A 72,089-nucleotide genomic window follows, 5' to 3' on the forward strand; every position below is an offset into this window, starting at 1 on the left:
GTGACTAAGTGCTCGATGAAGCTATTAAGCTCATGAATCTCTGCCTTCATTCTAACTTTTTCTAGCTTAAGGCTTTCGAGTTGTCCCTCCATCACATCATTTGTTGACTTCCATAGGCCCACGTTGGTGTCATGTCTAACTTCTTGGAGATCCACAAAATGGAAGGCAAAATCATCCACAAATATGTCTTCAATCCTCCCTTCTTTAGTGGACTTAGCAATTTCCATAGTCAAATGCCCTATGTCAGGATCTTGCCCAAGAATTGTCAGGGTCTTCTGCTTCTTGACTTTACTCAATGTTGATCCAGAATGGATAGCCAAGGATAAAGTTTCTTTGTTGGGTACTCCCTCTTATTTTCTTTTCCTCTTCTTGTCCAAGGTGCCTTCTAACCATGATTATGTGCATTTCACCTTGGATGTAGTCCTGAGTGTGTCTATACTAAACATATTTCTTTTGATCGGAGTTGATGTCTTTGTAGCCAAAGAGAAAGGATTCTTTAAGACCTGTGAAATGATCTTTGAAGATTCAGGGCTTTTCTCTACTTTCATAGTCTTCTTTATTGCTTCATTAGACTTAGTAGACTCACTTTCACTACTTCTACCATCTCCAAGATCCACCACTTATACTTGGGGACTACTTGGTAGGAGTAATTCAACACTCACAGATGGGATCCGACTGCTATGGGGTGAGAGAGCCACTATGACTATACCATCTTTTAATTCCTTCACCTTCTTCTTCTCAACTTCTGTTGTAGTTTCTATTACTGGTAGAGAATTGTCTTGACAAGTTTTGGCAAGAGGAATGCTCTTTTTAGGAGGTTTATCACCTCCACTAGATGGTTGTGCTGGCCCTTGAGTAATAGACAAGGTTGCTCCTGATGTACCATCCTAGGAAGAGGAATCCACTGCAACTTTTGGGGAAGCTTGAACAGATGTGCCTTTTCTCTGACTTCTCCAAGTTGTAGTCTATTTGACTCATTTTTTGGTCCTCTTGTAGATTTGAGCCATCATTATATCTATCTCTTCCCCAGTGTCTTCATAAGGCTCTGAGCTTATTAGAGTGCCTTTGAGCTTGGTTAAGTTAGTGTTGGTATGCATATTCTAGCCATTGTCTTCCACCCCTTCTACATCAATGTTAACTTTATACATCTTCACCCGATCAACTATTAATCTGCTGAAGACTTGATCATGACTCCAAACTCATCCTTGTAGTCAGCCCAATAATCCTCAATGGTAGTGATATGTTTTATCACACTTCCTATTTTCGAAACATCTCTAGCATACCCATTTGGGTCAAACATGGGCCTTAAGACTTCATATATGTCCAACTTATACTTCATCTCAAATACCTTCAATATATTCTCTACATTAGAATGAGTTTCATAGCTAAAAACCCCCACCTTCATTGGGAATGCATATCCTTTCTTCTTCAATCTCCCACTCAAGATGTTCACTTGAATGGCTTGCCGTACAATCTTGATCAGCATGGGCATGTCACTGGGATACCTTGGTAGCTTCAAGGGGAATTTGTCGAAAGCTATGAGACACAAATAAGAGAAAGATGAGAATTTAATGAAATAACTCCCAAACTGGCTAATGGTGGCCATGGCTTCAGGACTGAATTACCTTTCCAGACATTCCTGAAGCTCCCTATAAATCTTCATGGTAGATGCATCATTTACTTTCACATATTTTGCATAACTATTTTGTAACTGTAAGCATGGATAAAACTCATAAGATTTCACATCATTTGGAAAATTCTCAATTCTTGGGAGGCCTGGCCATAATTGCAATGAAGCCAACATATAGATGAGGAAAGAGGACATATAGAATGTATTATAAAACTTGGCTGCACGAAGAGCATTGGACAAAAGTTTGCTTACCTCATGCACCCAATCAATGTATTGAGTGTTAGAGAAAATAACTTGTACTAAAAAGAAATATTGCTCAATGAAATTTAAATCTTCTACTTCACCTTTCAACCTATGTAGGAGAACCAAAATATCAATAATCTCTAGTTTGAGGTTGGTCCCAAAAAAGGTTTTAGGAACTTTGTGCTTAGCACTCTATGGTTTTTGGAACCATGTCTACATGATTTCTTTCCTCCAGGTCATCTTCTTTGCAGAGAACTTAGAGACGACTCCCTCAAAAGTCAAGTCGGAGAATTCTTCCTGTTCTGGCACATGGAGGCAATTGACTATAGTTTTCCTGTCAATTGAAATCAACACTATGTCATTAGGTAGCACAATCTGCCTTGCCTCTAGGTTGTAATGATGTATGCATTCATAGATTAGCTTTGGGGCCTGAAGTGCAACTGTAAAACTAGTGACTTCGACCAACTCGCATCCTCAGAGTTTCTTAGTGATGGGGTGAATCTTCTTAGACTTTACTCTCTTTTGAAAATCCTCCATGTCGTAGAAGTGAAGAGAAGTGTTTGTGAAATTCTATAATTGAGATTTGATCCCGGTCAATCTTTCAAAACTCATGAATTTGGTTTCCATGATTTTGAGGACAAGATTAAAATTGAGAGAATGAAAGGAATGGCTAATGCAACAATCACTAGCCTTTCAAAAAGCTTATGCACATTAATAGAATAATAGTTCAAAGAAAGAGCAATAGTTCATTCAACTGTTATGTTTCTATATATGGGAGCCTCAATTCATCTGTTGATCTTCAGAATTCATGCCACATGAATGAATTTAAGGAGATACCATAGTAAATGCAAATGCTTAATGAACATCTAGAGGTCTTTTCACTATTTTGTTGAGCTCAATGGTAAATTTCTATGTTTCCATAACATACTTTCTCATTTTCCTTTAAGTTCCAAGAAGTTACCATTAGGGCACTCTATGGGAGAATGTCCGCCAAGTTAGATCTTGATTATTTCTTTCTTTCTGTAGTATTTAGGTTCTCTTTATGATCAATTTAAGATATTCTAAACATGACTTGCAACTCCAATCTAATCATTAACTTGATTTTCTTTGGAATTTGGAAAATGATCCTCATGGGTTGAAAACCTGCCGAGGAGAAGATAGTTTTCACTTCTCCGTTAATGTTTCCTTTCTTAGTCAAACTTTGGACAATCACCCCTCTTGAAGTCAAAAATGTATAAATGAGGTGCAAAGGTCTTTTTGAGGACCACTTGACATTCCTTTTCATTCCAAAATGCCTTTTCAAAAAACCAACTTCATGGGTTGAAAACCTACCAAGGAGAAGTCAGTTTTAAGTTTTCCGCTGAGGGTGATTACGAGGACTACAATGAATCTAAACCATTTTCTAAAGTCATAATCATAGATGAAACATTGATTGTCTACATGATGCCTTGTTATTTGTATATTTTTTACATGCGTGCATCATTTAGTGCTCTTCATGGGAAATCATCTTCATGCGTAGGAAACTCGTTGAGGAGAAGATGATTTCCAAATTTCTGCTAGCATCAGTTTTTCAAATAGTGATAAGCTGTAAATAGATATAGCTTGTAGTTGGTCTTTGAATGAGTAAAATGAATCTCTATCAAACTAGGCACTAACCTACCCATAAGATCACTCGACAAAATGAAAAACCACACGACTAGAAATGAGGGGAGGGAGAAAAGGGAAAGTCTAATAGAAACTCACCTAACCTAAAAGGTCTTAGACCTAGACTCAAACAAAACCAAGACTTCGCTCTCTTCATTTAAACACAATAACTCACTTTTGCTAATCGGTTAGAGAACTGAAAGTGGCGCAACAAACATCAAGATAAAATATGCAATAGAATAGCAAGATAAGCACAAATTGATGAACAATATTGAAAATGTCCACTTACTTGAAGATCAATGAGCCAAAATAGAAAGAATCATAGACTTGAAGACCAATTCTCCTCCAAATCTAGGTTCTCAAACAATAACATTGACTTCTTCAATCTTTCAAGTGATGATCATCAATGTGCAATGGTTATTTTTCATAGAAATCCTCAAAAACATGGTCAAAGATCACCAATGCATGGATCATTTTCAGCAAAATCTCTGAGTAAAACCTATTTTTATAAAAATGTGGTATAGAAAGCCAGTGTATGAGTCATTTTTGTCATGGGAATGAAAAAAAAATGATCTCCAAAGGCAATAATATGCATTAAAATTGAAAAATAGCCTCTATCGATCCAAACATATGGATTGGAAATGCCATTTTTTGAGTGTTTTTAATAAAAATGTGTCGTTTTCATGCAAAACTCTAGGTCATTTTTACAAAAATGTGGCAAAAAATGCATATATATTGGTTATTTTTGGCTTGTGAATGCAAAAAAATCTTTCCTAAATGATAATATATGGATTCAAATGCAAAAAAGTGTCTCCAAAATGCAAAAAAGTGAATGAAAAACCCAAAATTTTAGGCATTTTTAGCAAAAATGTGTCTTAAAAATGTATGTATTTGAGTCATTTTTGGCTTCAAGGTACAAAATCATAGTCACCAATTGCATATGCATGTGTTGGAGTGCTAAATTGGGGTCTATGGATGAATTTACATGTTTAAAATATATTCATATGATGACTTGAAGTGCAAATTGCACTCTCAAGACCTTATTACATATATACTTTTAAAATGTAATACATGCAATGTGTTTCAATGTTTTTGGCTTTGGAGTGCAAAAACGGGGTCTTAGAGGGTGATTAAATGAGTTTTAAATGCAAAATTGGATTCTCCAAAACACTTTACATATAAAATCCATTGGTTGGAAGTGCAAATCGCACTCTTGGAGTGCATTTACATGCTTAAAAATTGCAAAACAATGCAAGTAGGGCAAAAATGCACTCTACAAGCCTCATTACATATTTTAAAAACACTCAAATATGCAAGTCTCACTTTAGAAGACCCATTGCATATTGTAAAATGCATGCATTTACATGTATAAGTGTTTTAAAAAATCTTTTAGTGCAAAATCACACTCTCTAGGGGTCATTGCATGTTTTAAAAACACTTGAATATGCAAGTGTCACCTTTGGAGAGTCTTTGCACATTTCAAAACACATGTTTTTACATGTTTAATGTGTTTTAAAATTGCCTTTTAGCTCAAAATCGTGGTCTCTAGAGGAAATTGCATGTTTTTTATGTAAATGGGTTTAAAGACATGCTATGCACAACTTAGGTGATGAATTAAGCACATGTTAATTTAATTTTTGAAGAAATATCACTAAAATGGGTCATCAATAATATTTACACTATATATATATATATTTTAAAATATAACATAAATACACTTTATGTTATGTTTTTAAGTTACTTTGTCATTTTAATTTTTCACTTAAAGTAACTAAAGAGCACTTTATGTTAAATTTTTAAGTTGAGTTGTTTTTTTAATTTTTCACTTAAGTGACTATACTAACTATGTAATTTGATTTAATTTTTATGTTCAATTTAAAACATCTTAGTAAATTTTACTTTTTCAATGAATGTGCAAGTATCATTCAAAAAATAGTATTTACTAAGATATTTTAAATTAAACACAAAATTAAATCAAACTATATAGTTAGTATAGTCACTTAAGTGAATTTTTTAATTTTAAAAAAGACTCAACTTAAAAATGTGCAAATATAATTCAAAAAGTAATATTTACTAAGATGTTTTAAATTAAACACAAAAATTAAATTAAGCTATATAATTAATATAGTCACTTAAGTGAAAAACTAAAAAATATAACTCAACTTAAAAATATAACATAAAGTACTCTATAGTTACTTTAAGTGAAATTAAAATGATAAAGTAACTTAAAAAAATAACATAGAGTGAATTTATGTTATATTTTTCAAAAAGTGAATGTCAACTTTAAAATATAACATGATATTTCAACTCGTGCAGTTGCACCTAGAGAGTCCACTTTTTGGGCACTAAAATTGTCATATCTTTTGATTGCCAACTCTAATTAAGCCCTAAGATAGACCAAATCGAAGGGAAAATCGAAAGAAATGACTTGAGCTAATGGCATCTCTGACCATTGTTGTTTATTAGTGTTAATCACTTAGTCATTTACAAGGCAGAGTCAGATGGTCATCACTGCGACCGAGCTACTTGATATAGGCTGAGTCATGTACATATGTAAGTATGTATCTAGCTCTATAGGAGTCGAGTGAGTATTTTGGGTCACAGAGTATTTATGTATACAAGCCGAGATCATTAGCGACAAAGAATTTTTGAACATAAATGTGTCTAGTTACTTAGTGTGTATCGAGCACAATAAAGGTCGAGCAACAACAATGTCGAGCACAATAAAGGTCGAGCAACACAGAGTTTACATGAAATTTAGGAATGGAATAAAGTTTAAGGCAAAATGATTATCAGCCCAACTTGGAAGGGGTATTTAATTTTTGAAGAGCTTGTTACACAAAATTGAATACCTATAGAGATTGTTACAAAATATTTACACAACGTGGATCATAGATCCCTATGTTGTGTGTTCAACGATCAAGATGAAGAGGAAAAAAATGGAATCATCTAGAAAAATCTTCATGAAACTCTTTATATAGCGATGATATTAACCTAGATAATGTTGCAACAGAGAAGGAGATGAAAAGAGTTCATGTGCGAACATGGAACACCATACAGTGAAAGATTGAGATCAGATCAAAAGTCATTGAAGGGTTCTGTTATCATCTAGTAGAACAAGTGACCTAGTCATTGCAATGAAGTGAAAGGGAAAGATAAGAGATATCAAATCATAGGAGAGGATCATTAGCAAGGAGAAGACTTGAAATCAACTTGCAGAGCAAATAGAGAGTCAGGTACTGAATTAATTTTAATCAACTTGAATCAAAGTAAATCTCTTAATAGAGTGGTCTTAACAGATCTTTGTAAATCTCCTAAGAGAGTCCTTACTTCATTGTAAGTGTCAAATCTTCTAACAAGGTGAGACCTAACAATCTCTTAAGTCTTTAACAGGGAAGACTCCTTGGTTCGCCTCACAATAGGTGTATAATAATCATGCCCAAGGCCATTCTTAGGAATAATTTATTCAATCTAAGAACTATTTTTCCCACTATGAGGTGCATTTAATTTTGTCAACCCAGGTACGTATACTTGAAATGGTCAGCACAATATGTGCACTAGGTTTCTTAATGAGTCATTATGCTTATGCTGTAGGAAAGTAAAATGCAAGAAAAGAACCTACACTAGTGCTGCAGGAAACTAACACACTTAAGTCTTTACTTAAATGAATATTGGAAATGTAATTAATTATTAATATATATTCCAACTCAGTTCATCTACTATAACTGTTCTTACAGATGCTACAGGAACACTCACAAAGTATGATGCTATAGGAAGGAACTTACAACTACTACCTGCAATACTAAAGATGCTTGAAAATAAATCTACACTATTCTAATCTAACTCACCTCCCAAGTGGGCCCCCTTGGTTGGATTTTGCTAATTTACTAATACAGAATGTAAACCAGGAGCTATTTCATTATGTTCCAAAAATTCCTTACATGAGAACGATACATAAAACTGTAAAAACAACTCACTGCAAGATTCAACAGTTTCTTTTCATAAACTTTCTTCTAACCTCTAACACTATTGGTCTGATCCCTATAAATAGAAGATCGACACTTATTCTGAAATAGAAAAGAAAAATAAACTAACTACAAATCTGCTAGAGAAAAAGAAGGAAAGATAACAGCTCATGGAATGAGTAATAAAGTTTGGACAATCGCTTTGACACAATAATATATGCAGAGAAAATATAGCAATTCTTCATAGCTCCTCCATACTAGCGGCCGTGTCTCGTGGTATCGTTATGACTTTTTCCATAACGATTAAACCTTAACGTTTTTCTCCTTAAATGTTGTTGGCTATCTTCAATGTTTCCCTTTGACTACTTCTAACCATCTTCAACTTCCTTTGTTTACAGGTTAGTTATTATGCAGAGATATTTGCAAATAAGCATTATCAAATTAAATCCAAATATTAGAACACACATTTTGATGGTTATATGAAATACTAAATTATATATATATATATAATATTGGAAAAATATGACATACCCATAGGTTAATCATCAATTCAAGTAAACATAAGTTCACAAATGTCTTGGTAGAAGTAAAATAAAGTGTTTAAAATTATCATAAAATAGAGGTAATAATTAGCCTCATCATTTGCCCCCTAGTAAACTGATGCTTGTCCTCAAGCATTACATTTTCTAGTCAGTGATCTGGATTCTCCAACTTCAATCCTTCCTCTCCTGCTACTTTTGAAGGTGTAGTAGAATCCTCATGTTCTCTCCCAAACTTTCCTTCTATTGTCCTCCTATAGCTTGTCAAGTTTATCAACATTAATATCATATAGGGGCCACATAAGCATTGGAGGTTGCATTGTGAGTGGGCACCACATTTTTGGCCTAGCCTATTTCCCCAATTCTATATACTTTGGAACTCAGTGAAAGGTGGCCTCTAAATTGATAGGCCTATGTGGCTATGATCTTTTGAGTGTCTTAGGTAATCTAGCCCACCTACTTTTAGCACCAACCATGGCTCTCTGAAAGGTAAAGTAAGGTAGGTTCTCATAGTCTGCATAGACCTTGGTTTTAGAAATGAATATTTTGTCACTTACTCCCTTGCTCTTATCCCCATAAATCAATCTAAACTAGTCCCTAAGAATTTCTTCTGGTTTACTACTCTTAGCTCTCAATGACAAGGGCTCTGTTCTTTCCTCATCTCTCTAATTATTCAATTTTCTATCATAATTAGCTTCATTATGCATCTAGGACATCAAATCCCTTAGATGTATATCCCCTATATAGAGTAAAGGATTCCATTAAGTTTCTACTGGAATGAAAAAATTGTGCACATATAACTCACAAAGCAAGTTTTGCTACTAGGATGGTAGAGTTTGGTATAAACCATATAATTCCTGAGCTGATTTGAATTCTGCATTTATGTTCTTGAGGGTTAGCATAAGTTGGAATAAAAGGAATTGTTCCTTTAAACACATAACATTAATTCGAGGTGGTGGTTTGCAAGCAAGTGCTTGATTAGCCAATTTGAGGGCATGATCCATCCTTTGTTTTTGGTTTGCCAATTACTCTTTCAAATATGTAATTTCCTCACCTTGGGACACTATGACTTTCTTCATCTTCTTCCTATCCTCTTCCCATAGGGCTACAACAAGCATATATTGTCCAAACAACTAGAAAAGAAGCTTTTGCAGGGTAATGGAACCACTGTCCTCTTCATAGTTATTTTTCCTCTTCCTCTATTCCCTTCATAACCACTCTAGGAAATTTGTAAGCCATGTTGGCTTATAGGGAACTAGGCCAGTGTTTAAATAAACTAACTCATTCATTATGGGAACTGTTTCATCTTTACAGCTTGAAGTACCTTGTTGGCCTATTGGGGAATCATTTTGATTTTTATTTACATCAATCCTACATTTCTCATTAGGGTTTTTAGGAATTTTTGTAGTTTTAGGGTGAGGAGGAGAGTTATCCAGAACAATTTGTACTGGGGATTCTTAAGAGGATGGTTTGGATGAAGTAGACTAAGCTTCTACTGTCACTTTAGTAGAAAATTTTCTCCTCATTCTAGGATTTCTTCTCACAGGGGTCTCCTCTGGTATCATAGCCTTCTTCCTACTTCTTCTTTTCGATGTCTCTATTGCAAGAGTAACTACTACAGGACCCATCTTAGTTTTCTTTTGCTTTGCGACTGTAGGGTTTAGTTTTTCTACTACTAGAGCTGAGGTCTCTTCTTGTAATTTTCATTTTCTCTTTGCTTGGGCAAAGGCAGGTTTTTGAGTCTCTTGAATAGGTAAGGGTACGTTTTCTTGCACATTGCCTGCTTTATCATCTTGAGTGCTTTGCTCAATAGGTTCATCAGTGGGAATTACATTCTCTTCACTGGGCTGTTCATAAAGGACAACCTAGGGTTGTAGGGTTTTAGCTTGGATAAATTCTACCCATGACATGGGAGAGGCATCCCTAAGTGATCTTTCTATGAGTAATTTAATTTGGGCATGATGGGTGACAAAATTGTCCTTCCCCTTTTGGGTTTCTTCTGCACTAATGCATAACATGTTATACAAGAAATTGGAAACATTTATTGGATGATTGTGCCTTATACAACTGAGCAATTTAAAATGATGTGCATGTAAATATGAAAAAATTCCTTCATAGGTGAGGTGCTTGATAATGTGCATAACCAACTCGTTGTATGGTGATAGAAGAGTCGTCCTTTTGCAACCTTGCTTGGTGATATCCAACTGAGGATCAGTTGGTATGACAAATTGAGCCCCGAATGATCTTGCATCATGCATATTAAGATAATGTTCTCCTATTACTAGTAACCTAGTTACTTCTGCTATTCACTCTTTTGTAGCAACAACCATTAAACTGCATACAATAACTTCTCCCTTATTAAATATTCTTGTAAATTCTATGGCTACTTCTTCATCAAACATAGTTAAACTTAAGAAATACCCTAACCAACTACATGCATCAAATCTCCTCACTGCCTCTACATCTAAGAGTAAAATAGTATGCTCCACCAGTTCTCATCGTTGCAATTGTCCACCTATTTCTACTTGACAATTTCACTCTCTGCTCTTCTTGCACTATTTCCATCCTATGAATTTAGGCTTTCTTTTTTTGTTGTTTTACAAACCCATTTTCACATTTCATTTTTTTAGCTAATTAATGTCATAACAATTCGTTATGAGCAGTAATAATGTGGTTTTAATGAGAGTAAATTATGGATATGTGAAAATTGTCTAAAAATGGAATTTAGATCACTTGAAAATTAAATATGGGTCACATCACAGCCTAACAGTAAGGAATCATTCAAGAATAAGGGGTATGACACCTAAACACTTATGTACTTATAGCAATTAAGTTTCAGAAATAAAAGAAGTATAAAGATTTGGCAAAATTTTTTTTATGAATAAATAGGAATGTCATTAGGTTTTAGTAACCTTCTCTGTCCCCTAAAAAATATGGACAAGTGTCCACACTTGTCAGACTTAGTACAAGGTATGGAACTGGCATAACGCTGCCATAATATAAATAATGCAATATTAGATATAAACAATGAAATCGATGTACTATAAATGAATAAATAATTGAAAATCTTATACCTGTTAGTTGATTTTTGCACATACCAAAAAGTGGCAGAAAGTACATCAACAGTGACAACATACGTCAACAAACTTGCAATGTTTATTGAAAGCATTGTAAAATGATGACGTGGAAGGTGGGTGGGTGGTAGGTAAAGAAGTGAGATGAGTTGGAAAATAAGAAATTAGAAGATGAATGGAGAAATTTGAAACTTTATGTGGACATAAAGTTGTTATTATGGGAATGCACTAAAAAATTAGTATTGAAGAGCTGCAGGTAGGAGGTCAACACCTTTTGTTGCAGGAAGAGTTACTTGGTGTGCATTTGAACTTAGCTGTTGAAACTACTGTAGGAAGTCCTCTTTTGTTTGAGGTCATTTATATAACTTGAGTCTATGGCCATTGACTAATAACTTAAAAGGAACTGGATCAATGGTAGTTAATTAGATGGCTCCATTTTCAAAGACATGGTTAATTTCATATGGACCCAGCCATCATGTTTGCAGCTTGCCTGGCATATCTTTAAATCTGGAATCATATAGCAATGCCCAATCACCAACTTGAAATTGTTTGTTGCTAATGAGGGAGTCATGCCATTGTTTCATTTTCTTCTGTATGATTTTATTGCATTCCAGAGAAGCCTTGCACATTTCATCCAAAGAATTAACATGTAGAAGACATTGTCTTTGTGCTAGAGGAAGTTCAATGTTCAACTCTAGTGTTGTTCTTAAAGTTTTATGTTCAAATTTAATTGGAAGCATTGCTACTTTCCCATATAGGAGCTCAAATGTTGTGAACCCTACAGTAGTCTTCCATGTTGTTTTGTAGGCCCAAACAACTTCTGGCAATCTGCTATTCCAATCCCTACGGTGCAAATGAACTATTTTTGTTAAGATGGCCTCTATCTCTCGATTTGTGACTTTTGCTTGTCCATTAGTTTGAGGGTGATAGAGGCTTTATTTATGGTACCTAATATTATATTGTTTCATAAGTTTTGTGATTAGATTAGAAGTAAATTGAGCACCTTGGTTAGTGACTAGTTCTTTGGGTACACCACAGTGAGTAAATATTTCTTCATATAGAAATTTTGCAACTTTGTGATCACAAGCATGCTTCATGGCTTTGACTTCAACCCTTTTTTTCAAGTGGTTAGTGCACACAAGGATATATGATTTCCCATTGGATGGATGATCAATTGGACCAATAAAGTCCATACCCCATTTATCAAATGGTGTTAATGCCAGTTGTGGATTGAGAGGCATTTCATTTGTTCTTTTTGGTTGGCCAATCCTTTGATACTTGTCACACTTCTATGTATAGTTAGATGCATCTTTGTGAAGCATAGGCCAATAGTAACCAGTTGTTAAAATTTTCAAGGTTGTTCTTTTTGCTATAAAGTGCCCTCCACATGGTTCATTATGACATGCATGTACAATGCCATATGTCTCATCCTCTCTCACAAACCTTCTCATAACTTGATCAGGTCTAGTGTAAAATAAGATATTATCAATCCAAGAGAAATGGGAACTTTTCTCTACAAGTAGCTTCTTTTCCTTGTAAGAGAAATGTTTTGGCATTTTATTAGCTACAATGTAATTAGCAATGTCTGCATACCATGGAGTTTGGACAACTCAATATGAAATAAATGCTCATCTGGAAATGCATCATTTATCAAAGTAGTGTCATTCTCATCATGGTAGATTCTTGATAAATAATCAGCTACCACATTGGCTCTTCTAGGCTTATCAACAATAGTGATATCAAATTCATGCAATAATAGTAACCATCTTGCTAACGTGCTTGTTATAGTAGGTTTGTTCATGAGATATTTAATTGCTACATGATCAATATGAACAAATATGGAATAGCCAGCTATGTAATGCCAGAGTTTGTTCAGAGCATCAACTACTGCTAACAGTTCTTTTTGAGTCACTATGTAGTTTAATTTTGGTCCATGAAGGCTCTTGCTAATATAATATATTGCATTTCAAGATATTGAGATTGTTGTCCTAGAGCTACACCTATGGCATAGTCAAAAGCATCTGTATATATGTGAAAAGGCAAAGTCCAATCAGGGCCTTGTAAAATTGGGTTTGTAGTGAGAATTTTCTTAAGTTGCAGGAAGGCTTCATTACATTCGGGTGTCCAAATGAATTCATCTTCCTTAGTCAGTAATGTATACAAGGGACTAGCTATTTTGCTGAAGTCTTTTATGAAATGTCTATAATATCCAGCATCACCTAGAAAAGATCTTACATCTTTCAGTTTTGTGGGTATGAGAAATGTTTGAATTACCTTTGTCTTAGCTGGATCCACTTGTATTCCTATAGCTGATATGAAATGACCAAGTACCACACCTTCCTGCATGGGCATGAAACATTTTTCACTATTAAGTGCTATATTATGTTCCTAACACCTTATCAAAACTTTTTCAAGATTCATCATGGCTTCCTCAAAGGTGACTCCAAATGTTGTGAAGTCATCCATATGTATTTCCATAAAATCATGTGATATATTAGCAAATATGCTAATCATAGCTCATTGAAATTTTGTAGGAGTATTACATAGACCAAATGGAAAAATAGAGTATGCAAAAGTACCCCATGGACATGTGATGGTTTTATCTTGGTCTTCAGGAGAAATACTAATTTTAACCACTGTACCCATCTAGAAAAGAGAAATACTTCTTTCCAGTTAGAGTGTCTAGAACTTGATCTATGAATGGTAAAGGAAAGTGATCCTTTTTGGTGGCCTTGTTCAATTCTCTGTAATCTACACAAATCCACCATTTCACTCCCTTTTTGGCCACTATGACCAGGGGTGACACCCATCTACTATTAGATATAGGATAAATAAAACCAACATCAAGCAATTTTTGCAATTCAATTTTAACTATTTCTCTAAGACTTGGATTTATCCTTCTCTGGGGTTGATGGAGTGGCAGGCACCCTTCATTGATGTATATTCTATGAGTGCATAATGTAGGACTTAAACCTTTCATATCACCATAGTTCCATGCAAAAGTCTTTTCATGCTTTTGAAGTAGCTTTGTTAACTGTTCCAGTTGTGTGGATGATAATTTGGGATTAACATAAAGATTATGACCTTTGGACAGCTCAAAAGTAGTGGTAGACTCTATCATGGTAGCTTTAGAGTTTGGACTTGTATCTAATTCACATGGTAAAAGTTGATGAAGAATGTCTAATTCTTTGAGCAGAGTACAATTCTCATCACATTCCTCATATGTGGTTAATTTTAACATGAAGCTTTCAGATACATCTTTTTCTACTACACAATTGTTAGTAAGAATACTCTGAAGTACTGAATCCTCTTCCTGCATCTTTAGAAAGGATTGTCTATGTAACATCATAAGCTATGCTATAAATTTTGACTCTTCTTCTCCATCCCCTAAATCTGGCCAGATAAATGTGCTTAAATCTGGTAGTGGTTGTGTTGGAGGATACAAATCAAATTTCTTTGTTTCTTGGCCATTTGATATGGTCATATTCCCTGATCTACAACTTATATTTGTATGAGCTATAGCTAACCATGGTCATCCTAAGATGACAGGGTAACTAGATAAATTAACTTTGGAAGATAGAATCATGAAATCTGTAGGATACTCTAGAGAGTCTAAGGTTACAACTATGTTTTCTATCATCCCATCAGGAGTGACAGTAGAACTATCTGCAAGTTGCAGAATTGTTGCAGTAGCCCTTAATCCTTCTATTTTCAATTTCTTCATAGTATCCTTGGTCATGATATTTATAGTAGCACCAAGATCCATTAAATCATTTTTAATAAACTGACCATTTATACTCACATTCACTGCTGGACTACCTAGATCAGAATATTTTGGAGTGATCAATTTTCCTAACATAATGTCAGCCAATTGTCCCACAACATGGACTATAGCTGGGTCCTTTTTCTTCCTCCCAGGTTTCTTTAGGTAGGCTTCTCTAATGGCTTTTCCATAGATAGGAACATCTTTAATAGCTTGGAATAGGGGTATTTGGACATGCATTTTCTTCCATTGATCAACAATATCAAAAGATTGTTCCTTTGTTTGTACATGTTTATTTTGTACAAGCTTCTCTGGAAAAGGAGGTTCCACCACTGGCTAAGCTTGGGCTGAGATAGTGACATTAGTTGGGTCAACCTTTTTAGAGACTAAGGGTTATGATGCTACAAGAGTATCTAGTATTTCCGTTATAAGAGGCGGTTTAGGCACTAGTAAAGTTGTACTTGATCTTAGATGTATATTTGCAACATTCAAAGCATAAGAAAGATATTGTTGAGCATTAAAAATATACATGGGTTGTTGTGGTTGTTGGTTATTTGGATTTGGTTGAGGTTGTGTAGGTAACTCTGTCTACTTTTTAGGTCTAGGATTCACAGGTGGTGGCATTAGAGTAGGTTGTTGGACTGGAGGTGGTAATTGTGGGGTACCAGTATTTTGGTTAGGCCACTGTTGAGGTCCTCTCCATTGGTTTGTAGACTACCAATTCCCCTAGGATGGTTGCCATTGGTTCTACTAGTTCTGCCATTGGTTATTATGTTGGTTGGGCCAGGATGGTTGGGAGTTCTAAGGCAATTGGGGCTGTTGTGGATTAATTTGCCAAGGATTATTCCAATTAGGTTGATTATATTGTGGAGGACCTTGGGGATTATGATTTTGCCATTGATTAACATATAAATTTGAATTTTACAAAGGGTCCTAAGGCATACCTTGATGTTAGGCCCATGGAAGATGTTGAGCAACAAAGAATACTTTCTCATCATCTCCATCTATTTTGATGTACTTAGTTGGAAGATGATGGTTCTCCATGCTGACAATCAGTTTGCATTGACAATCCTTCTTTTGCTTCTGGCAATGGGGGCAGTATTTTGTTAGTTGCAATTCAACTTCTCTATGCTTCTTCTTTGTAGTCATTGTGTCAAGATGTGTAGAAATATCATTTATAATATCTTGCTTAAAATCTATGAGTAGATTAGATATCTTGAGCTTTGAAATACCATGACCGATTCCTTTAGTGATTGTGGAACAAGGTCCCCGACCTTTCTTCATAGTTGACCTTGAATAGTTTTGACATATTTTCTTGAGATCATCCCAAGAAGATTGATATACATCACTACCAGCCATTAGGTCTAGTGCTTCTAGATAATTATCATTCACATCTCTCAAAAATACTAGCTTTTGTGAATCCTCAGACAACACATGTTAAGGGTTCTTCTATAGTATATACAAGAAACATGAAACATAGTCTTCCAATGTTTCTTCCTCCTTTTGTGATATCCTGAAGATGTCATCTCCTCTTGAACTAGATGCTTTGCAATAGTCTTTATATTTATCCAGAAATGAAGTTTGCATTTCATCCCAAGTTCCTACTGCATTGGCTCCTAAGCCCATGAACCATCGTAAAATTTATCCAGAAATGAAGTTTGCATTTCATCCCAAGTTCCTACTGCATTGGCTCCTAAGCCCATGAACCATCGTAAAGCTGACTCTTTCAATGTTGCTGGAAATAATTTGAGCTTATGGGAATTAGTGTTGTAGTCAAAACTACGACAGAGTATGTCAAATTCAAACAAGAAAGTATCAAGGTCTTCGGTTGCAAGGCCATAGAACTTTGGAAGAGTAGCTGCGGGTATATTCTTGAGATTATCAGTATTTATGAGGCTTGGAAGAGGAAATGAAAAAGTAGGTTGTGCCATTACTGGAGGTATTAGATTATGAGGTTTCTGCTAAAAAGGAACATTGGGTACTAGATTATTAACAACTGGTGGATTTGGAGTAGTATTATCAAGGAAACTGGCCAAAATTTTAGCTCATATCTATAGGTTCTGCTCTTGAGGATGATTCTGTAGGAAAATAGGGCTTGCATCTTCAAATGGCAACTCAACTTCTTCTTCTTCAATTTCTTCATTCAAATTAATAGACTCTCGTGGAAGAAATCTGCCATATTCATCTTATCATCTTCCTCTTCGATGCATGCAATTGAATTCTTCACACTGGTGAAGAAAGCTTTAAGACTGCAAATTTCTAATTAAAAAAACTTAACTAAGAAGTATGACTCAAGAATGCTCCTAGCTTGACACCATCCCTGACAATGATGCCAAAAATGGTTTGCCTCAGAATAGGTGTATAATAATTATGCCCAAGGCCATACTTAGGAATAGTGTATTCAATCTAAGGACTATTTTTCTCACCATGAGGTGCATTTAATTTTGTCAAACTAGGGACATATACTTGAAATGATCGGCACAGTTTGTACACTAGGTTTCTTAATGAGTCATTATACTTATGTTGCAGGAAAGTCAAATGCAAGAAAAGAACCTAGACTAGTGCTGTAGGAAACTAACACACTTAACTCTTTACTGAAATGAATACTAGAAATGCAATTAAATACTAATATATATTCCAACTCAGTTCATCTACTATAATTGTTCTTACAGATGTTGCAGGAACACTCACAAAGTATGATGCTACAGGAAATAATTTACAACTTCTACCTGCACTACTAAAGATGCTTGAAAATAATTCTACACTATTCTAATCTAATCCACCTCCCAAGTGGGTCCCCTTGGTTGGCTTCTGTTAATCTACTAACACAGAATGTAAACCAAGAACTATTTCATTATGTTCCAAAAATTCCTTATATGAGAATGATACATAAAACTGTAAAAACAACTCACTGCAAGAGTCAACAGTTTCTTTTCATATACTTTCTTCTAACCTCTAACACTATTGTCTAATCACCATAAATAGAAGATCGACACTTATTCTAAAATATAAAAGCAAAACAAACTAACTACAAATCTGCCAAAGAAAAAGAAGGAAAGATAACAGGTCATAGAATGAGTAATAAAGTCTAGACAACTACTTTGACACAATAATAAATGCAAAGAAAATATAACAATTCTTCATAGCTCCTCCATACTAGCGGCCATGTCCCTTGGTATTGTAATGACTTTTTTCCACCATGGCTAAACCTTAACATCTTTTCTCCTTGAATGTTGTTAGTTATCTTCAACGTTTCCCTTTGAATACTTCTGACCATCTTTAGCTTTTTTTGCTAACAAGTTAGTTATTATGTAGAGATATTTGCAAATAAGCATTATCAAATTAAATTAAAAAATTAGAACACACATTCTGATGGTTATATGAAATACTGCATTATATATATAATATTGGCAAAATATGACATACTATCTACCCATAGGTTAATCATTAGTTCAAGTAAACATAAGTTCACAAATGTTTTTGTGGAAGTAAAACAGAGTGTTTAAAATTATCATAAAATATAGGCAATAATTAGCCTCATCACTCCTCCTAGGGTAGATCATATCTTATGATCAAACATTGTAATCATCACAAGTTAAATTTATTATGGCAATAGTGAAGATTTGTGGGTGTCATCCCCATCCTAGTTTATCCTTCACTTTGGAGGGTTTCTAGGTAACAAATATTGTGTTGTGTGTTTTATTTTCATGCATGTGATTGATTAGATTTATATGTTACAACAGATTTACATTACTAAATTTACATGCACAAGTTATTGATAGATGTGGATGAATCTGAGAAAATTTGAATGTGTTAAATATTCTTATTCACCACCACCCCCTCTTGTATCTACTTTATCCTTTTTACACCTCCATAAGTCAACATGAGCAAAATCAAAAGACTAATTGCCAACAAACACACACACACAAATGAGAAAAAGGATGTTGAAGGCTTGAAAAATCAACCATAGGCTCAACAAACATAAAAAATAAAAATACTTGATGAAAGTCGTCTGTAAAAGGATTCATTATATCAATAGGAATCGATTGGTTGATCAATACTAACCAATTAAATAATGAACTAAACTTAGAGAAATGTGAAACTAAGTTGAAAAGTTTGATACTGTTACCTACATTTTGTGTTGACAAAATGCACAACAAAAATTGGCTCTATGTAGGGAATGTTACTCATTTGTTCTTGGAAATAAAGAGTGACATAGAATCTAGTTCTCTAAGTGCCTTCATCCACTCCATGGGCTATAGAGTCAAGAGACCAAAAAAATAAAAATAAAATAAAGCAACTAACGCAAAGAAAATCTAATAATAAAAATGTGCAAGCACCCTTATTGAAAACAAAGAAAAACCTACCTAATTAAAACTAGCCACAAATACAAATTTTTAGATGAAACCATTTTTGGGTAAACAAAATAGATACCTTTTTTTAGTAGCTTGTAGTACCTTGTGTGTTCACAATTAACTGCATATAGATGGAACAGGAAGAACTGGAGCAATGATCTCATTGCTTGATGTAACACCCCTTGGAAGAGATGGAAGAATTCACCCTTTTGAGATTAATCATATTTATTGCTGCTCCAAGATAGTTCCATGAATTGAAGTTCTGCTCCTCCAGAACTGGAAAATGCTTCATTTGTTTTTTCTTTAATTACATTTTCATGTTCGGGTTTATGTGAAATGATCATCTTCTTGTTGGCCTTCAACCATTCAAGATGTTGAATTGGACATCCCCATAATCGAACAAATTCTAATTTTTTCTTGCCAGCTGCAACTTGCTTGACTGGTTTATTAATCATTGGCACCTCATGATGATCAAGATACTGCGTAGATCAAAAAATCCCTCTCACAAAAGTCTAACTTGGAAAAGTCTTTATGCTTTATGAGAAATTTCTTTTCAAGCTTTAGGATAGAACATTTATGCAAAGTGTTCCCAAGCTCATGACCTTGAGACACAAACACATCAATTTTAGCTTGATTAGAACTTTCTTGCATGTCCACTTTTATGATATGATTATAGGAAGAAAATTTTCCTTCCTTATATTTTCATCTTTGGCCCTTTGAGACTGTGTACACCAAATATGAGAGTCGCTAGCCATGTCTTCTTCCTTTTCCTGGAAGAGACTAGCAAGATCACTAACTTCAATTACATGATGTTTCATTATTGTTTTTGCTAATGGTTCCTAAAAACCAAGCTTTTTTGATGGTGAAACCAAGTTTTGTTGATGCCCAACATTAGGACTATGAGGAATAGTTGAAAAAGGTCTCCTTGATACATCTTCATAGAACATGCCTTAAGCTATTTTCTTTTTGAGGGCAAGTAACTCATTTGCTAACCTATAAACCATATGATCCATATTGTGCTGGGAGAAAATGAATTAGAAGAAAAATGACTTTCTTCAAATCCACTTGCTTCAATTCTAATCTTTCCAACAAGAATGAGATCATCTTCAATGTCAATCACCAATATTTATGTAACTATGAGAGTAACTGGGACTTCTCTCCTTAATAGAAAATTGATTCAAGAATTTGAGCATTGACAAACACTTCAAATTGGCAGTTGTATGTTGAGTAGAAACTAGAATTCTTTGTGTCAATTTTTTGAAATGAGCAACAAATTGATGCATAGACACGTGGGATGACTTCTTCAACTAAGCAAGTTGAGCCAACAATGCATGAGAATCTTATGGAGGATTGGACCTTTCCTCAAACTTTTCTACAAGAGTAGCCCATTTTATGATAATACATGGTGGTAAATGGTAAAACCAATCAACAACCATGCCTTGTAGAGTTTCCATGAATAGCCTTATAGAAACATCCTGATATTCAATAGCATGAACTCAATTGGTCAAAAGAATAGTCTTGACAATTGAGTGTCAACACACTTAACCATTTTCACTATATATGCCGAGTACACAATGTATGCCAAGCTAGAATTTCAATAGGTGTCGAGCAAGTCAGAATGTAGTATGTGCTGAGTGATCTAGGAAATGTTTAGATGTTGAGCAATACATAACATACATGTGTCGAGAAATATAGTATTTAATAGGTGCCGAGAAAACTAGGAATGTAACAAGTGTTGAGCAAACCAGAAAAGTAATAGATGCCGAGCAATCCAGGAATCAGTTCATGCCGACCATAAGTAATGTAATGAGTGTCGAGTAACTCAGGATCAACATAAGAGTTTGTGCTTTCACAAACTAAGATGTAAACTATTTTTGGAGCCAACTTAGAGAGATTTTGAAGGAGGAAAAGGAAAAGGATGAATCATTTACATTCCCTATGTAATCTGCATGCAACCAATCAGAAAAATGGAGAAGGCATGCAACTAATGAAGAAAATTCAAGGATTTGAGTGGGAATTTGAGATTCAATGTGGATCGTAGATCCATATCTAACCCTATGTCTTCACATTATTTAAAAGGAGGTCAAAAACCCATTGCATATGTGGATGACAACAGTGTATGGGAAGATTATAGCAAAATTTCAGTGAGAAGAAGGAAAGACTTAGAGGAACAGAGTAGCAATTTCATATCCAGTTGGTCAGAACAACACAAGGAACAAGGAACACATACAGAGATTAGATCAAGCAAGGATCAGAATGAGAAGAGCAGATTTAGTACCTAAACCTAGCAATTTGAGATTGCATTCAATCAGGTCAAATGTTATAATACTCTCTCACAATTGTATTAGATGCTAAAATCCTATATTGATAGGTTAGCTTAATAGCTAGGTAGGAGAACCTTTGGAGAAGGTCTTGAAAATCCTATGTATTAGTTGGGTTTAACAACCTATTGTAAATCCTTTAATAGGGTGACACTTCATGTAAGTGTTTGTAAATCCTCTAACTAGCTCACTATTGACATAGTGTCAAGCCTTTAACAGGGTAGGCCTTTCACAGGGCAAACCATTAGAAGTGGTTGAACATTGATTGCTACAGTGATTTTTGTGGGTGTCGTCCCCACCCCAATTTTACCTTCTTATTCCTGGAGGGTTTCTGGGTTACCAAATCTCTGTGTTATGTGTTGACACATGCTTTCATTTCATGTCTTGTTATATGTTTACATGCATGTACATTGTTTTCAGTTATGTGTTAATAAGGGTTTAAAAGGATAAAAATTGGTTACTTCTGATTCACCCCCCCTCTCAGAAGTACTCTTCCCATTTGAACATTCCAAAAAACACTGCATGCAATGTAGAAATAAAATATGTTCATCATAATATTGTTCATCATCACCAAATTATTTGGGAAAATTCATTCTCGATCCATCAGGAAGATCATGTAGAGGTGGAACTAGATTCAATAGTTCAAAAGCAATTCCCTAAGGACCTTGGGTTATATACATGTCGTTGGTAAATGCATGAAGGAATTACAAGAAATAAGATTACAATGAATATTTACAATGAAAAAGGACACATGTATGCTTCAAAAGAAAGCATGAGGCTTGAAAATGTGTGTCGTGTCCCCAATAGAGTCACCAAAAAATAGTTGGGTGGATATTTTGCAACTGACAATTTTGTGAAAATCTAGTCGCAAAATAGGTAGACTAGCCACAACATATGAGACCAAGTCTCTCTTACATTAAAGGGAAGAATCCCCCTTCTCACCATTCCTTGGATCAACTTAAGGTAAGCAAGAAGTTGGGATATTTTGTAAGGGGTGTTACCAATATTCTTTCTTCTTAACTTTCAGGAAAGAATCCACTTAGCTCTGGAGCAAGTTATGGGCAAGATGAAATCTCTAACTACACTTCTATCTAGTAGCTAGAAATAGTGATACTGATAAATCAACACCAACTCAAAGACTAATTGAAAGCGTACCAATTTGGCTCTAAGTCTTGCTTGTCTAGTTTATAAGATAAATCACTACCATTGGGGTGCAAAGACTTCCAAAAGTAGATATTCTCTTTTCTATAAGAAAAACCACTACCATTAGGGTGCAAAGACTTCTTGAAGTAGGGAAGTTCTAGCTATTTTTCATGAATTTGAGATGGTAACACAAGCTAAAGCCAAAGCTTCTAGTCTATGTATTACCACAACTGCTTCTAGTCAAAGCTTCAAATCCAATTGCTTCTTTTATTCACTTTTCTTCCAAATTTGTACTACACAATACAAGTTATGCTTGTACAATTTTGGAAGATATTTCTTGCATACAACAAGGATTATTTTTAGATTGAGAGGGCACTCCTTTATATAGGAAAAAGAGTGTAGAAAAAAGTGGAGGAAAAAGTGGGAGTAACTCAACAAACTTTGACCTGGTCTAACTAACAAGAGAAATTATTGGATTACATGTAATTACTTATTTTCATGTAATACATCCTCTTCAATTACAAACATGAAAGAAGAAGAAGAAAGACATAAGAGAAATGAAACAATCCTAGGGATTGTTCTGAAGGGCCTTGTACTTGGCAATGCTATCCCAAATGATCACAAGATCAAGAGTTCCTATATTTTGTGCCACTGCATTCACCTTGATAACCATGGTGATAAATATTTTTATAGCCTCTGACCCTCTTTGATGAATTGTCCATTGTCATTTGAAAACTTGATGTGATCAATCTTTTTCTCGTTTGAGTTGTCATGAATTCTCCTTTGTAGATTAACACATTATGGAGTCCTTGACACTTTGAAGGCCTTCTCGACAATGTCCGGATGTAAATGTGGAACAATTTTCCACCTACACTTTTAACTCTTTTTTTTTTTTAAAGCAAAGTTCTTGGAACATTCCCTCACAAACTTAGGTTCTCAGAAAATCATTGGGAAAATGGAGACCAAATGAATCACCACTTTTTATATTCAAAGTATGCTTTCTTTACAAGATGTCTTCCTTCTTTATAGAAATTCTAGCATAGCTTGACTTGCTACAACATGAAGGTTTTAATGATGGAGGTAACACAATATATTTTATATTTACATATAATTGATATATCAAGATAAAATATGAATTATTTATAGGAGAATTATTAAATTTCATTGAGCTACTAGAACTGCAACACTTAAGAAAATGATGATTTCTAATTGTATTTTACAAATAAGATATTTGAAATTTGAAGAATACTTTATTTTCTTCAAATATATGTCTTATACAAGCTCAAAACACCATAGATTTCAAGTACAACAAATGAAATTTATTGAAACACATGTTAATTGATAATATTATGTTTCTTCGCTATTCTTTTTTAACTTATTTAGTTGTCAAGTTACCTATGTTTTCTCTCACATTCAACTAAATTATCACATTGCATAGAGTGGTTCGCACTTCATCAAGGATTATCTTTGTTTACTTTGTAATTTTTCTTATCTTTTCTTATATTAAATACTTCTTAATATATCAACATAACATTGTATATCACTACACTCATTATTTAAGAGTACATTACTATATCTTTCTCTCATAGCAACAAAAACTATCTTCTTTTCCCTGTATTCATTAGACAAATCTCTCATATCGGCTAATCGTTCCACTTACACAAATGTCCAATTACTAGTTTATTATATCTTAAAAGAAAGGAGTTATAGTTGTAGTTATACAGTGATCAATACAATAACTTCTATATCAAGTCTAATAACAAAAAAGATAGAAGATGATGTTTGGTACATTATAATAACTATACTTGAATGATGAATAAATCTACATGCTAAGAAATGCTTTCCTCCTCAAGCTTTCCTAACATGTTTTTCTCAAGTTTTGTAATATTTCTATTAAATTTGGGCAAACTAAACCAATCCAAAACATAAGGCACAAACTACCATGTAGGACCTATCAATTATGTGCTACATCCTCCATAATTATTTTTCATATTTCACAAAACTTATAAGATATGAACATATATCTCATCATGCTAGTACCTCTCCTATCTTTCTGTCTACATTTCTCCTTCCTTCCACCCTTTACCTTAATGTCCACTTCTGTCTACTTTAGACTATCCACACTATAAGAAGGAACTATGATGCTTTGCATCTCTTTTTATCATATTGAACTTGTTTGAAACATTATGAGAAATACCCAAAAATAAAATGTCATGTGATAGAAGATAATTACATATCTAGCAAAGAAACTAAATAAGGTTGAAGTGTGGAATACACATTCTAAATTTCACACATATTATTAAGCGACAAATATTTTAACAAAAGACTATTTCAAATGAATAATTATATTATACTTATATTCTAAATTTCACATGAATAATAATATTATACTTATATTCTAAATTAAAGCACATGCAATCTCAAATATGATATAAAAGAAACAAAAAAAGAAGAAAAAAATAACAAGAGGTTGGACAAATGGGTGTTCAATTCTAAATTTACAAAGATTCATGGACAAATACTTGGAAGAAGCAAAACAACAATGAAGCAAGAAATGGGACATAAATATGCACAATTGTACTAACATTAATAAAGAGATTAAAAAATGAGAGTTATTGAAATTCAAGAATTCCATATAGACAAAAAAATTAGTACAAAAAGTGCATACTATATAAACAATTGAATCCCACATAGAAACATAATGAAAGGTATAATTTAAGATCTATAATTAAGGGAAAGACTAAAATTTTAATTGGACTACTCAGTACTAACTCTCATCATCTTAGATGTGAATCATGTGGATAGGTGGTGCCTAGAAGGACTGGAAAGAGAAGACTTGCATTTTCTATAGCAAGGGAGTCCTAAAAAATGAATGGCATTTCATCAAGGAGTGTGTAGTGCATGACAATATTTTCTAATTAGTTTGATAACAAATTAAAACGTACTAAAAGATATTGTTACAATTAAGTGAATACTGGTTATAAAAAATAAAATTAATAGTAATAGAGGAACCTTATCCAATTAAATGAGCATTGTGACACACAATATTATCTCAATTAAATTATTTATTAACAATATACATATTTTAAACATCTAAATAATATTGGATTCATATCTTTTCCATATCTTCTATAAACCTGAAGAAAACTTATATTAAATTTATTTATTATATTAAAAAGACAACTTTAAAAAAGGAAAAATAAAATAATGGACATTATTGTTCACTCTAGTGAGCACACTACATTTAGATCTCTTTGATGAAGGGTCACTCTGATACCACTGATGTAGGGTCCCACTACCCTTTCCAACTCACAACAAAAAACATACTAATATGGAGACAAAGAGAAGACAAAATACTTAACAAATCATCCATCAATACTTGAAACTCCTTACACATTCTCCAAAATGAGATAACTACAACTTCTTACAATATGAGAAAGCTTCCAATAAGAGAGCTTACAAACTAAGATCTTCCAACTAGCTTCACACCAAAAGCTTCTACACTTAGAGCTTCCACAAAGAAGAGCCTTCACATCAAGAGCTTCCAATTAAGAAATTGATTCTTAAGTTCTTACACCTTGAGATTTTCTACTACAAGAGCTTCCATCCAAAGATATTTCATCCCAAGAGAAGAGCTTGATTACAAATGGGCACATTCCTTGCTTATATAGGCACTTACCAACCAATATATTACAAACACTACCAATTTGGGATAAAAGGTAAATACAACTAGCTTACAAAAAAAGTTAAATTCCCAACCAGTTACAACCAAACACCACCATGTGGTCCAATTAAAAAATTGCATTTCCTTTGTGGGCTACAAAAAATATTAAATGCATAATTTAAAGAGTTTTTCACACATTTCTAAAATGCCAACTACACATCTTGATAACTGAATTGAAAAATATTTTATTTTTTATTTTTATGCCACCTATGCACCTTGGTAAATGAAATGCATTTTTTTTTTCTCTTTTTCCCCTTTTTCATTTTAAAATTATTTTTCCTTCTAATTTCATCACTTACTCTCTCCTCCATACTTTTTTATATCATGCCCCCTTTTATTTTGTGATGCAAGATGCTCCTGCATCACTCTATATATAAATTTGGATCCAAATACTGAAGCTCGTCTCTATTATGTTAAATACATCATATTAAAATTTGTTGGGATGGTTTTAATTTTCTGATTATCACTGGGCAATTGTCAATGGGACGAGGGTGGGGCAAATATATCAACTTGCATTCTGGTGTTAAACGATGTACTCTGCATTCACAAAATAATGAGAATGAGTGTTAGGAACATTATCAAATCAAGTTGGTTCTAAAAAATAATGAGAATCAATGTTGGGAACATTATCTAATTAGGAAGGTTGAAAACTTTCATTGCATGCAGAGGTGGAATGAAAATAGGGGAAGTGTAGTGTTCTAATAGTCAAGTAGCTATTGCGCATTCACATATTTAATTATTAACTTTAAAGAAGTAAAAAAATGATAACTAGAAGTCCATTAATAAGTTTCACATGTACCAATAGACAATCATTTTTTACCTTTATGGTTTTTAATTGGTCTGTACGACTACCAAGACATTTGTACATGGGTACTAGGACATTCACTTATCAATATAGGTAATTTGAGTGCACAATTATTGGGACATTTTTAAGTAGGTATCATGTAACACTTTGAAATGACCACTTTTGATCCTTTGACACTTAACAAATTCTAGAGGAACATCTCTAATACCCACAAATAAATAAGAATAAATAAAGCTAAGCAACATATAAAGAACAAAAAACTTCATCAAAATCCAATATATATTTTAAAATCTCTAAATGATTTACCTTTTACAACTACTCATACACTCTCCTAACAAGAACCCAATTTAAAAATATTTTGTATATACTCTAGAACTTACTCATAGTGGAGGAGGATGTAATGCATAAAAACACACATCTCCATCTTTGCCAACTCATTCCCAGGACACAATTTACTTCCAAGTCCAAAGGGCACGAACATCCCCGGTCGAGGCAAAAAATTCTAAACATGCAAGAAAGGAGAATATTATCTCTTCAGAATTGTTCAAGAAAGTTGCACTACACAACACTTTGTTTTCCATAAATGAAAACTAAATTGAAATTTACACAAGAAGAGAGAAGTTTCAAGGATTTACATCCCATCTATTTGGATCAAACTTCTTTGGATGAGGATAAACTTTAGGGTCTAAATGTACATTTCTCAACCAAACTTGTACCTTCCAACCCTTTGGAATTGTATAACCTGAAATAATATCTTTAATCATCAAAATAATTCCTAAACAAATAAGAAGCATCAATGATATAAGATATTACAATTCATGATTTTAATATGATAATACTTATGGATTCAATTATGTTTATGTTTTTCATCAAAAAAATCACCATTATATTGAAATAAGGAGCTTACCATTTTAGTCAACAATAAATGTCATCAATGAACTCTCTTAAAATCCAAAAACATAATTGAATCTATAAGCATTATCATATTGAAAAGAAACATACAATTTTAGTCAACAAGCAATGTCATCAATGGATTACCTACCAAGTAATTCAACATCATCCAAGGCCTCTCTAAAAACCATTGTTGAAAAGCTCAATAATCTGAGGCTTTCATTAATGACCTGAATAAAAATAATTGCATCAATGAGTGCATCCATTGAAAATTTACACTTATGGTTTAATCAAGGGATCTTTTATTTTCCATGAATTCATGTACTAAAATATATCATTAGAAATCTTACCTTGTGAAGATACTTCATTTCTCTAATCTCTGTGTATAAGAGGTGTTTTTGTCCCTCTGGTCTCCTCCTCATAATTTGCTCTTGTTCATCCTACAAAAGGTTTTCTTATTAGATTTAGTATTGCTAGAAGTTGTAATATGATTTTGGAGGGTCTTCTTATTAGATTAAGTATTTACAAAAATTATGGCTAGACTTTGTAGCAACAAATTTTAAGTTATGTTATAAGGTGCGTGTCCTTTCTTTTTGGCCCTCTAGGAAATGTCTCAAAAATGTGCCCCTTATCATTCCCATCCCTGAAATATTGTAGAACATTTTGAAAATCCAAATAATTCAATGATTTTCTTAAGACAACAAAGTAGAAACAAATCCAACTAGACTTTGATATGAACTAGACTTTGCTATTAAGTAATGGCTCTAAGGTCAACACTAAGTTAAATCTATGTTTCATGCATGCATCAAAGTGTTGATGTTGCAGGCTTATTTTGTGTCTCAAACTAGACATTTTTTGTTTAACCATAAATGTGTTCATTAAAATTTATATAAAATGAAAAAAATATATAGTATATTTGTATATATCTTTTATATTAGAAATAGTTTACCATGATATACATTATTGTTTGTTCATCTTATTTGTTGTACATTTGTATATTTTGAAATTTTCACACACACACACACACATGTACATATGTATGTATACAGATATATATGTATGTATATATTGACAAACTCTATCATCTCCTTTCTTTGGCCCTCTAAGAAACATCTTGAAAATGTATTCCCTATCATCCCTCCATTCTTGTTCCTAAAACACTACAGAACATAAATTTTAAGCAAAGTCTCTAGTATGATTTCAAATGAACTCATTTATAAGAAATGCAATTTAGAAAAAAATATATCTATTGGGCATATATTAAACGATAACCTAAACAAAGTACAACTTGAAATATAGTGTAATCCAAAGAATAAATGATAGAAATAAGGAGGCACTCACCTTGCATTTTCTATAGATTTCAGGATGTTGTTGTAGTAAAAGAACAATCCACATGGTCATATGACCAGATGATTCGTGCCCAGCATTTAGATACATGATTAGTAAATCAACAATCTCGTCATCTTCAAGGAACCGGCCATGTTCGTCCTTCACCTTGAGCAATAAATCAAGCATATCTTCTTTCTTATCTTCAAGTTTCTCATGTGCAACCTTTCGTTTATCAATAATTGACCGAATATTTTTTGTTAGCTTTCTCCGTGCCTATTTCACCATAAAGATGAGTGTGTAAGCTTACTTTTGGAAAAGGGTAATACAATTAAAGTAAATATTGAACTAGTATATTTATATTTGGGGAAAAAATGTAAAAGATATCTTTAAAAAGTCAAGTGAGATTAATTTTGAAGAAATTTTATGATAAGTGTGAGTTGGAACAATATTAGATAGGTCTTGTTGCAAAAGAAGAAGCATACACCCAAATGGAAAAATATTGTAGAATTTTTTTTTTCAAAGAAAGGATTTATTTAATAAAATGGAATAATAAAATAACAAGAAGAAAAAGAAATATCCACAAGGCAAGGCCTATACACTCTTATTGCTAAGGGAAAACAATTTACAACTTTGGGCTTCTTTCATAGGATCTAGATGTTAAGCACAATCATGTGCTTTCTTGGGTAGCTTCTAGGTTTTGATGAAGATTATACTCTATATTGCACTTTGTATTGCAATGGGTTATGAACAGAGTTTTTCTTTCTCGTTCTTTTATCCAGAAGCCCTCTTTTGAACCATGTTTTTATTAATATAAATATAAAGTTTCACTAAAAAAGACCAAAAAAAATCAAGAAGACAAGGAAATATCCACAAGGAAAGGCATGTGCACTCTTATTGCTTAGGGAAAACAATTTACAACCTTAGTTGTTGCTGCTATCATAATTACTCTTGCAATTTGCAACTCACATTCTCTTGCATTTCACAATTCACAATTTACAATTACACCAGTTTCTTCTTCACAAGAAACATAAGTATATACTAGAAAATATTCTAAATACATATGTCACCAACATAGAAAAATAACTTTATTTCTTTCTTCAACACATAAACAACTAGCATTAAATTATGTTGAAGAAATTAGCAAATCCCTTTCAAAGACAAAAGTTCTTCTCTAAAAATGATATAAGATATGCTTCCTTTCTTTTTTCTCTTGTTTTATTATTTAATAGCTTTATTGCTATATTTTTGTCACAATCCAACAATTGCTGACTTAACAATTTACTAGATACCTTGTGATGCCCAATTGAGGTGTAGGATCCTTAGACTTCCTACAAAAATATCAACTCGTGTCTTTAATGCAAGCCTCGCTTAAGTCTCTAAATAACCATGAGTACCTTTCATTAACGAATCAATGCTAAACTCCAACTAAATATTGCACTCTCATGAAGCTCCCAAACAAATGACCAATGTACTTAGCACTAATAGAACTTACTAAACAAGATCAAAATTATGATCTAATCATCTTCTTAAATGAAGATCACATGTTCCAATGAGCATACACACTCCTACTAGCACTTGTCATGTCAAAACTCTTATGCACAATCAAGAGTCCACCATTGTACTTAACAACAAAATATCCTCTAAATTAATGAATACCTACAATTTTTTGGAACAAGAAAATTGCAAAACCTCTCGTCCGACCAACAAGTTATCATTCAATGCTCTCATGTAACCAAGGAGTTCAAAATCGTGAACCCAACATAAGAAATCCATACTGTAGTTGAAAAAACTCCATCTAACTAGGATGTCAATGACCATGTCTAGCATGAAAACCTACTTATTGTTATTGTTTCCCCTCTGACAATATTGAACTAAAAAATAATTAATGTCATATCTTCCCAAACCTTATGAGACATATCTACATGTTTCAAGCTAACTTTCCTACCAACACTTTGTACAATCCTTGTTGTGCCAATAAATCGTGCATCTTGAGCTTCCACAACTCAAAGCTACTCTTGCAACTAAATTTATACACCTCAAACCTTGCAATCAAAACCTTTTTTCATTTGATCTACAAAATCAACATCAAATCCTAGCACAACTACTACAAGAGTAATTATTTTGTTACCACTTGTTGTGAAAGTGGGAGTGTACACTCCAATGATAAAATATTGTAGAAAAAGTTAGTTGCAAAGAAATGATATAGAGAATAAAATGGAATAGCACAATAATAAGATGACAAAAAAACATCTATGATACAAGGTATCAACACTCTTATTGCTTAGGGAAAATTAATTTACAACCTTGGTTAATGTTGCTATCATAAGTGCTCTAGCAATTTGCAATTCACATTCTCTTGCAAATTACAACAACCCTAATTTTGTCTTCACAAGCAACATAGGTATATATACTAGAAAATCTTCCAAATGCAACTTCCACCAACATAGAAAAATACATATTTTTAAAGAAATTTTTTTAGTATATATTTATATAGCATGTGAAGACAAAATTTGGGTAATTGTAAACTATGAATTATAAATTGCAAGAGAATGTGAGTTGCAAATTGCAATAGTAACTATGATAGTAGCATCAATAGTCAAGCTTGTAAATTATTTTATAGCTTTATTGATATATTGTTGTCACATCCAACAGTTGAGCTCTGATGCTTTGTTCATGTGGGTATCACCTAGATGCAATGAGTGCTAACCCTTTCATTCATTCTTGTGAGATATGAGTTCTTCTCGACCACTACTCATGAAACATAGGCCAATGAGTTTGACTCAAAAACTACACAGTTAATCCCTAATAGAAATAATACAATTTGACTTGGTATGGAAAATATCTCCTACTTATTAATTGATGAGCTAAAGAAATTTCTATAACAAATATTTCACAAGACATAACACTTGCTTGAAGTTTTAGAATTGAAACAACACGTTAAATAGCTTTGAAAAACTCCATAACTAGTGAGTTTAACCATGGAGGAAACTCCATAGTTAAACACACTCGAGCTAGAGTAGTATCAGAATGGGTGACCTTTCAGAAAGTCCCGATGCTTCACCTCTGTGAGCACCACCTAGATCTAATGAGTGCTAAATGTTCCATTCATTATTAGGAAAGATAGGTTCGTGTGAACCACTACTCATGAAATATAAGTCTATGAGTTTGACTCAAAAACTACAAAATTGAATCCTTATAACAATATCACACTCCATAACTAAACATTCCTTGATAGAGGGTTTCATATCCCTTTATCTAAAACCTACTTTTTCCTAGATTTAAGGGACCCTTCAAAATCTGTTTTCTTAATAAAAACTAAATGCTCCTTGATTGAAACAATACTAGAATGAATAACCTTATATAAATGGTGTTGCCAATATAAAATACCTTTTCATTGAACTAAAAACATAACTAGCTTATATATTATATATATATATATAAAATAAGCCGAGAGATATCTTTTTTGAGGCGCCTATTTTCATAATCTCATAATTTTCATCATCGCATATTTATGTGAGTCTAAGAGGCGTGAGGAAATGATTCGAGACTCTTGATCTGCCTCATTTTTACTTCCATTTCCTCTGTAATTTTTACAATTTTAATTATAATTATATTTAGTCTATTTCTATTTTATTTTTTCGACATGTAAATGAACATCAATTTTTTTAAAAAATAGAAAATGTTTACATTTGCTGCCAATGTAAAAAGCCTCTCAGACATAATTAATGTAAGATAAAAACCATTGTAAAGTGTTATTGTACCCTCCTTTTAACAATCTTACCATACCAATTTTCTCTTTTACCTCTCCCATCCTGATCATGTATGACAGAGAATTATCAAAAAAGAACACAACCCCAAAAAAGACAGCATGCAGATTAAGTAAAATAAAACTGACCTTACGTGCTTTCCAGAATGCAGTGCCCGGCAAATTGATTGCCATAGCCCTCACACCCATATTCAGGGCGGTATACTCCTTTTCCGACACTGCCACTTCATCATTACCAACGAAGATGGATGCAATTATCTTGAATGTAACCTGCCCAATTCAAAAACTGTTCAATATCGACAACAGAAAAAATTATACCTGTGTATTATATAACCTAAAAATCTCACCTTTCTAATCTCTTTTAGGAAATAAACCTTATCCATCTTGGACCAGTCCTCCAAAGCAGAAACAATAATGTCCTCAATCCAAGTTAAGTGTTTTGATAAGGCTTCAGATCCACTCACTGGTGCCGATGTTAACTTCCGAAGACGTTTGTGTTCATCAAAACTGAGAGCCACAAAGGATTTAGGGCCTATCAGTTCAACCGTAGATTTTGGCCAACCAGGAACGAATTGGGTATCATTCATCATAACAATGTTGCAAGCTTCTGGACTAGTTACTAAAATTGTGGGGTTCCCAAACATGAATGCCTTGTACAGGCCAACCCGGTTGAACCTGAGAATTCATAAGATGGTGCGGATTAAGTAATATTGGAATGGACGCGGTTAAGTTCCAGACAGACTGTTAACCAAAATTCAAAAACTCCAAAAGACAACAGATTCAGCACCCCAAAAAAACAATATTGAAACGCAGAATTTTCATTATCATGGAACTTTGAACCCAAAAAAACAATATTGAATCACGGAATTTTCATTATCATGGAACTTTGAACCTGAGAAAGTAGAAAAGAAAGCATGATTTCCCATGTAGAATTTATTCTCATGTATACATTACAAAAACAGAGGTGAATACTGAGCATAATTCACTGTGATTTCAGAATGTAGAAGAATCGGCATCAAAACAATCAAATCAAAGGTGAGTAGAATTGTTCAATTTCAACCTTATCCATCTAGAATTCATAAGCAAACAAGTTAAGTAATATTGAAATGGATGTGGTTAAGTTCAACACAAAATGTATTGTTGATCAAAATTCAAAATCTCAAAAACACAACAGATTCAGCTCCCAAAAAACAATATTGAATCATGGAACTTTGAATCTGAGAAAATAGAAAAGAAAGCATGATTTCCCATGTAGCATTCATTCTCATGTATACATTCCATAAATAGAGGTGAATACTGAGCATAATCGAGTGTGATTTCAGAATGTAAAAGAATCAGCATCAAAACAATCAAAGGTGAGTAGAATTATTCAATTTAAATCTGGGAAAAAAAAGTTTGACTATTTTTTTTTTGTTGTCTTTGGTACATTTTGTTTGAAGTCAAACCAGCCCCTTATTTAGCATGGTGTGCATCCAGAAAATATGTTATGATAAAAAATATGTTATCTATACAGTTTTCTCATGATAAAGATGTAGATTTTGCCATCACACTGAAAGCACATCCTGATCTCGGCCTATGCCAACACCCCCAACCAGATAGAGCTGGATACAACCACGTATCATGTGGAATTTGCACCCACTACATACCATGTTGATAATCCAAGCCTACACGGAAGAAGGGTCAAAGCAATCCGATCAGAAATATAATCGTTACACCAACAAAAGAATATTATCTTTTTAGCATACATGACACTAAAGTAATCCTAGAAATAGTTTAAACAGCTCTTTTAAGATTTAAAATTATGCCCTCCTTAACCTGACCTAGAAGCAAAGCTTGCAATGAAAGACTCTGGATTGGAGGATTTGAAAGCTGTGAGAAAAGTGAGCATATTTCCCAGTAATGGCCACCCCATGTCTCCTGGAGGAAGCGGGGCACTCCCCTTCTTCAACGTGGGTTCGTACCACCAGCTGTTGAATCTCTTCAAAACATAGTAGATTGCACATAATCCACATATAATCCAAGCCACAAAGATTTCTGAGCTCATCACTACCATCTTCCTCCTCTAATTTTACACAATCTTTAGTTTTCTTTAGTTTGAATTGTTTGGACGTGGAGTTAGATTTAAATAGAGGGAAGGCGAGAGAAGAGACAAAAGGAATATTGGGACATGGAAGGATTTGAGGATTTGGGCATCCAAAAAAGTCAATTTGATATATCATACTCACAGAAAACTGAACTAAACTAATTCAAACAACAAATTTGAAGGAACATCAGGCGTGACATTGAATTAGGTAAGCTATGTCATAAGTATGCCCTATACATAATAAAAAATCACATTTCATTGGGCTTACTAAGGGAGGATTAAACTAACAATGAAAATTAAACTAATGTTTTGACCAAATACAATTTTTTTTAAATTCCTATTCTGCACACCATATTTATATTTTAAAATAATCTCGCCCTAAGCTGCTAAAATCTAGTTTTGAAGAGTAACACTTTAAAATCAAATGTCTAATGCATGTATTGCAGGTTCTAAAATACTGACCAGGAAGGTGACAATATGCATGCCCGTGTTTTTGCAATATCGACTCTTTGCATGATAAGTCATGGTAATTAAATTTATTTCATGTTTGTTTTATATATTTCAATTTTACAATCTAAGATCGCTGGACCTGAGGTAGTTACATGCATTTCATGGAATAGTATATGCACACATTTTTTCTTTATATCATAGTACATATTGCATTATATGATAAAATGCCTTCTTAGATTTATTAAAAATGTGAAAATAAACTTCTTAATAAATTTTAAGCATATTGAAATCTCACAACATTTCATAGTAGATTTTATAGCTGAGATGTAAACTATTATATGTTTATCATAAGGATCATCTGATAGTAGATTTTATAGCTGAGATGTAAACTATTATATGTTTATCATAAGGATCATCTGATGAGGGTTGTAGTGATGTGAGACAAGCATTATTTTATTTCTATGCAGAGGTTTCATGTTTTGCATTATACATTTGAAATTTTGTCTTTATAATTATGGCTATTTGAACACTATTTCTGAGTCTATAGACAAAAGTTGCCCATTTCTATAGAGTGAGTAAGATGTCTTTTTTCAATGTGTATGGAGGTGTAGGAGGAAATCTTCATTGTCCAGATGAAAGAATAGAAGAACGAGTAAGTTTTTTTTTTTTTTTTTTCCAGCGCCTACGGAGATGAAGAAAGAAATCTTCACTACCCAAATGAAAGAATCGAAGATTTAGTTTGATGAACCAGTCAAAGAAGATGATAAAGATGATGATAAGAAGGAAGATTTTTAACGGTCTTGAAAACTTGAAGTGAAGTGGGTGTGAGAAAAAGAGGCATAAAGCTATGTTAAAGCTGGATGAAATTTTTCACTAGTGTCACAAGGGTTACCATGATGATATGCTTCCTTTGACAGATTATCGTGACACTATGTAAGAAATGATACGTAAATAAACATTTCTTTTTGTGATGATTTTTTTTTATTTCTCAATTATTCAATTAATGTTTTTTTGGTGAGTCGAAGAAATTTACCCTTAACAATATTCAAATATTTTATGTTTGAAATTGATTTAGCAGCTATTAGATAATTTTATTTTTATTTTTAGGTTCTTGCTTAATTGAAAGTACTAAAATTTCTAAAACTACTTTAAGATTTTTTTAAAATTTTAATTTTTTTTTTAATGAAATTGAAATAATGCACACAATAAAAATATTACAAATGAGAGATTGATGACACCTACTTCAATTAACTATTACAAATATTATTCATATAATGAAGACAAAGAATGAATATGAATGTACCAGTATTCTTCCATAGTGAGCATCTCATCTTGTATTATACCTTCCAATATTTAACTTAATTTTCATTTAACATGTTTAAGTCATAAAAAAAATCTATTAAAAGTTTCTTTGTATGAATTATATTTTTAAAATTAGAATAATGTTTTTAAATAGAGAAAATATTCAATGTAAAGTATTATATTTAAAATTTAATTAAATATTAATATTTTTCTTTTATTTCTAAAAATGTTTTTTTTTTTCATTTTTCATTTGTAACAATTTCGATTTTAGAAATATATAGTATATAAGTAATCAAATTTAAAATGGCTCGATCAATACTTTTTTTTAAAGATGTATGTGTTTTATAATAATTTTCAAGATGAAATTTAAAAAAAAAATTGAATTTACAATAGTAAATTATGATAGGTATAAATATTTAGGAGTTGTATAAATTTTTTACCATAAAATTTATATTTTATATCAAATAGTGAAAGTTAAATAGTTTTAAGAAAACATAAATTTAAACTATTAAATTTAAAAACATAATATTGTCAAACATTTATAGATTTAATTTTTTGTTAGTTGAAAATAATGTGGATAATTGATAAAGTTGAATTAACTAAATAAAATTATCAAAAAATAATTGTAAATGAATAATAATACATTTGGACATGAATAATATATATATATATATAATAAAATTACCATTAAATTATAACTATTAATTTTTTTTAGTTACTTATATAATTTTCAACATTTTACAAATATTTATATTTTAATAACTTTGGAAATCATAATTTTCTAAACTTGTAATAGACATGATTTAGAGAAAAATTAATATCTTTCGAAAAGAAGCTCTCTGAAATAGCGAAATAGCGAATTTCGCTATTTCAGAAAGGGCATGAAAGTGCCTCTCCGAAACAATGAAAATGGTTAACACAGAAGTTAACCCTAGAAAAAAATGTGTGTTAACTTGCAGTTCGGCCAAAGAAGAAAATGAGCCAACTCAACAACAAAGTAAACCAAGTTCACTCGGTTAAAGAACAAACTAAGCCAAAATTGAGTCACTCGGGCAAAAAGTAAACCAAGCTAACTTGGTCAATGAAGAACCTAAGCAATTTCCCAATGCACAGTGGAAGAGGCAACATTGATTTCATGATTTTGTGGGTAGCCAAAAATGACTCTTATGAAATGGCAAAAATGTGGATAATACACAAGTTTGTCCACCACCATGTAGCACAAGCCCATTTGTCATAACTCGATGTCGCTATTTCGGAAGGGCAAGAAAGGAAGCCTTCCGAAATAGCAAATTTTTCTATTTTGGAAAGGGCGTGACAATCACTTTTCAAAATAGTGAAAATAGTTAACACGAAATTTTAACCCTTGCCAAAGCACGTGTTAACCCACCTATGACTCCTACAACTAGTTGATGTTTAATCTCTCTATCTTCTTGTTCACCACCACATGATGATCTGTCAAGACTCTATTGCTTAGAGGCAATTACACAATCAACAAAAGAAATTATGAGATGGGATAACATGCAATGTTAACCCTGCCACATGCAAGAGCCTAACTAGTTTCACCATTTCGCTAGGAGCAAAAATGGGATAATACGAAATGTTTGCCCAATGCCACATGACACAAACTTGTTATTCGACACATCTCCCAATGCATGGTGGAAGAGGCAACACTGATTTCATGATTTTGCAGGTTGCCAAAAATGACCCTTGCGAAATGGTGAAAATGGGGATAACGCACAAGTTTGCCCATTGCCATGTGGCACAAGCCCATTTGTCATAACTTGATGTTATTATTTCGTAGAGGCAAGGAAAGAAGCTCTTTGAAATAGAAAAATTTTCTATTTTGAAAAGGAAAGAAAGGAAGTCTTCCGAAATAGCAAAGTTTTCTATTACGGAAAGGGCATGACAATCACTTTCCAAAATAGTGAAAACCATTAACACAAAATGTTAAGCCCCGCCAAAGTGTGTGTTAACCCACCTATGACTCCTACACCTAGTTGATGTTTAATCTCTTTATCTTCTTGTTCACTACCACATAATGATCTATCAAGACTCTGTTTCTTAGAGGTAGTTACACAATCAACAAAAGAAATTGCGAGATGGGATAACATGCAATGTCAACCTTGCCATATGTAAGAGCCTAACTAGTTTTGTCATTTTGGTAGGAGCAAAAATGGGATAACACAATTTTTTTTCCTAATGACACATGGCACAAACCTGTTGGTTGGCACATTTCCCAATGCATAGTGGAACAAATAGCAGCAATTTTACAATTTCACAAGAGCAAGGAATGAAGATTTTTGAAATAGCAAATTTCACTATTTTGGAAAAGCAAGAAGATAAGCCTTCTGAAATAGCAAAATTTGCTATTTCAGAAAGAGCATGAAAGTGCTTCTCTGGAATAGTGAAAATGGTTAACGCAAATGTTAACCCAGAAAAAAATGTGGGTTAAACCACAACTTAGTCAAAGAAGAAAATGAGCCAACTTGGCAACATAGGAAACCAAGTTCACTTGGTTAAAGAACAAACTAAGCCAAAACAAAGTTACTCGGGTGAAGAGTAAACTGAGTGAACTCGATCAATGAAGAACTTGAGCCAACTTGGTAAAAGAAGGAACCCGATAACACAAAATGTTAGTCGCCAACTTTAGTGTGTTAACCCAAAACAAAGAATCCATCCTATTGAAGATATCTTTGATCGACTATCATTGATGGGCTGAATGGGGGGCAAAAATGACCAACATTCTTGGCGACTCAACAAGATGCTTTCCTACTAAGCATAGATCAGTGACCTTAAGCAATCCATTGGGCATGGAATCACTAGGAATAAATGACGTGTTGTCCCACCTGCAACATCACAAAATTCTGCAATGAGAAAAAAAAAACTCTCACCCCCCCCCTCTTCCTACATGAGTGGGCTTATTATGTACATTACAATGATGTCCATTATAAATATTAATAGGGGGAGAGTAGCAGGGAGGGAATGACATAACCATCTTTCCTCATGTTTATCATGAGTCACCTCCATGGGATAAATTTGGTCATGGATTGGAAATTGTCAACTTGAAGGAAGTTGTGGCTTGTTGCCTAGATATCAAAATTGTCTCAATTTTGTGAAATATGCCTCATTTTAATCGTTGAGATGGTTATTTTATCTCTAAGCTTTTGAGAAGTTTTAAGTCTTCCATATCTCCGACTCATTCCCAGCTCTGTCCAACACTTGGAATTTTTGAAATCCAGCTTCTGAACCCCAAGTTATTGCAGGTTAATGGAGAGAACCAAAAATACGTGTTTTCAAGTTTATCATTAACCATTAACCTCTTAGAAAGGTTAATGATAAGAGTCAACTTACGTATTTTGGAGGAGTTTAATTAACCTCTCGAAAATCACGTATTCTCTCTCTCACCATTAACCTCTCAAAAGGTTAATGATAAGTTCCAAATTACGTATTTTGGAGGAGGTTAATTAACCTATCCAAAATCATGTATTATCTCTCTCACCATTAACCTCTTTGAGACGGTTATTAACCTCTTGAATTTCTTGATGAAGGATTGAGTATATGGGTGGTCCATGATCAGTCATAATGAAAACTCATAAATCTACAAGATACTCAATCCAGAGATGAAGGTGATTGACCAATATGTTGTCATTTTGGAGTATATCTCTACATGGGAATAGTGCTCTCATAGTTTATTTGCAACATACGTTTGGTGTTTGCGGCATAAAGGAAGAGAATTAAATTTGCTAAGCAAGGCACTACATGTGAATTGTTTAGAAGGCCAATGTGGAAGATATCTTGATTGAAATCTAATTGATAGAAAGGAGCACGTGGAATATTCGGCCAACTTCCCACCATTTTTTAGCTATAACGTTCAGAATGGTATTAGTATAACTGTTTGACCGAATGCCTCTTAGGTATACCATAGTCAAATATAGTGACGGATAAATATTGTTCATGAATAATATATCTCACAATTCTACACATCTAATGTGCAACAAGAGAGAGGGTGGTCTTCTTTATGAGAAGAATGTTTATCTGTTTTGTAATATAGAGGGCCATTATTGTGAAAAAAATGGAAGATTGATCCAAATTTCTGCAGTTGTGGTGATTGTTTCACTATTTCCTCCATTTGATAAGGTTGGGGTTGGATTTTTTACAAAGGGTGAAGATGTGGTACCTATGATCAAGGAGGGAGTTATGCAAACACATGATGAAGAAACAAAAAAGGCATTCATCAGTTCACTACGTTCTTTCACCTTGATATGGAAGCAGTAAGTCGAGTTGGGTCAAACAATGGGTTGTTGGTAGCTTATATACTTGTCATTAGAAATGTTTGATCATAGATTCACAAGGTCCTAGAAATAACATAAAACTTACTGCCTTTATTGGTGGGCTTGATCTTTGTGATAGACGGTATGACACTCTAGAGCATCGCTGATGCAAGAGCATCTAGAGGGATAAGGGCGATCCTATGTCACCCAAAAAATGTACTTAGAATTAGTTTCTGTTTCATGTGTTTTCATTTTTGGATACCCATTTGGGTCAAATAAAGGTTCCAACTCTCACAGTTCCACTATCAGTGTGTTTGAAAATCTCAAAAAAATAGGAGCATGTAATTGGGCCATCATTTTGGTAAATTAGAAGGTGTGAATTGGCCAGATGAATGTAATCATGATTTAGAGCATTCCAAAAAAAGAATCGGGTCAATAGGCCCTACGGTTTGAAAGTTATTGCAATTTTTTGGGTTTTGGAGACCTCCTAAGAATGCTTCAAAGTTAGGTTAGGGGCATTAAATGACCTCTAAAAGGGCCAAAAAATGGGGGATGAGAGAAGCTTGTCCATAGGGCTATAGAGCACTTCGAGAGCTTTCCAAAAATGTAAATGGTTCATCAATCGGAGCTACGGTTCAAAAGTTATGCCTCCCGAAAGTTCGGTTACCATTTCTGGATTCTTCTAGATTTGCGCCAACTTCTACCACAGCTTTTGGAACCTTCTATTTGGTTGGTGGATGCCTACTAGCACTTTCTAGAATGTACTCCTAGTCCTTAACCCTCTGGGGTCTATTTAAGGAGATTTTTGGCATTGTAAAAGGCAGTTCGGAGTGGAGTTTGAGAGGAGGTACTGAAAGGAGAAATTATCTCCAGATTTATGCTATTGTAAGCCCTTAGGGCATGTTTTGAAGGTTATTTTCTCTGTACTAAATGTACTAGCTTATTTTTCAGTTAATACAATTTCCCTTTTCTGTTGTGTCCATTCTGTTCTTGGGTTGTGTCCCCATCAAGTGGTATCAGAGCTGGTTTTCCTAAGTGTGTAGACAGAGCGCCGACTATGAGGTAGTTTGCACCAGGACTGTGTGGTTGTGGGTTCGAGTTAGAAGATGCCTCCATGAAGAGAGCATGGCGGAAGGGCCAGAGCTATTAATCCTGAGGAGGTTAGAGCCCTCCAAAGGAAGGTACAAGCATTGCAAGAGGAGCTCCATAGAGGAGAAAATGTTGCCGCAGGTGACGACAGTGAGGACGACAATGAAGAAGAAGTTATGGGATCAGAAGGGGAATTTGACGAGGAAGTTCTGAATCATGCAGAGGAAAGGCTTTTTAGGGCCATTACTAAGTTTGGGAAAAGACCTACAATTGAAGTGGGTGTATTTTCAAGAAATCTGAAACCAGATGAGTTGATCGATTGGATCAATGAACTGGAAGAATACTTTGAGTATGAGGATATCAGGGACCCAGATAGGGTTAAGTTTGCAAAAGCCAAACTGAAAGGCCATGCCAAAATTTGGTGGCAAGAGGTCCAATTGGAAAGAAACAGAAGAGGAAAGGAGAAGATCACAAGATGGGATCGCATGGTGGACAAATTGAAGAAGCAGTTCATTCCTATGGACTATGAGCTTGATTTGTTTAAGAAGATGCATGGGTTAAAGCAAGCAGGAAGATCAGTCCAAGAATATACAGAGGAATTTTACCGACTCTTGATTAGAGTGGGACATGCAGAAGAAAATAAGGAGAAGGTTGCTCGTTATATCAATGGGTTGCGACCTAGCATCCAGGAGGAATTAAGTCTGGTAAGAATGACCAGCGTTGAAGAGGCATACCAGTTTGCCCTACGAGTTGAAGAGAAGCTAAATAAAAGGTTTGAAGGAAGACAAAGAGGGTGCGGTCAAGGAGGAAGGGGAAGCGTTAGATCATCTAGAGGCCGCAATGAAACCCAAAAGAAAATTGAAGATGTGGGTACTAGCAGGAACCAGAGGAATGAGGGTTTCAACCGCTCCCATGATCAAGACTTTGGAAATCAGAGAGGAAGAGGTAGAGGACGTGGACAAGGAAGAGGAGGCTTCCATGGTACCTATTTCCATTGCAATGAAGAAGGTCATCGTGCCTTTGAATGCCCTCAACGAAAATGAAGGATAGATAGGAGAGCTGAGGGCCAAGCTAGGGTTGCTCATGTGGATGAGGATACACAATCATCACAGACAGAGGATGCAGAAAGAGGAGAGACCTTGGTAAATGAAAGAGTCCTACTAAGTGGTGAGATTGAACCAGGACAACGGAGGAGTTTGTTCTGTACTAGATGCAAGTGTGAGGATAAATGTTGTGACGTGATCATTGATGGTGGTAGCAATGATAACTTGGTATCAGAAGAGATGGTCTCTAAGCTGAAGCTCAAGAGGGAGAAACATCCCTAGCCCTATCGGATTTCTTGGGTAAAAGATGATCATAAGGTCCTAGTAAGTGAACAATGTTTAATGAAATTCAAAATTGGGAGTTACCATGATGAAGTTCTCTGTGATGTTATTTCGATGGATGTTTGCCATCTATTGTTGGGTAGACCATGGTAGTTTGATAGACATGCAGTACATGATGGACATGCAAACACATACTCTCTGACAAAGGATGGAGTTCGCCACAAATTGAAGCCCATGAAAAAGGAAGGTGAAAAGGTATATAGCAGTGCTAGGATTTGTCTTGTTGATGAAAGGAAGTTTTTAGATGGCATGAAACATCAACATATGTGCTATGCTTTGATTCCTAGGAAAGATAAAGAAGGTAGTAGTGAAATGCCACTTGAAGTTTCAGATTTACTAGGGGAGTTTGGAGATATTATCTCTGATAATGTTCCAGATGGATTGCCACCAGTAAGGCAAATCAATCATCAGATAGATCTGATTCTAGGAGCTAGTTTGCCTAACAAAGCTGCTCACAGGATGACTCCTACTAAAACAGAGGACCTAAATAGATAGGTTCAGGAGCTGTTGAGGAAGGGCTTGATTCGAGAGAGCCTGAGTCCATGTGTAGTACCTACAGTACTTGCACCAAACAAGGATGGAGAGTGGAGGATGTGTACAGATTCTCGAGCTATAAATAGGATAACCATCAAGTACCGATTTCCTTTGCCAAGGATGGATGATCTTATGGACTGCTTGAGTGGAGCTTAGTACTTCACAAAGATAGATTTGAAGAGTGGTTATCATCATATATGGATTTGAGAAGGAGATGAGTGGAAAACAACCTTCAAGACCAAGGAGGGTCTTTATGAGTGGTTGGTCATGCCCTTTGGATTGACGAACACCCCAAGCACCTTCATGCGGCTCATGAATGAGGTACCTAAGAAGTTCTTGGGAAAATTTGTTATTGTCTATTTGGATGATATTTTAATTTTTAGCAAGACTTTGGAAGAACATTTATTGCATATTCGTAGTGTCCTTGAAAGGCTAAGGGAAGAGAAATTGTTAATTAATCTGAAGAAGTGTATCTTTGCAAAAAGGGAGTTAGTCTATTTGGGGTTTGTTATATCACCTGAAGGTCTCAAAATGGATCCAAAGAAGGTAAAAGCCATCTTGGAATGGCCTACTCCAAGGTCTGCTACTGAGGTAAGATCATTTCATGGTCTTGTTAGTTTTTACAGGAAGTTTATTAAGAATTTCAGTGGCATATGTGCACCCCTAACTGATACAATAAGAGGGGATAGAAAAGAGTTCAAATGGACTGCAGCAGCTGCTAGGAGTTTTGAATTGCTGAAGAAGAAGGTGACAGAACAGGCTATGTTGGCACTTTTAGATTTTAGAAAGGTTTTCTAGGTGGATTGTGATGCCAGTGCCAGCGCTATTGGGGTTGTATTAAGCCAAGAAGGTAAGCCTATTGCATATTTTAGTGAAAATTTGAATGATGCAAAGAAGAAGTATTCTGTTTATGATCAAGAGTTCAGGCCTTAAAGAAATGGAGGCATTATTTATTGCCAAAGGAATTTTTTTTGTACACTGATCATCAGGCATTACAGTACCTAAATAGCCAAGGTAAATTGAATCAGAGGCATATGAAGTGGGTAGAGTTTTTGCAGAGTTATACATTTGTGTTGAAGCATAGAAGTGGAAAATCTAACAGGGTTGCAGATGCACTAAGTAGGAGACAGTTGTTGCTTATAGTAATGCAGGTTGAAGTAGTTGGGTTTGATGAACTCAAGAATTTGTACCCTGAGGATCTTGATTTTGTTGAAGCATGGAAAGCTTGTAAAGAACCTGTTGCTGTAGATAGAACCAAGTGGTTAGACTATTTGATTCAAGATGGCATGTTGTTCAAAGGTAGTCAATTGTGCATTCCAAGGAGTTTCATGAGGGAAAATCTAATTAAGGAGAAACACAGTGGAGGGATGGCAGGACATTTTGGTTGAGATAAGACCATTGCCATTCTTAGAGAACATTATTTTTGGCCTCAAATTTCACAAGATGTGAAGAAGTTTGTATAGAGTTGCCAGGTTTGTCAAGTTGCCAAGGGGTTTAGTCACAATACTGGCCTATATCAGCCATTTCCTGTTCCATCAAGGCCATGGGAGGACATAAGTATGGATTTTGTTCTTGGATTGCCGAGGACACAAAGGGGTAATGACTCAGTATTTGTGGTGGTTGATAGGTTCTCCAAAATGGCACATTTCATTCCATGCCACAAAACTCATGATGTTGTCCATATTGCAGACTTGTTCTTCAGAGAGGTGGTGAGACTACATGGTCTTCCAAGGAGTATAGTTTCTGACAGAGATACTAAATTTGTGGGGTATTTCTAGAGGACATTGTGGAAAAAGTTAAGAACTGACTTGAAATTCAGTTCCACGCATCACCCACAAACTAATGGCCAAACAGAAGTGGTAAATAGAAGTCTGGGCAATTTGTTGAGATGTTTAGTTGGGGATAAGCCCAAGGGATGGGATTTGATTCTATCATAGGCAGAGTTTTCTTATAATAACTCTATAAATAGGAGTACTGGAAAATCACCATTCCAAATTGTATATGGGAATAGCCCAAGGACTGCACCAGAATTGAGGAAGATAGAGCAAGGGGAGAGGACAAGTGCTGAAGCGGAAGAATTTTTTGAACATATCAAGCGTCTACATGAGGAGGTTCAGGCACACATTACCAAGATGAATCAAGAGTATAAAGCTAGGGCTGATCAAAGGAGAAGACATAGGGAATTCCAAGTAGGGGATCTAGTCATGGTGCACTTACGAAAAGAAAGATTTCCAGCCAGTACTTACAACAAGCTAAAAATGAAGAAATTTGGCCCCTGCAAAGTTTTGAAGAAACATGACTCAGGAAATGCATATGAGGTGGAGCTGCCATATGGTATTCACATTTCTCCCATTTTCAACATTGCAGATTTAACAGAGTATCATGATGATGGTGCAGATGAGGAGCTGGTGTTAGAGCCATGTCCAATTCCTGCTTCTAAGAAGGAGGAGATAGAAGATATTCTAGATCATCGTGTGGGTAGGAGTACCAAAAATAGGTAGTATGAAGAGTATTTGGTCAAATGGAAAGGATGACCGATCGAGGACTCAACTTGGATTTCAGCAGCTAAGGTTTCCCATTTGGGATTTCCTCTACCATTCATAAAGTGACAGGGTCACTTTTCAATCTACCCTGGGTGTCTGATGCAGGAGCATCCAGAGGGATAAGGGCAATCCTGTGTCACCCAAAAAATGTACTTAGACTTAGTTTCTGTTTCATGTGTTTTCATTTTTGGATACTCATTTGGGTCAAATAAAGGTTCCAACTCTCACAGTTCCATTATCAGTGTGTTTGAAAATCTCAAAAAAATAGGAGCATGTAATTGGGCCATCATTTTGGTAAACTACAAGGTGTGAATTGGCCAGATGAATGTAATCATGATTTAGAGCATTCCAGAAAAAGAATCAGGTCAATAGGCCCCACGATTTGAAAGTTATTGCAGTTTTTCCAATTTTGGAGACCTCCTAAGAATGCTTCAAAGTCAGGTTAGGGGCATTAAATGACCTCAAAAAGGGCCAAAAAATGGGAGACGAGTGAAGCTCGTCTATAGGGCTATAAAGCACTTCGAGAGCTTTTCGAAAATGTAAATGGTTCGTTAATCGGAGCTACGGTTCAAAAGTTATGCCTCCTAGAAGTTCAGTTACCGTTTCTGGATTCTTCTAGATTTGCGCCAACTTCTACCGCAGCTTCTGGAACCTTCTATTTGGTCAGTGGATGCCTACTAGCACTTTCTAGAATGTACTCCTAGCCCTTAACCCTTCGGGGTCTATTTAAGGATATTTCTGGCATTGTAAAAGGTAGTTCGAAGTGGAGTTTGAGAGGAGGTACTAAAAGGAGAAATTATCTCCAGATTTATGCTATTGTAAGCCCTTAGGGCATGTTTTGAAGGTTATTTTCTCTGTACTAAATGTACTAGCTTATTTTTCAGTTAATACAATTTCCCTTTTCTGTTGTGTCCATTCTGTTCTTGGGTTGTGTCCCCATCAATCGCTTATTTCATGATCTTCAAACTCCCATATTTAATGAAGATTATCACAATCCTACTTTTCCAACAATTGTTGATGATAATGGACCAAGGTAGCCATGACAATGAAAAGTATGAACATCTGAGGAAGTTGAAAGGGGCCAAAGAAAGACTTTAGCTTGTGAAGGGTGATATTCTTGATTACAAGAGCTTGATTAAAGTTATTAGAGGATGTGATGGTGTGTTTCACATGGCCTACCTTCTCACAAATGACCCTGAACAAGTGATAGAACTAGTTGTGAAAGGAACTGCAAATGCATTAGATGCTTGTATTAAATGTGACATGAAGTGGCTAGTGATGACATCAACTATCTAGTGCAGAGGCTGGTCATCAATCACGCATTAGTGTGTTGAAGAGCATGTATGAATGCACCAAAGGTGCAAGATCTGTTTGAAAAAATTTCTAGAACAAATAAGCTTTCCTTTCATTACAATCTCCCCTGTGAGAAATAAATCACAACTTAAAACTTCGCTCGGCACTAACTATTGTTGAGTGCCATTTTGCTCGGCACCTTAAGGAGCTGAGTGACAATTTGCTCGACATGTTAAGGTGCTAAGTGACAGGCAATTTGCTTGGCATGTGAAGGTGCCAAGTGACAGGCAATAGGTGTCAAATTAGCTTGGCACAAGAAGAAGTTGAGTAAGCTCGGCGCACGAAGAAGCCAAGTAAGCTCAACACACAAAGGGTAATTCTCGAAAACAATGGATGCTGAGTGAGCTTGGCTCAAATTGAAAAAATATAACTTAGAGAAATTTCAATGTGAATGTTTCCACCATTAAAACCAAAGAGCTAAAGCTTGAAGCATTCAATAATAAACTTCTCAAATGCAATGAATAGGAGAAGAACAATGGATTCAAGTATGCTTGCTTGCTTTCTATTCAACTTTGATTATAAATATTACAAAATCTGGGAGCATTCAACTTCAACTAGAAAACCCTAAAATAACCCTAAATTGGTAAAACTTCAAACTTCAATGAACTTTAAACTTGCAACTCTAATGGCTACATACAATGGTGCCTGGAGCAATCACTGCTTCAATAGGACAAAACCAACAATAGCAAACTTACAGAATGAACAGAGGAAGAAACACGTGCAACTACAGGCACAAAATTCTTTCCTTCTTCCTTCTCTGCTCTACCCTGCTCTACTAAACTTCTGATTTGCTCTGCTCTGCTGAACTTCTGATCTGCTAAATTGACTCTCTGAATCTGATTGAATGAATCTGAGACATTCCTTTTTGTCATATATTTCCCCCTCTTTTTAGATTTCAAAATCTCACCCACCATAGTTATTGTTTCTATTTTTTTTGGAGTGGTAGGTGGGCATTTGGCTCCAGGGGCAAGACAACTACCGCATTAAATTCCAACACCCCCCTTTGTCCCAAGCCAAACAAACAAGGATCATTGCTGATTCACATCAACTACACCAAGACACTCTCTTAGGTGTACAAAAATTCCTATGCCTAATGGCTTTGTGAAAATGTCTGCTAGTTGCTGCTCAGACTTACAAAATTCTATTTTGATATCTCCATTCTCCACCAACTCTCTGATGAAGTGATATCTAATCTCTATATGTTTGCTTCTCCCATGGAAGACTAGATTCTTGGACAATGCAATAGATGAGATGTTGTCACAATAAATTGTGATTCCATCCTCTTGCCTTTCATTCAAATCTGTCAAGATCCTTCTTAACTAGATAGCTTGACATGCTGTTGCATTTGTTGCTATATACTCAGCCTCTACTATAGATTGAGCAACAATAGTTTGCTTCTTGGATGCCCATGAAATTGCACTCGATCCCATATGAAACATGTATCCAGAATTGCTCTTCCTATCATCTATACTTCCAGCCCAATCACTATCTGTGTAACCAACCAGCTTAAAATCTTTATTTGCAGTATACAAATTTCCAAATCCCTTGGTACCTTTCACATACCTTAGGATCCTCTTTCCCACTTGCCAATGGGAATCCTTTCGTGTTTCCATAAATCTGAAAATCAAACTTACTGCATGCATTAGGTCTGGCTGAGTTACAGTCAAATACATCAAACTTCCAACCATACTCTTGTATAGTGTTGGATCGACTCTCTTGCTAGAGTCTTCCTTTCTCAACTTCAGACCTATTGTTGTTGGTGTGGGGCCTGGCTTACTGTTCTGCATTTTAAATCTCTCCAAGATCTGCCTTGCATATTTTTCTTGAGAGATGAAGATGCCATCATGCATTTATTTTACTTCTATGCCTAGAAAGTACTTCAAGAGACCAAGGTCTATCATCTCAAATTCATTTTTCATGGCCTCTTTGAACTCACCAATTAAAGCCTTGTCATTATCAGTAAAAATCAAATCATCTACATACAAGATAATAATCAACACATTTCCATTTGATGCCTTGATGTAGAGAGTAGGCTCACCATTGCTTTTGTTAAAGCCATTGCTCATCAAATATGAGTCAATCCTACTGTACCATGCCCTTGGAGCATGCTTGAACTCATAAAGAGCTCTCTTTAATTTATAGACCTTGTGTTCTTCACCTGTAATTTCATAACCAAGTGGTTGTTCCACATAGAATTCTTCCTTCAATACACCATTCAAGAAAGTGGACTTCACGTCCATTTGAAATACCTTCCATTTGTGCTGAGCTGCAATTGCTATGACAGCACATACAGTTTCCATTCTTACAACTGGGGCATATGTCTCATCATAATCTCTGCCATATTGATGTTTGTAGCCCTTGACTACCAGCCTTACCTTATGCCTATCAATTTTGCCTTCAGCATTGCATTTGGTCTTGTAGACCCATTTCACTCCAATCATTTGCTTCTTGGGAGGCAAATCAGATAGCTCCCATGACTCATTCCTTTCTATAGCATCTATCTCCTCATCTATGGCCTTACACCATTTCTTCTCCTTAATAGCTTCTTCAAAATATATTGGATCACTATGAGAAAATAATGCAAAATTAACACTCTCATCATAATTTTCATACCTTTCATCTTGGTATATCTCCCTAAGACTCTTGGTCTTTCTTGGTAACAAGGAGGAGAGTGTGGGATCAGAATCTTCACTACTACTTGGCACTGACACTCGGTCATTTCTAGAGGAGCTCGGCAATGACTGAGGTTGCTTGCATTTTCTTCTATTTGCTCCTTCTTCTTGTTGTTCATCAGCATCCTCTTCACTCATAATTGGTACTCTACTTGAGGTGCTCGGTGATTCATCAGTCGGTCCATACCATGACTGATTTTCAAGAAATTCCACATCTCTTGAAAGAATCATCTTGTTGTTCAATGGGTCATACAATCTGTATGCCTTTGATTCTAAGCTATACCCTATGAAGATGCACTTCACACCTTTGTCATCCAATTTCTGCATTTTCTCTTTAGGCACATGTGCATATGCAACACATCCAAACACCCTTAGGTGTTCAACTATCCATCTTCCTCATGACCATGCTTCCATTGGAATTCTATCATGAACTGCCTTTGTAGGACACCTATTAATTAGGTAAATTGTTGTTGCCACAACCTCTCCCCAAAATTTAGTTGGGAGACCTATCTCTTTCATCATGCTCCTTGCCATTTCAATAATGGTCCTCTTCCTTCTATAGTGTCCACATTCTCTTTTAGCCTGGACTTTGAACTCAAGAAACTTATCAAATGCTTCAGATTTAGATTTCAAAAAATAAACCCATGTCCTACGACTGAAATCATCAATAAATGTCATGAAATAAGTACTCCCCCCAATGGAAGTAACTTGCATAGGACCGACTAGGTCAGTATGCACTAACTCTAATGGATATCTAGCCCTCCTAAGAATTTTAGAATTAAAGGGAAGCCTATGTTGCTTACCCAAAATACAAGCCTCACACTTGTCACATGAATTTCCTATACGTGGCAAACCTTCTACCATTCTTTTATTTGACAACAAATTTAAACTAGCATAGCCTAGATGACCATACCTAAGGTGCCATAGCCATTAGGGGTCTTCAATCACACTCCTTAGAGCTGATTGTGTGTGAAGTGCAGCACAAACTTGAGATGAAAAACATGTCTCTATCCTCAAGGGAAACATTTTTTTGTTTTTCATTTGAACTGTTGCAAGTAAGTTCTTGCTCCCATCCTTTTCATGAATGACACACGTGTCATTCTCCATCAGCACTTTGTATCCATTTTGAATGAGCTGACCAATGCTCATCAAATTGTGCTTCATACTAAGGGAAAAATAAACATTTTGTATTTTCTTTTTCTCACCTTGCTTGGTGCAAACCATAATAGATCATTTGCCCACTACTGGTAGGGTTCTATTGTTACCCATTTTAATCTCAAATTTGAAACTCTTGTCAATGAATGAAAACAAGGTTTCATTACCACTCATTTGGTTTCTACATCCACTGTCAAGGTACCAAACCTTAGGGCTTCCTTCTTCACCAACATTACACATGATGAAGGCAGTGGCATTGTTTCCACTTCCCATGTTCACATCAGCCACATTTGCTTGTCCTGACTGATCATTTTGCTTCTTCTAGCATTCACTTGCATAATGCCCATATTTATGACAGTAGTAGCATTCTAAATTACTCCTATTTGAGTTGTAGTTTTTCTTACCTCCTCTTGAAGTATTTTGAGAGCTACTTGCTCCATCTGCTCTTCCTGAGCTTTCTGTTGCAGCATTTCTTTGTCCTCCATTACCTCGGCCTCTACCTCTGGAGTTTCTGCCTGAACCCTTTCTTCCTCTCCACCTTCCTCTTGGATCTGATTGAACCTTGAATTCTTGCTCTTGGGAAGAAGAAGATGTAGATCTATTGATCCTATGCTCATGGGTTTGAAGAGTACCCATCAACTCATCCATTGTCAAAACAGTGAGGTCTTTTGCCTCTTCTATGGTCATGATCAAATTGTCATATTTATGAGATAAACTCCTCAATATCTTTTCCACTATCCTTTGCTCTTGATAGTCTTCTCCATTTTATTTCAGTTGGTTAATTACATTGGAGGTCCTTGAACTAAAATCTACAATTGATTCATTTTCCTTCATCTGAAAGTTCTCAAACTCCCTCTTATATTCTGCAGCTTTACTGTATGAACTTTATCAGTCCCCTTGAAGTTTGTCTCAAGGATATCCCATACTTCCTTTGCATAATTTTTTGCTGCAATCTTAGGAAATACTGTCTCTGTCATTGCTGCTTCAATAAGACTTAATGCCTTAGCATTCTTCCTCCTTGACTCTTTCAAATGAGTCTTTTGTGCATTTGTGAGGGCAACTTACTGAGTTGGGTCTATCACATCATTGAACCCATTAATAACAAACTCCCATAAATCATTTGCAACCATTATGATTTTCATCTTCTTTGCCCATGTATCATAATTTTTCCCATTAAAGGATGGTGGCTGTTGTCATATCTTTCCTGTATCTACTACCATGTCAAATATCCCAAGAAAAAACTTTGCCCTAACTCACTATGGATGTGGGGCCTCAAAGCTTTGATACCATGTGAGAAATAAATCACAACTTAAAACTTTGCTTGGCACTAACTATTGTTGAGTGCCAGTTTACTCGGCACCGTAAGGAGTCGAGTGGTAGTTTTCTTAGCATGTGAAGGTGCTGAGTGGCAGGCAGTTTGCTTGGCATGTGAAGGTGTCGAGTGACAGGCAATAGGTGTCGAGTTAGCTCAGCACAAGGAGAAGCCGAGTAATTTCAGCGCATGAAGAAGGCGAGTAAGCTCGGCACACAAAGGGCAATTCTCAGCAACAATGGATGCCGAGTGAGCTTGGCTCAAATTGAAAAAATATAACTTAGAGAAATTTCAACATGAATGTTTCCACCATTAAAACCAGAGAGCCAAAGCTCGAAGCATTCAATAATAAACTTCTCAAATGTAATGAATAGGAGAAGAACAATGGATTCAAGTATGCTTGCTTGCTTTCTATTCAACTTTGATTATAAATATTACAAAATCTGGGAGCATTCAGCTTCAACTAAAAAACCCTAAAATAACCCTAAACTAGTAAAACTTCATACTTCAATGAACTTTAAACTTGCAGCTCTAATGGCTACATATAATGGTGCCTGGAGAAATCACTGCTTCAACAAGACAAAACCAACAATAGAAAACTTATAGAATGAACAGAGGAAGAAACACGTACAACTGCAGGCACAAACTTCTTTCCTTCTTCCTTCTCTACTCTCCCCTGCTCTACTAAACGTCTAATCTGCTTTGCTCTATTGAACTTCTGATCTACTAAATTGACTCTCTGAATCTGGTCGAATGAATTTGAGACATTCATTTTTGTCATATATTTTCCCCTCTTTTCATATTTCAAAATCTCACCCACTGTAGTTATTGTTTCTATCTATTCTGGAGTGGTAGGTGGGCATTTGGCTCCAGGGGCAAGACAACCACTACATTAAATTCCAACATCCCCAACCCATGCATACAGAGATCAATGGTAGATGCAAAGATCATAGACAGAGCATGATAACTACTTGACATGCTAGTGAATCAACACAACCATAGGCAAAGTGCATGCATTGTTTGACCAAGTTCTTCATGTTCAAGCCATGTGTAGAGGAGATTAACATAATCAAGGAACATGATCTAATTTATATGCTCCACAACATTCAAATCATGGTGGGCATAGTGATAATGAAACCCGTGAACCAATTCATGAAAGTTTGCATGGGGAAGTTGGCTGAAAATTTGCCTTTATCATTTGATATAACATCACTTCTACAGTGCCTTCATTGCTCTAACAAGAGCTTATTTAGTGGATGCCCTCATGAAAAGTGGTTGCTAAAATGAGCCTCAATCAAAGTGCTCATGATTTACTTTCTGCATACATGTAGATGAAGTCAAGAAACTTGAGTTATTAATATTATGATGATGGACTGTCTTGATAATGAATATGTTGAGGAAAGAAACTCATGGAATCATTGATGGATCGATAAAGGCAAGACATTCATTGGAAGGGTTCAAATTCTTTGAAGGCTAACATCAAACCCAAATCTTACCTCTTGCATGAGCACATGATCTATTTGATAGAAAGCGTATGACTTATCTCCAACTCGTAGGAAAGAAATATCTAAAATATGACCCCAAACTTAGTGTTGGATATATGAAACAACAATATAATCTTCAATGTGTCTGTTGGAGAAGCTTTGAGTCTTGGGGGAGACATAAAAACATCCCACACACACCTCCTAATTCACAACATACTTACATTGATGGATGGCAAATGGTTGAACATGGAATCATTTGACAAAATGTTTCGAAGCAACAATGGAATTTACAATAATGAGATGTGAGACCAAAGACTGAGACAGAACTATTAGACTAGACCTTCAAGCTATCACTTGTAATGATTGAGGGTAGTGTGCAGAATAGAGTGTTCAATGTGTCTTAAGCTTATCTCAATAAATTGAAAATAATAAGAATGGATGCTAAACTGCCACCTTGGTTGTAGTTATACCTTAGCTATAGCCATTGACATCAAGTTCATCCTTTGATTCTATTTGTAAAGATAAAGGAGGAGCCATCATCTGGAAGAGTGGTGGATATATGATCACAGTTTAGATGAAGAGATTCTTTGACGCAGTCCAAGTTCTAATTCTTCATCAAAGTTAAGACTACAAAGTGTTATGCTTGAAAATAGTGATTTTTATCACTTTCGGCCATATGCTAAGGATTTTATCATTCTTGGTTAATTTTGTTAAGGTTAATTAACCTCATGCAAATCACGTATTTTGGAGGTGGTTATTAACCATGAAGAGGTAGTTATTAATCTCTATGTCTATATAAGGGCTCTTCTTGGCTTTGTAAAGGGACTTTTTGACTTTAGAATAAGGGAGCACTATGCTAAAGTTTTGATTAGAAGATGATATTTGGAAAGAATGTACAAATTTGTCTTTATAATCAGAAATTCCTCTTAAGTTCTTGGTGCAAGAAAATAGGAACGTGCAATTTGAGTTCTCTTCTTCTGAATCTAAATTGTTAAAAATGTTGATTCTCTTTGCAGTGAGCATTCTCATGGTATTGTGTAGGTGTTTATGAATCTTTGGATCAGCATTGTGTTGGTAATAGTTCTCAAGCGTAGATCTCGATTATTTTTATTAGCAGTTTACGTTAAATTCAAGGAAGCTATGAAGTTGTGTGGTGCATTCGTCATCATGAGCTTTCTCATATTTTAAAGTTTGATTTCATAGTTATTTGAAAAGCTTCATAATTATATCATACAAGGGAGTTTCCCCTCTAAACGCAGAGGAAGGCCGCATACCAAGGGCCTATCCAACTGTTGTGAACGGTTTGCCACATACACTTTGTTGTTGACTAGCATGGCTTAAATATGTGAGTAGAAAGAGAGAGAGCTATCTAATAGGGGAAACCTTATATGTAATTGACATAATATTGAGGCTGACCTTACACATGATCAAGGATAACAAATTTTAAATAAATTTGAAAAGTATTTGTGTAGTGAAAAGTGTAAGTATGGATGGAAGAGAAGATGTATGACTATGTCCAAGCATAATGTATAAAACTAAGTGAATTGAGTGGAACCTATTATTGAGTCAAATATTAGGTTTAGAGAGAGATGTAAGTCTCTCTCTCTCTCCCTCTCTCCTTTATTAGTGAAGAAAATTCACCCTATGCCATTCAATACAAGAGAAAGAAGGGGTTACAAAAATAACTCAAGTTAGATTAGAAAAACTCAAAAAGGATGAAGGGATAGTAAATAAATAATTCTCAATGGTAACACAGACCAATTAAGCCTTTATATTTGAAAGCCATAGGATAGTTATTTTCTTTATTATGAAAATTGACTTCAAAACTTATTTTACTAAACCTTAAAACTTATATGTTGTAATATTGAAGTACTAAGATCCTTTTTGGTTGGCATCTAAAAGAGATCAAACTTATCTTGTTAACTATAAAGAAACCAGTATGAACTCATCATGACATATAGGCGTCACAATAAGCAATATGCCCTATAAAAGATAAAAAACTATGGGTGTTCATGATAATAGAGAGGGTTAATAGATAGAGGAAGAGATAAAGAGAACCAAGTATAGGGAAAGCTAGAGAGGAGAGGGTGAGGAATATATAAATAGATAAATAAATGGAAAGATACAGAGAGAAGTTGAAGGGAGAGATGGATAGAGGGATATGAAAACATAAATAAGTAGAGATAGACATATACAAATAGAGAGAGGGATAGATAAAAAGGGAGAGAAAATAAATAAGATGGGGGTGGATAAAGTGAAACATAGCTCAACTTATAAAAAGCTAGCATCTTAACTACAAAGTTCTGAGAAAAGTGAGCATATTTCCTAGTAATGGCCACCCCATGTCTCCTAGAGGAAGTGAGGCACTCCCCTTCTTCAATGTGGTTTTCTACCACTAGCTGTTGGATCTCTTCAACACATAGTAGATTGCACATAACCCACATATAATCCAAGCCACAACGATTTCTAAGCTCATCACTACCATCTTCCCCCTCTAATACACAATCTTTAGTTTTCTTTAGTTTAAATTGTTTGGACATGGAGTTAGATTTAAATACAGGGAAGGCGAGAGAAGAGATAAAAGGAATTTTGGGAGATAGAAGGATTTGAGGATTTGGGCATCCCAAAAAGTTCATTTGATATATCATACTCACAAAAAACTAAACTAAACTAATTCAAACAAGTTTGAAGGAACATCACATATGACTTTAAAAGATTGAATTACTTTCCCAGTGATATATAGCACCATATGCAAACTAAGCATTCAAAAAGCATAGTTAACTGCTACAAGTTAATTAAGAGAATATTAACATGGGAGTTTGAAATGATTTTTTAATATTGAATCAAATTTTTAATAGTGGCTTGATAAAAGATAGTTATTATTTTATTTAAGAAAGAGAGTTGTCAAAATAGTATTACATTATATATTCTCTATTTTATATAAAATACTAAAATAAATTGCCATGAGTCAACCCAATTTTTACACCAGAGGCATTCTATACAATGACATACAAATGTCCAGCACAAAATATGCCAAGATAGATTCCTTGTCAAAAAAAAGAAAAGAGAGCAATTACTAATATTTTAATTAAATATAGAAAAAACAAAGAAACAAAAAACATTCCTGAAAGAATAGTTGGCCGAAATAATAGGATATCAAATGACAAGTCCCAAATAATAGGACTGAAAAATAGGGCTAAGGCCCGAAAAATAGGACCCTAACAAATTAAAAACTAAAAAATGAAAAGACTAACTTAATATAACTATCTAAATTCATTTTTAAAAAATAATAATAATAATAATAAAAAAATTAAAAATTAAAAATTAAAAGCAAAACAAAACATGTGCGGACTTATAAAGATTGCCTACGGGTGGTGGCAGTAGTTGGCAATGACAACTATTGTCACATGCTTGCCTTAATGTCATGTGCGATAAGGTAGTAGGGATATATATAATGTCCACCACATAGTGGTGGGCATTTAAATTACTTTTTAAAAAAAATAGAATAATGCCTTGGTGGTGTTTTTGAATTAATTTTTATATTTAGATTTTTATTAGAGAGTGGAGGGAGTGGAAAAAGAAGAGCCTTTTCATGGGATATGAAGAGTTGTTTTTGTGATTATAAAACACTCTTCTCTCATTTCATTTTTGTTTTGCATTTCACAAGAGGAGATTTTGAGAGAAATACTACATTTAGAGTAAAGCTTTGGTTGTTTTTTAGAGATAGAATATCAATTTTTTTTAGGAAGAAGAGAGGAAGATAAATAATTTGGAGAAGAAGCATTGAAAATTTGAAAAGGAGCATTGCAAAGTTGAAGATCAAGAAGGGAGTGTTAATCTCAGATTGGTTTTGGCATATGAGTGACAATACACTTAAGTCATTTGCTTAGTTCGTGTCAAACAAGTAATGTATGTCGAGCATAAGTTGTCAAATATACAATATGTGCCAAGTAACTAGTAAGTGTCGAGTCACTCAAGTGTCGAGCAGACAATTGATGACGAGTGATCAATGGATGCGAAGTCATTCAGAGGCCGAGTTACAACACTGAAGATACATTGGATGTTGAGTATCAGACACTTCAAGTGCCGAGTAAACAATTTTGGACACAGTTGTTTGTAATGGAACAAACTTCTATATAAACCATTTTTGAGTTGACTTAAAGATTGTTTTGTGATTCTAGATGATAAGGATGAATCTATATTGAGGATCCCTATGCAGTACATGCAATCAAATAGTTGAAGGGATGTTTTAAGCGACAAAATGGGTGAGTCACAATTGTTGATTCATACCTAACCCTAAGTAACCAAAGTCTTCATAAGGAGGACAAACCCTAAAAGAAAGAAGTGTGGGATGTGCAAAGAGAGAAGTTTGCATGCACAAATAGAGCATTCATGGTGGCTAAGGAGTTGTGAATTGAGATACATTGCAAAATCAGTTAGAGGAGAATAGAGGAAAGGAGTTAGAGGATAGAAGTGATACATCTAATCAGAGAGGATCAAGTCCACATTAGAAAAGTGATGATTTTTTTATCTAGTAGCAGAGTGTTAACCACAGGATTATTACTGAGACATTCTAGCAGGTGAATCAATTAAAACTCTTAACAGAGTAGTCCTAACAGGTTGTTGTGAATCCTTTAATACAGTTCTTACTTCATTGTAAGTTTTAAGTCCTTTAATCAGGCACACTTCTAATAGGGCATTGAAATCCTTTGACAGGGTAAGATCTAACAATCTTGTAAGCCTTTAACATGACAAACCTTTCACAAGTTAGATCATAATTTATGATCAAACATTATAGCCTTCATTGGATACACTTTATTTTATTATTGCAGTAGCGAAGATTTGTGAGTATCATCCCCACCCCTATTTTACCTTCTCATTAGAGGGTTTTTGGGTAACCAAATATCTTGTTTCATATATATGTTGAATGTTATTTTCTTTCATGCTATGGATGAATATGTTTAGCTAGCTATTTCAATTTATATGCAAATTGTGAGATGGATGTGTGGTGAATGATTTTATGGCTAAAGTTTTGAAGGACTGATTCACCCCCGCCACCCACCTCCTCCCCCCCCTCTCACAGTCTAATTTCCCTATTGTATTTCCAGCAATTGGTATCAAAGCCTTGTTCTCTAGAAAGAAAAGCTTTGTAGCTTTGAGGAAAGATCTTAAACATGGAAGTTTACAAGTTGGGAAAGGTTATTGATAATCAGAAGATTGAAATCTAGCTTGCCCTACATCAACTAAATGAAGCAAGAGATGAGTTGAAGCTCTCACTAAAGAGAAGGAAAGAGATAGCTATTGAAGAGAATGACACACATTACCAAGCAATTGACACTACTAAATTATTTGCAGATGGAAATTCAAGTGAATTTGATGCATCAATTGTAGATCTGATGGAAAAGAATGATGCCCTAACTGAAGAAGTCGTAAATCTTAAGATAGAACAAGAAGTCCAATAAGTATTGCTATGTATTGAAGAAGGAGAATCATCTAAAAGTGGTGAACAAAGAAGCAACAAAGGTAAGAGTTAAAAACTCACTTGTCATAATTGTGGAAAGATAGGTCATACAAAAAATGTTTGCAGGAGCAACAATACAAATCAGAACCCTAAGAAAAAATTCATGAGTAACTGTCACAAGTGTAACAATCAAGGACATTAGGCACATGAATGTAAAATCAAGACATCAAGCACACAAAGATTTGAAGGTTACTACTACAACTACAAGAAGTATGGACATAGAGAATATTAGTGTAGATCAAAGCCTAATTAGTCATCAAATAAGCAAGCCAAGGTAAACCATACTGAAAAATCCTACAATTGGTATTACAATACAAGGTATAGTTGTCACTATTGCCAAGAGTATGGACATGTTGCTGAAAATTGCATTAGAACACATTTCAAAAGTGATTACAGTAGATGGTTGAGTCAAACTACATGCCTTAGTTGTTTGAAGATTGGTCACATTAGCATAAATTGTCCAACAATGTCTAAAGCACCTAGCAGTAAATTCAATAAAGGAAAAGGAAAGGTTGATGTTGAAGAAGTCAAAGTATAGATGAACAAGGAATGGAAGAAAAAGGAAGATTTCAACACATTATGTTCAAATGGGATCACTTCATCCAATGGATCAAGTGATCACACCACCCCCAACTAGGAAATCAAGAGGTATGGATGGGAGTAATATTTCAAACTTCAATTATACATCAGTTCCAATTATTTAGTTCTGAAAAGATTATATATGCATGAAGTAAGATGCAAAGTATTGGTTAAAACTTAGAAGAAATATATAAGTTTCACTATTGCTTCCAAGTGAAAGTTGAGTTGTTGTTGAGCTATCGAAGGTGATAGTGTTGGCTGAGCTTGTTGTGGTTGCTAAGCATACTAGGAATTACATGGAAGCTGGGTGAGTCAAAAGTGCAATTGGAGTTGAGCATACAGTTGTGTAAGCACTAAGCATTTATTATGTAAAGTTTCAAGGGCTATATGGTTGATTTTTGACTCATTTGCAATTATTTGAGATTGAAGAGAGCACAAAGAGAATAAGGTGAATTGGAGAACTTGATTCAAGTGTTTGCAAACTGAATTCAACTGCTACTTGACACTAGTCATCAGATTTTTCAAGGTATTTATCATGTGTTGAGATATGCTATTTGAATTCATCCAAACCCTAGTTAGTTGTCATGGCGTCTAGCTCTTCTACTGCTATGGTTAAGGAAGGAAAGGAAGTTTTAAATATTCAATTCATAAGCAATGAGATAAAACAACCACATTTCCAGGCAATTCCTGGCATTGCATATAAAGGAGACCCATCTAGTGCATTATCTATGATACCACCACAAGTTTTAATGATACAAGTTGTAAGGTTTTGCTACACTTGTAAGGTAGGAAGCATTGGAGAAATGAAATAAGAGACTTATATGGAAAATTGTGTGAAAATAGAGTACTTAAAGAGGAATACAAGGTTGTAGAGAGAAAAGAGTTAACCCATGCCCTAGATTTTCCTAATGTATTCAAGATAGAGTGGATTAAGATTGTTCTTAGTAGAATACATGATAACTCTATATGGTTGAAGGATGACCCTATCAAAATCACAAGAGGATTATTCACATAGTGCTAGGGTATCCAACCCTAGACATACTAAAGACTATGAGGAGTGATGCAAAAGAGGAAATTGAGAAGAATACAAGGGTAATATGGAACAAGAGAGGGATGACCATAGACACAATTATTGATCTCCTAATTGTATTTGTAATGAGATTTATTGCAAAAAAATTCTTTCAATCCAGCATGTTGAACAATATTTCATGTATGGTTGTGGATTTGGGTTATAAGATAGTAAAGAAAGACCATTCTTATGACCTTGCCAAGTTACAACTCCATAAATTATCTAAAAACTTGGGAGCCATAAGAAAGACAAAAAGTGCACAATGCAAATTTGGTTCAATACTTGTTTGTATAATTTTCTATGTGTAGCATAGACTAATAGGTCAGTTGAATGTGCTTGGAATACTAACAAGTCAGTTATAGTGCAGATTGGTGAATTCATAGAGCAACTTGGAGATAATTTTGAGTTTATAATGACTAGTTATTTTGAAGACTTTAAGAAGTCAATGAAACAAATATAGAGAATTCTAGTGTCACTAGTAGAGAAGCATTTCAGTGATGTTTTTTTTCTAGTTGATATTGATTTCACTTATGTATAAGCTATTGTTCCAATGGTGATATGGCTCAAACCATTGCCTTATGAGATTAATGTGGATGGGGCATCTCCAGCCATCACTACTTTACTAGAAGAGGAAGTAGATAAGAATGCTACTACATTTCGAAATTATGATGTAGCAAAGTCAAATATCACAATGGATTTGAAGACAACTTCTATGTTGAGAAAGAAGAATAAAATTGTGAAGATGCTCAAGGAAACATTTGGTGAAGAGGAAGAAGGAGATGAAGAAGAAGAGGATAATGAAGATAATAACGAAGATACACCTGCCCAAGCACTACTAGCTCTTACACAAGGTCAAGGTGAGGACCAAGGAGAAAAAGAAGAAAAAATTGATTAAGGTGTTGAGGGAGAAGAAGCCAATGAAGCACTTGCTACTACAGAAGAGAAAATAAGCCAGCAACAAGAAAACCCAAAAAGGTTGTGAAACCTACACAGAAAAAGCCTACAGGTCTTGTTACCAGGACTAGCACAAGAGTTATTGCTAAGAAGACTCAAAAAGTTCAAAAGCTTAAAGGCAAGAGAGCTAGCACAACTACAAAAGTAGATGAACCTGAGTAGAAACAAAGAAGCAAATATATTTCCCCAATTGAATCACATGAGGAGAGGACCGAGTTAGATGACAACAACCAATTCAAAGTGGTAATTCATAGTCCCTCTTCCAATTTGGACAACTTGTGTGAAAATATCTAGGATAATGTTGACTTAAGTGGATTTACACATGTTGAGTTTGATAAACTTGGGAAGATAGAAATGAATAAAGTAGAAGAATCTATATATGCCATGATGGTAACTTTTAAGATGACTTTAATTGAGATTTCCAACTCTTCACCCAAGAGCCTATATGATAGAGTTGAGCAAAGATAGAAATATAGTCTCACAACTGAGAGAAATATTAGAGAGACTACACTTGCAAGAGTAATACTAGACTTGGACAAATATGAAATGACAAAGGCTATTAACAAGTATAAGGGGATATTTGCTCCAAAATACCAAGCCTTTCATATTTTATAGAAAAAAATTGAAGAGGTTGCTCAGCAGAGCACACAAATATGGAAAGTGATCTATGGGTTGACAACACAAAAGGATATTGAGAAAGCGCCTAAGGAAGTAGCTGAAGACAAAGTAAAACAAGAGGTAATTGAAGTAACAAAAGATGAATCTATAAGGGAAGTACATGGGGAAGGCACTATAGAGGCAACATTCGAGGAAGAGAAACATCAAGACTATAATGTACCAAAAGTACATATGTCAAGTGCCAGTCCATAAGAAGATACATTAAATATTAAGGATGTCTCTGACATCACCATTCATAACATCAATCCCCTAATAGAGGAGGATATGCATAAGATATTGACTAATTCTACCACCAAGGTACAATCATGCAGCCATCCTATTTTGGTGAGTGTGGATGAGATTGAGAAGGCAGAATTGGCATCTATAGGGGAGAAAACACAAGCATTATCTAGTGCCCGCCCCCCCCCCCCCCAATCTATAGAAGTGAAAAATATGATGTCTATGGTAGTATACCAAAGAAAGGAAACAATGTCCTCACATATAAGCACTATGGTGCAAAATGTCTCAGTACTAGTAGTTACAATAATTGAGCAAGAAGGGACACCAATCCAAATAGGTCAAGAAGCCAGTCTTGCACCTATACCACAAGCACAAGGTGAAGCATAAAATAAAGAAAAGAAAAAGGATAGGACTGAAGATCTAGTCTTGACTACAAAGCCAAAGGACTTGTGTTAGAAATTTAGATACTAGTTACCTTACCAAACACTACTACTCCTATACTTATTCAAGCACTTCATAGGTCGAGTACAAAAGCTACACCATTGCAAGAATCAAGGCCCAACCATAGCACATCTAAGGTTGATGAGGTGAAATCCTATGGTGATATCAACTTAGATGAGGTGATTGAATTACCAAAGTTTGATCTTGCATCAATCATAATAGAACAAAAGAGCATATTGCAAGATGCTCTAGCAAGGAAGAAACACAAAGAACTGCTCAAAGGGAGCATAGGTAGAAACAAGAACTTCATAACATCTAGAACATATTTATTGATATATTCAGCCTACCTAAACCTAATGACGCCAAGCTAATCATTGAGCAGTTGGAAAATATTGTAGAGAAGATAAATAATGAAGACCTAGATACTAATGTCAAATTACTAGAATGGTCTGAGAAGAAATTTCAAACAAAGGTGAATAAATAGATATCCAATGCCATTGCACTATACTAGGTTGAGTTAGCAACCAAAATTGATGGTGTGAATATGATGTTGGAGAACATTTTCTCTCTTTACACCAAGTTGTGTGATGTTCCCCTATTCACACAAGAATTTTAGTGACACATTGACCCTCTGGAGGGAGATTTGAAGAAAACAAGTAACATTCTACAACAATCTCTTGGTCAAAGTCAATCTCATTTTAGAAATGTTTTGTCAGCACAAGGTTAGTTAGCATCTTTACAAGCTCAAGATGCAAATATTAAGGCTACATTGAACAACATTTAGTCCATGTTAACCCCTCACATGGAGGTGTTACACAAGGAACTAGCTTATGTAGAGACATTGATGAAGAAAGATCCCCATCTTTCTACTCATGAAGGCCTAGTCACCCTTGCTGCCCAATTGGACATTCAAATCAAATCTCTAGAGGTAGCGTGTGACAACTGGGATGTAACATTAAAGATTATGATGGAGGTCCATAAGTCATTCTTGTACAAACACACAATTTTTATACCACCCATGACATAAGTGTCATAAGGAGGAGAATGAACGAAAGGAGAGAATAAGTTTTGGGGGAGACCAAAAAAAGAGAGAGACTATAGAAACAGAGTCAACACAATAGATCTACTCAACAAGAGTATTTAGTTTCAGATTTAGAATAGAACAATCAACTCAGTGAGAGTTATGGAATTTTAAGTTATGACTAATAAGTCACAAGTTTTGCAAAAAATTGAAGTTGTGAAATTTTGTATAGAGATTACCTGAGTTATGCTCAAGAGCTAAGTTTATTCATGCATGATCAAGTGTTTTTGTCTCTCATGTCAAAGGGGGAGATTTTTAAATCTCGGACTAGCTTTGATATATGAGTGACAATACACTTAAGTCATTTGCTTAGTTCATGTCGAACAAGTAATATATGCCAAGCATAAGTTTTCAGATATACAATATGTGCCAAGTAACTAGTAAGTTCTGAGTCACTCAAGTGTCGAGTAGATAGATGATGTCAAGTTATTTAGATGTTGAGTGATCAATGCATGTCGAGTCATTTAGAGGCTGAGTTACATCATTGAAGATATAGTGGATGTCGAGCATTAGATAAACATTTTTTGGCATAGTTTTTTGTAATGGTACAAACTTCTATTTAAACCATTTTTGAGCTAACTTAAGGATTATTTTGTGATTCTAGATGATAAGAACGAATCTATATCAAGGATCCCTATGCAATACATGCAACCAATCAGTTGAAGGGATGTTTCAAGTGGCAAAATGGGTGAATCACAATTGTTGATTCATACCTAACCCTAAGTCACCTAAGTCTTCATAAGGAGGACAAACCCTAAAAGAAAGAAGTGTGGAATGTGCAAAGAGAGAAGTTTGCATGTGCAAATAGATCATTCATGGTGGCTAAGGAGTTGTGAATTGAGATACATTGCAAAATAAGTTATAGGAGAATAGAGGAAGGGAGTTAGAGGAAAGAAGTGATGCATCTGATCAAAGAGGATCAAGTACACATCAGGAAAGAGGTGATCTATTATCTAGCAGTAGAGTGCTAACTATAGTATCATTGCTGAGATGGTCTAGCAAGTGAATCAGTTAGATCTCTTAAAAGAGTAGTCTTAATAGGTTGTTGTAAATCCTTTAACAGGTTAAGATCTAAAAATCTTGTAAGCCTTTAACAAGATAGACCTTTCATAGGGTAGATCATAGCTTATGATCAAACATTGTAGCCTTCATTGGGTACACTTTATTACTGTAGTAGTGAAGATTTGTGGGTGTCATCCCAACCCCAATTTTACCTTCTTATTGGAGGGTTTTTGGGTAACCAAATATCTTGTGTCATATATATTTTGAATTTTATTTGCTTTCATGCTATGGATGAATATATTTAGCTAGCTATTTCAGTTTACATACAAATTGTAAGATGGATGTGTGGTGAATGATTTTATGGTTAAAGTTTTGAAGGACTGATTCACCCCCTCCACCCACACCCCCTCTTAGAGTTTACTTTCCCTATTGTATTTCCAACAGGGAGATCAAAGAGCAAAGTAAGCTTCTTCTAATATTTTTAAATTTTTAATTAGTTTTATTTTGCATTTAGATTACTATTCGCATTTACAATAGTATATGCATTTAGAATAGTAGGTACACTATTTACCTTTAGTTGCATGTATATTTTTTAATTAGATTTATTTCAAAATTACATTTGCATGTTAGGTACATTATTTAGATTTGGTTGCATGTTATATATTTAGATTTGATTTGCGTAAATTATTGTTCATTCAAATTTTGCAATGTATTTTTTTAGATTAAAGTTAATTTAGTTTTCATAATATTGCATATGGATGGCAATGCCGCCATATAAATACTCTTATTAACTTTTTTGAAAAAAATGATCTATGGATTTAATGATTAATATTTGGATTTACAATAGTAGTTTCATTTATAATAGTATTTTGATTAAGATTAGTATATTGATTTAAATTAATATTTTTTATTTATATTACTATTTTGAATTAGATTACTATTTCGATTAGATTAGTTTTAAATTTACATTTAGATTAATATTAATCTTTAGTTATTAATGTTTGAAAAGTGGATGGCAATGCCGTCATTTTCCAATTGTTTTATTTAACTATGAGTTTTGTTGTTTGTAAATATGAAAAATAATATTTTCAGTTTAAATGTTGTTTTAAAATTAGAGTAACCATATATTTATTTTAATTTATGTTTGTTAATATGAAATTTTAAAATACAAATATTAACTTTTAGGTAGTAATGTTTGATAAGTGGAAGGCAATGCCGCCATTTTTAAAATATTATAATAGTAATGTTAGAATGATTTAGAATAATTGAGGGGAGGTGTGAATCAATAATCCTTGGGTCCAGATGTACTAATTAAACTTTTCAACTCATCAAACAACTTATATCTTATCATTACATAGCTTGGTTTATATAGCAACTTATTAGTAACATAAACTTGCAGTCCATTGTCTCAATAATAATAGACTTGTAAAATGTAAAACATTAAATAGTAAACATCTCAAATAACATCCACACAAGTAAGACACTAGGATTTAACGTGGAAACCCAGTTTGGGAAAAACCACCAACAACATGTCACCAATTTTTCACTCTTCTAAAGTGAGCTATGTTGGGAGCAAGCCTTGTTAAATCTTACAATGCACACTATTAGGTGTAACCCTACTAAAGGATTTAATTACCTTGTTAGGATTGGCCTTGTTAGAGGACTTAAAATTATTTCATTAGAATGTCACCTTGATTAAAGGATTTACAAATAACTATTAGGTCAACTTTGATTAAAGAATTTCAACCGATACAATGGTAAGAAAGTAACAAGTTGATCTGAATAAATACAACTCATCTTGCAAATACAAATCACAATTCAGTTCAATAGTTGATTCATTGACTAGCCTCCATTATCCTTGAGCCATCACTAATTCACTTGGCAACCCTTCAAGCAATCACTCTTCACCACAAATCTTCATTGTTTCAACCTTCTTCTCAAGTTTGTCAATCAACAAAATCAACAACTACTCCAACCTCTTTTAAGTTATCCATTGTGCCTCCTTAAAGTAATGTTGTATCTAGGAATACCTAGATGGACATGCAACATGTAAAGATTCCCATAGGATATACTTGATGAGTTATATTGTAACATTGTGAAAATATTTGATGTAATTATTTAATATTGGAGAAAAGAATTAAATTTCCAATATTAAATGTGGGGTCAATGGGTTAGGTAGCACATGGTTTATGTAATACCACTCGGTGGTTTTGTGGGACTTGTTACTATATAAGTAGCCACAAGGGTAGTTGTTGATATGAGAAAGACATAAGGGAAAAAGGGAAAGAGTCAAGTGGGATAAGGCTTGACGGGTTAGCCAAGGGAGCATTTGTGAAGGTTGGAAGCATGACATAAGATGTGTTGATTCATGCTTGCTCACATGGATTTCTTGGTAGTGGCTATGGCTTTGAAGGCTTCCATGGTTGTATTGCAATGGCATTTTTTTCTGAATAATACATGGTGATGGATGCTTTTGGAGGCTAGGGTTTTTCCCTCAATAAGGGTTTCCCAAGGTATATCTTGTGTCACAACTTTTGTGGGTATGTTGTTTATACTCTTGCATGTGGATTTCGATTGCATATTTATTTCAGATCTATTATGGGTTATGTGAAAATGGTTATATTTTTTCTTGGAAGTTTCCTTACAAGAGATGGACTTTTCTTTTTGTTGTTATCTGGGTTTAGAACCCTCTTCCTACCTTTCTTTTTGCTATTATTTGGGTTCAGAACCCTCTTCCTACCTTTTTTAATTAAAAAAATGCATGTTGCAATATTTAAAAAAGCTCGTTACAATATCAAATGCAAAGAAACTTAAAGTTTTACCGTGCTCAAATCTAGATGAAGAACAATTCGATTGAAGATCGTCTTATGTATTGACCAAGAGGTCATGCTCTTGTCAATGAGGCAATTGGAAAAGTAAAAAATATGGTATACAATGATGGTGAAAAACACCTCAACTCCCTTCGTTTGTCATTATTGAATATAAAAACTACAGTGGGCCACCATGGGACCATGACAACCCAAAATATATTCCAGTGCTACCAATAAGTAAGAGAATATTCCATCAAATACCATTAAAAATATCATAGTCCCTAACAATACACAAATCATAAGGGCTTACACTTAAGAGAGACAAAATTGCAATTAGGAAGACTGACAAACATAGGCTAACATTTATGACAATATCAAGAGTTTGTAAACTTGCAGACCTCCAAATTCAAGCATCATATGCATTTGAAAGATACACATGTATGCAAGACAACCCATTTGTTGCACGAAGAAAAAATAAAGGCAACATGCCTTCTAAAATTATCAATTACTACTCATCCAACAATAACAAATTAAGTTTCAAATATATTTTTTCCATTAAATACAATGCAAATTCAGAGTTTATGAAGACATGAGATGTACAAATTGAAAAATTTGTTTGTACATAGGGTTCAAGGATTTTGGATACCAAATACAAATTTGGCTATCCAACTATGAATGTTAATTACAAAGTTTACTATACCAAATAAAAAAACATTTACATAATTGTGCATATTGAAATATGATGAATACAAAACATATATCACTTTCAAAATTCCATCATAAGAAATTAATATAAAATTATTTAAAATGCTTTTAATTAATTTTATTACCAATAATTATGGCATACCCATTGCACACTAAGGTGCGATTGCTAGTAATAATAATATAAGGTGGGATGATGGGGAGATGATCACATGAGATATAAGGGGTAAAATCCAAAATTATATCCACCTTATCGTTATTAATAGAAGTCAAAAGGGATTTAAATGAGGAGGGAAATAAGGTAGTAAAGATAAGAAAAAGTAAAGTGTGATTAAAGTGTAAAAGAGTCTAGGAAGGAAAGATGTGCGTGCAAGTATAAGCACATGAAGGACAAAGACTTATATGAGTAAGCGTTAGCTTTCCAATTTAAGTCTAATTATTATTTTTAAGAGTGTATACTATTAAAAATATATACTTTTCTATATGTGAATTATTATATTGCTTATTATTATATAGTTGCGGGAGAAGATATCATATAGGAGATACAAATTATTTATTTTCAATTCTCAATATTTATGCTATAGAAATAAGATCCATTTGAATCCTTAAATCGAGAATTAAGGTTGAATTAAAGGTTGAGTGGAAAGAAGGGGCATTACCCTATCTTAAGTTAATAGAAGTACATAATTTTGAGTCTAATATAATTAGATTTAGTACTACTAATAATATATGGATAATTCTATAAAAACTATTGTATTAGTTATGTAGTGGATAGGGAAAATTGTGTTTTGTGGATTCTGCCTAATGGTAGAAATCTTTTTTCTTGGTGAGAAAATGAGTCCTGATAATCTTTCCTCTCTATAAATCCATATATAACATTCATACCAATATGATTTTTATATTGTGGGAAGGCTGAATAGAGTTCACGGGGAAACTATCTTTGAGAATGTCATGGTTCTTCTCACCTCATCCCAATGGAATAGATCTTCTCACCAAATCAACTTTGAGATGAGTTCAAGCAAGGTCTGGTAGTTTTAACAAGATGTTTAGTGAGTGGTCTATCATTGGAGAGGACAAAAATCGAGAGGTTATTGGTGCCACTCCATTGAAAAAGTGTTCAACCATAAGACAATGAGAGAAAATGTAAAAAGTCACCATAGTAACCATAAGTCTAAGATGGAAATAAAAACTTTTATTGATGGGAGATGAATGCTCAAATATTACATATTGGAAGGCGATTTTATGGATAAATTAGGATCCACACCCTTTTTCATTGGATTAAGTAGAATAAACTTAACAAATAACAACTACAACAACAACTAGAAAAAGTAACAAATTAAAGTTTGATACTAGTTGCACTAAGAAAAATAAAGTTTGAAAATCATGAAACATTTTTGCAGCTCTATAGAAAAAGACAATATATGTTGAGCAAATACTAGTGTTGACTGAGTGAACAATAGAAGCTGAGATAATTTAGTGTTGACCAAGTGTTAGTAAAAGGCAAAGTATCACAAAAATTGGACTGAGTGCCAGTAAGAGGACTAAGCGAAGATAATGTAAGACAAGTAAGAAATTTTAGTGATGACTGAGTTATCTAGTGATGATCAAGGTCAAGGAACAAAGTTTTGGCTAAGTGATAATATTTTATAGTTTGTGAAGGAATTGAGATGCTTGTTTGACATAGTTTAATTCTTGAATTATATAAAGTGTATTAAAGATAAGGATTGATGAGATGGAACATTTAATGCAAGAGAAACTATATTTGAGCATTTCCATGCATAGATTCAAAGAGAAATTTTGTGAAGTTTCTAGAAGGAGAAGGAAATCAAATGATGGAAGGTTTGATGAATCTAACCTAAACCTAAGATCAATGGTAGTGTTTAAGCGGCAAAAGATCAAGCTAACAATATTATGTAATGTATGCAACACCCATTAGCTCAAAAATCTCTCACTTGTTGTATACATTGCATAGGGTCAATCTATAGCCACATAAATGAACAAGGGAACAATCCCTCCTAGCACATCCGCCATCATGGGACAAAGTAAACCAAGTGCTCCATCTTGGTACTTGCAACAAAAAATCAAAGTATCTAGCTTCTCAAACATGAATGAAGCCACCTTCTATTATGTCACTACCACCAGACATACATAGAAGTCATCCAAAGAGAAAGCCACCTAACCTGTCACATTAGAAGATCATAAAATCTT

At 34.4% G+C, this 72,089-nt stretch overlaps 1 protein-coding gene across 1 annotated transcript; it reads right to left on the reverse strand.

Moving 5' to 3' along the window:
- Positions 1 to 26,650: 26,650 nt before the first annotated feature.
- Positions 26,651 to 35,259, reverse strand: LOC149575743 (ent-kaurenoic acid oxidase 2-like). Its single transcript, XM_089812262.1, has 9 exons — positions 35,013 to 35,259; positions 33,540 to 33,867; positions 33,322 to 33,462; positions 29,439 to 29,699; positions 28,448 to 28,537; positions 28,249 to 28,327; positions 27,842 to 27,948; positions 27,587 to 27,708; positions 26,651 to 26,938 (listed from the first exon to the last, which is right to left on the reverse strand). Exons 1-9 carry the CDS (start codon positions 35,243 to 35,245, stop codon positions 26,824 to 26,826), a joined length of 1,476 nt encoding a protein of 491 aa, XP_089668388.1. The 5' UTR covers positions 35,246 to 35,259; the 3' UTR covers positions 26,651 to 26,823.
- Positions 35,260 to 72,089: the final 36,830 nt, after the last annotated feature.

Source organism: Cupressus sempervirens, chromosome 2 (genome assembly GCF_028749045.1).
Source record: "Cupressus sempervirens isolate cs-2001-9-10 chromosome 2, ASM2874904v1, whole genome shotgun sequence".
Taxonomy (NCBI): domain Eukaryota; kingdom Viridiplantae; phylum Streptophyta; class Pinopsida; order Cupressales; family Cupressaceae; genus Cupressus; species Cupressus sempervirens.

Excerpts from the sequence above, each read along its gene's own strand:
- LOC149575743 (XM_089812262.1), bottom strand. The coding sequence starts at position 35,245 with ATGGTAGTGATGAGCTCAGAAATCTTTGTGGCTTGGATTATATGTGGA. Across the intron at positions 28,538-29,438 it reads AAATCTATAGAAAATGCAAG|GATGAACAAGAGCAAATTAT; the intron begins GTGAGTGCCTCC and ends AACCTTTTGTAG. Across the intron at positions 27,949-28,248 it reads GGATGATGTTGAATTACTTG|GTTATACAATTCCAAAGGGT; the intron begins GTAGGTAATCCA and ends ATATTATTTCAG.